Source organism: Acanthochromis polyacanthus, chromosome 7 (genome assembly GCF_021347895.1).
Source record: "Acanthochromis polyacanthus isolate Apoly-LR-REF ecotype Palm Island chromosome 7, KAUST_Apoly_ChrSc, whole genome shotgun sequence".
NCBI lineage: Eukaryota > Metazoa > Chordata > Actinopteri > Pomacentridae > Acanthochromis > Acanthochromis polyacanthus.
In genome coordinates this window covers 36672368-36733460 of record NC_067119.1, presented here as the reverse complement: position 1 = coordinate 36733460, position 61093 = coordinate 36672368, and the positions used below count along the sequence as shown (strand labels likewise).

General features: G+C 42.2%; 1 protein-coding gene across 1 annotated transcript; it reads right to left on the bottom strand.

Moving 5' to 3' along the window:
* Positions 1–28406: 28406 nt before the first annotated feature.
* Positions 28407–59474, bottom strand: ccdc125 (coiled-coil domain containing 125). Its single transcript, XM_051950716.1, has 8 exons — positions 59396–59474; positions 58037–58122; positions 57867–57949; positions 57508–57620; positions 38475–38579; positions 31021–31171; positions 30230–30348; positions 28407–29620 (listed from the first exon to the last, which is right to left on the bottom strand). The coding sequence occupies exons 2-8, from the start codon at positions 58075–58077 to the stop codon at positions 29300–29302; spliced, it is 933 nt and encodes a 310-aa protein (XP_051806676.1). The 5' UTR covers positions 58078–58122; positions 59396–59474; the 3' UTR covers positions 28407–29299.
* Positions 59475–61093: the final 1619 nt, after the last annotated feature.

The following is a 61093-nucleotide window of genomic DNA, read 5'->3' as shown; positions in this document are numbered from 1 at the left end:
CCAGCCAAACTGAGCAATCATGGGAGAAGAGCCTTGGTGAGAGAGGTAAAGAAGAACCCAAAGATCACTGTGGCTGAGCTCCAGAGATGCAGTTGGGAGATAGAAGAAAGTTCCACAAAGTCAACTATCACTGCAGCCCTCCACCAGTCGGGGCTTTATGGCAGAGTGGCCCGACGGAAGACTCTCCTCAGTGCAAGACACATGAAAGCCCGCATAGAGTTTGCCAAAAAACACATGAAGGACTCCCAGACTATGAGAACTAAGATTCTCTGGTCTAATGAGACCAAGATTGAACTTTTTGCTGTTAATTCTAAGCAGTATGTGTGGAGAAAACCAGGCACTGCTCATCACCTGCCCAATACAATCCCTACAGTGAAACATGGTGGTGGGAGCATCATGTTGTGGGGGTGTTTTTCAGTTGCAGGGACAGGACGACTGGTTGCAATTGAAGGAAGGATGAATGCGGCCAAGTACAGAGATATCCTGGAGGAAAAGCTCTTCCAGAGTGCTCAGGACCTCAGACTGGGCCGAAGGTTCACCTTTCAACAGGACAATGACCCTAAGCACACAGCTAAAATAACAAAGGAGTGGCTTCAGAACAACTCTGTGACCGTTCTTGACTGGCCCAGCCAGAGCCCTGACCTAAACCCAATTGAGCATCTCTGGAGAGACCTCAAAATGGCTGTCCACCAACGTTCACCATCCAACCTGACAGAATTGGAGAGGATCTGCAAGGAAGAATGGCCGAGGATCCCCAAATCCAGGTGTGAAAAACTTGTTACATCATTCCCAAGAAGACTCATGGCTGTACTAGCTGAAAAGGGTGCTTCTACTCAATACTGAGCACAGGGTCTGAATACTTATGACCATGTGATATTTCAGTTTTTCTTTTTTAATAAATTTGCAAAAATTTCTACATTTCAGTTTTTTATGTCAAGATGGGGTGCTGAGAAATAAAATGAACTTTTTTGATTTTGGCAAATGGCTGCAATGACACAGAGAGTGAAAAATTTCAAGGGGTCTGAATACTTTCTGTACCCACTATAGTATACAAAAGATGTGAATATACCCCACTTGCAATATCACCTAAATGTCAAATGATTCGAATGATTGCATCACCTTAGAGAAATTGCATCTCCTCTAAGTTAGTGTGTTAGTGTATGAGTTAGTAGGGTATTTCCTCCAATGCAAAATTGATAGCTAATAGTTTCGGTTTACTACATTGAACACATACACTCTACAGTAAGAATACTGTGCAAGAAAAGTCCATACACATTTATTACAGAGATTTTTCAAATCTTTTATTTTTTAATAATTTGTATATCTACCTTTATTTTTGGTGATAGACTCACTTGTCCTCAGCATGGACGATACCATTGTTGCAAAGTGTGTTTGCTGGAGGGACTGTGGTCCGCTGACCTTTATTTTAAAACACTTGAAAAATGTTCTACTAGATTAAAGTTAGGTAACATGTTTGTTTTCATTTTTTTCTTTTGTTTAGAATCTCTTCTGATCTCTTGTGATCAGGCTGGAATATTGCATCATGCTGTTTTGTTCCTTGGACACATCAATCAAAGCTGTTACAGAAACTCAGATTTTCATTGATAACACTCTACCAGTCTGAAGCACTTGCCTTGTCGAGTTTTCAGAACTCGACTGTGAAACACACTGTCCATTGCACCACTTTAGCAATGCAGCTTTAATTAGTGATAATATATCTTTTCTATAGCTCTTGATTACTGTTGTAACTATGTTTCACTGATCTTCAGTTCATCACCAATCTCCCTATTTCCTTTTCCAGAGTCTCACAATCAGATTTCTCAGTTTCATGCAGTCATAGCCCCATATGTCCAAGCCAGTGTTTTCAATATTGTCCTTGTTTTGATGGTTTAAATTATTTAGAGGTATTTCAATTTAAAATACTTTGACATTTAGTTACTGTGACATGTACATGGGTGTACTGACTTCTGTTGTATCATGGACTATCTGGAGTTTCTTTCAGCTAATTTACATTATTACTATTCATTTTCTTCATTCTGACAGCCCATCTGTTCATCCAGACAGCTACAGATTCTTGTCAGTCATATTATTCAGATCAGTCCTCTGATTTGATGATCAGCCACAAAATAAGAGGTCAGTAATGTGACCTGGGATTCAGTTGTTCTCTGAAATATTGCATAAGAAAGTCCAGACTTAAAAATATGTTCAGTCAGACTTCACACATCACTGTGTTCCTGTAGCCTTTACCACCAGTTGTGTTGTACTGTGTACTTTTATACTGAAGAAAACATAGGGCTGGCATTGAAATTATAACTCCAGAAGTGGGGAAATTTTGTGCCATGGTACTGGTATTATCACAGTAAAAGTCTTTTGTATACATGTAGAATCATTGTCCACACACATATTGCAACAAAATACTGGACACCCTCCAGTTTCAACCAATCTCACTCCTGATGTCCTTCATAGAGACATCAAACAAGCTCCTCAGATTATTAACAACCTGTCTGTGTGACCAGATGCTGAATTTATTGGATGAAGGTAGAGCAGAGATGTTGTCTATGGAAAACAGTGCAATGGGAGAACTGTCACTGCTTTGAAGTGCTGCTTATCTTCCACAGAGATTAGTCCTAGACAAAGACCATCAATGAACAGCAACGTGTCCCACTGCTGCCTTAGTTGTGACAGGCAGAGCTTTCCTGTGATTAATCAGTCCCAGTTAGCTGCTTGAATGGCCTGACAGACAGGCTCTGTGTGTCTCTGTGGAGGAAACTGTATATAGATTCCCTCTCTGTGATAATGAGAGTTACAATAGTCCTCAGAGACATTGGGTCATTACTCATATTTTTAGGCCTTAGTTGCTGATGAAATGGTACAATGTTACTGAAAGTAATTATTTTTAATGGCAAGTTTTTTTTATGTTTTTTTAATGCAGTCCAAACTGTATGTAGCACAGGAACAAACTCCTTTCATCAAAATAAAGACAGAGGGCATTTTTTATTTTCCATGAACTCTCTGAAGCTGAGTGACATCTAAAGCAGTGAGTAAAATTCTGTTGGCTGACAGAACATCAGATCGAAAATTTTGCAAAACTCCAAATTTCATTAACAACAGTTTTCACTCTCCAGTGTCAATGTATTTAAAATTTGTGCTGTTCTTGCTCTACTACTATATGCACTTGGCTGCTACAATGCGGTGAAGGTTAAATAAAGTCGCATGTGATCTTAAAAAACAAATATTAATTGGTAGAACATGGCACAACACAGGCTGTAGCTTCCTGTATGAAGCCGCTGAATAAATCACGAGGTGTAGAATAGACAGCTTGAATGTAATCCTAAGAAAATAGGCTGGGGAATTCTAGGGCATATTAGACCCTCAAATGAATTGTACTATAAAGAAAAAATATATTGAAGAGGCATAATTTAAGGTCTAACCTCCACCTGTGGTGGAGGCTGCAAGGCTGTAATTTTAACTCCATAAAGATCAACATATAGCTTTAGCCCTAACTGTTAAACAAAATGAAATAATAAATAGATTTCATCCCATTGCACAGTAACCATTAATGATTTCAGCTTCACTTTAATTAAAAAATAACCTTGTTACACAAAGAAGTACTTGGTGGTTGTCCACTGAAAATAATCTGTGAAGTCGGTCTTTGCCATCATTTTGACCATCTCTATACAGTCAACTACTACAGGATGATGTGTAAGGTGCCATCAGCGAACAACATGTCCCACTGCTGCAAGCAAAGTTATTGCAAGAAATATTAAGTCTATCATCACCAATGTGATGACTGCAATCGTGAATGAATTTAATAAGTGTCATCCCAGTCTACTGGTAAGTTTATGATGTTTGCTGCATACAAATTTTTTTTTTTTTTTTACCAGTTTTTCAGAGTTTTGATTAGGGTAAAGATTTGATTTGACAGTTGCTCTAGAAGAATTGACACGAGAATAAGTGAATAGTTGTATGTAATATCTTTGAAAATGTTGAATATATCACACAATGCACAAAAGAGTACCATACCAGAAAAACAGACTATCAATGGGCCAGAAGCACTCATTAAATATTACTTTTAAAATGATCAGTTATGAAGTGTATACATTATGCATGCAAAAACATCTAGTCTTCACCAATCAGTGTGGTCAGACAGGAGCATCCATCTCGTCAGACTGAATAACTTGACTGTCCAGCATGCAACATTTAACAAAGGACCAACTTCAGTGCAGCAATATAAGCACAGTGCTGGAAGTGTCTGCTGGTGAGATCAATAATCACATCCACTCAGCTGGAAAATTCACTCATGTCATATTGAGACAGGGCTTCAGACCGGCTTGACTAACTTGTCATTTCAATTTAATCTTAATCTGAAATTCCCAGACACTGGCTACTGCACAATTATCCTTGTGGTGAATGGTGAACATCAATCACATATGTATGTTTCGTTTTTCTATTTAAAAAGTAATGCTTCTGTATCTGCTCACCCTGAATGTGGTCACACTTCAGCAAATGGCTGGTTGTTTTTTAAAGACAGTCTTCTCCAGAAAACAAAAAAACAAAACAGTAATGATTGTAGTTGCAACACTGCAAAACAACAAGAGCAGAAAAGGATCACCATCATTTTAGATGAATCAAGAGTAAATGATCAGCATGCAACTAAAATGAAAATAATATGTATATGTTAAGCAAGCATTATATGTTATATGTTCTTAAAGAAAGCTATCAATATTTACACTCAAAAATACAAAATGCAAAGTGTCACAAAATAAATTAAGAGATGATGAAGAGTTGGAAACTAGCATTTGCCATAAACTCTCTGTGCAGCACATCCGATTCATGCAATGGAACTAAATTCAAGTAATGGAACTATGTTAAACTGCATCGTGCCTATCAAATAAATAAATTCAATTCAATTCAATGTCCTTTATCATAACAACACAACTGTTTTATTGCGGTCTGGGTCCCCTCAGCAGATTTTCAATGAATCCAGTTTTGAATTTTGGTTATACTAATCCGTTCTAGATTTAAATAGAGACCTAAGACTATGAAATGTATATTCTAATTACAAATATCAAAGACAAATCTTAGTATCCTGCAGTAGCAATGCTAGTCAGACAAAATTAGAAACCAGCTAGCAAATGTGGTAGACTGGAGCATGTAGCATCTTAAGATCCTGAAATTTTTCTCTGTCATTTTTTAAATATTTTGATTAAAATTTTCTTTTGCTGTGTACACCGTCTCAAATTTCCACAACAAACCGTAACTATGTGATCTGTGTATTTTATTCTGCATTGTTGTCAGTCTGTTCATCCATGCTCAAAATGTTCATCCATGTTAATTATTACTATTGTTTCAGCTGATTTACACGCAAATTTCTTTCTATCATGGCACCATTTACTGGTTATATTTGTGAGTGATGATGGTAGAACCTTGATGTGTGCTGTCAGAGTGGCACCTGGTAAATTATTGTTGACCTTTATGTTTACCTGTATTTTAGCTGCTTTTAGTAAAGTGGTATAGCACAAGCTTTCAGAGAGCTGTTCAGGACACAATGCTGGAAGCTTCTGGAAGACATCCAACCACCAAGCTTATTGATGTGGGAAAAAAGAAAGCTTAATTAGTTTTCAGTCTCCTTTTAAGAATCTTACCTATGTTTCTCCATATTTTATCACTTAATGCTTTAGGGATTAAAGTTTTTCCATCTTGCAGGCAGCCATCAGTTTATATTCATTTTAGTTCAGTTTATGGCAGAATTCAGTTCAATTCATTTTTATTTATATAGCATCATGAATTAGCATCTCATAGCACTTCACATAGTAAGGTGAAGACTCTATGAATTTTAAACAAAGAACAGAGAACCCAACAATCCAAATTTGCCTTTAGATTCCTTATAAGCAAGCAGTCCATGATGGTGGGAAGGAGCCAAAGAAACACCTTTAGCGAGGAGGGAAAAAAATGCAGACCAAACCAGGTTTAACAAAGGCCATCTGCCTCGACCTGTTTGGGTGAGAGTGGGGATGAGGGGGACAGTGATAGCAGGAGGGTTGGAAGAGTTCACTTTGTGTACACACACTGCAGTGGACAGCACGTTCCCTGCTTTTCTGAAGCAAAAGTGTATTTGAAAATTATGCACACACACACACACACACACACACACACACACACACACACACACACACACACACACACACACACACACACACAAGAACAGACACACACACACACATATATGTGTGTGTGTGTGTGTGTGTGTGTGTGTGTGTGTGTGTGTTAGCTGTGTGTGTGTGTGTGTGTGTGTGTGTGTTAGCAGTGTGTGTGTGTGTGTTCCAAGTTTATTTCTCTTTTTCTTGCCACAAAAAACAGCAGTTTAAAAACGGTATGCATATATGAATGTGATGAATGTGACCTCTGTGTGTGCGTGTGTGTGCATGTGTACGTGCGTGCATGCGTGTCTTTGTGTGTGTGTGTGTGTGTCTTAAGTTCCCCTTCATTACCCTAGAAGCTGATGTAGTGAGGGAATCATCTTATTCTTCCCCTGCATGGGTGAAAGCATTCAAAGCAAGATGTCTCCTAGGGAAATGTTTGAAATTCACTCAAACATACTCCAATACATTAGACAATAAACATGTGGCTACCATAGCTGTTCCCTCACCTAAGTACATAAGGACACTAGTCCCTCTGAGGCATGGGGTGCTATTGCCCCCTCTTGGCTAAATGGGGAAGTTGCAGCACTTCCTGCAAAGGTGAGCAATTTGCTGATGAACTTGCTGCTTCTCCTACACATGAGACACTTCTCTGATTACTTTTTATTAGTTTTCTCGCTTCAGCTAATCTGAAAGCTTCATCAACAGCGGGACATGTTGAAGAAGGCACAGCCCAATCACAAAATACACAGTCCATTAAATGAATAACCAACGGAGCATCTGGGCTCAGTAATGAGGGACATAGGTAAATGCAGGGGGCAGTGTGTGTGTGTGTGTGTGTGTGTGTGTGTGTGTGTGTGTGTGTGTGTGTGTGTGTGTGTGTGTGTGTGTGTGTGTGTGTGTGTGTGTGTGTGTGTGTGTGTGTGTGTGTGTGTGCATGCACACAGGTCCATGATATGAGTTTTATATCTATTTATCTTGTAGTAACATGTGTGGTTTGGTTGTTTTATTAAAATGGCTTTCCTGTGACTTTGTTTTTTTCATTTGTTTGCTTTCATTAACTCATAAACAGAAAACCAACATTACAATTTAACACATTTTCTGAACTCTTTGTTAAATAACAAACATTGTTTAATTTTATTTTTAGATTTTTTTTTCTATATGTAGCTTTCAATCCATATTACTAAGTGTATCTCGATAAAGAATTATTCTGTTTGCAGCCAAAGTACTGGTCTTAAAAATGAGTGAGTCACATTTGATAGACATAAATTTCTTTTTGATGTCAGTTACACATTGGAGAGAAAAGGCTAACCTAAATCAGGGACGAAATCCAGCCAGCCATTGTTTTTTAGCAATGAGGTGCAATGATACTGGGGATGTGCGTTCCACATACTACATATTGCTGCTGTAGAGTTTAGTGAAGAAAGCTTACACACGCCACATCAAACAGCAAAGTAATTGAAGAACTGACATTCAGAAGGTCATGTGATACAAGCTGACTAGGATCCAGTGCTATGCCATACTTTAAACCCTGTGGCCTGCTCATGACAACAAGGCTTGAGGGTGGGTCTCAAAACTGGGTGTTTTAAAGATTTCTTTGTAATATTTTCAAGAGACGAACATTACAGCAGTGTGTGAAAATCTACAAGATACCTTACCTGATTAATCATTTCCTATGAAATGCTAGTTCTCTTTTTCCCTCTGACTCTCCTCTTGACTTGTGGTTGCAATAAATGGTAAATGGTCTGTCTTTTTATAGCCATTTTCTATCTTAGCAGTACTCAAAGCACTTTACAATGTTTCCCATTCACGTGTTCACAGAAGATGGCAGAGCTGCCATGCAAGTTGCTCACCTGCCATTGAGCGTAATTTCAGGCTTCGTTGTAGAGGGATCTGGAATCAAACTGCCAATGCTGCCATCAGTGGCTAACTAGCTCTACCATCTGAATCTTTACAATGATAATGACAATCCATCTGGGACTGAGGGAAGACAGAGAGCAAAAAAAGCAGACAATGTGACACAGAGAGTGTTTTGGTGAAGTGTTGCTGACATGTGACTGCAGCTTCTGCTGCCACACACCTACCTCTCATTCAGCTCTGAACAGAAGTCAGGACTCTGGAGTTGTTTGACTGATCTTGCTGTTATAGATTTATTAATCTCTCAACCAATGAACTAACAGTTGCTGACCTTTTCATACTCCCTGAGCACCCCCACCCACCCTCCACCCTCTCTATAAACCCCTCACCCACCACCACCTCCACTCCACCCCCCCACAGCTCCCAAACCAGTTGAATCGATCATTTAATGGAACATCAAGGCCACACAGATTATATGTCAACATTTTGTCATGTTTGCCCCCATATCCAGATAGGTCAATGTATTGACCTTCCCGAAGAAGTGTGTAAAAAAACAACTGACGAGACTAGATGCCATTATCAACCTCCATCGCCACATTTAAGAGCTATTTACACTGTAGGATAATGAGGACAGACTAGAGGGTGTTTGTGCATGTGCGTGTGTGTGTGCGTGTGTGCGTGTGTGCGTGTGAGTGAGTGAGTGAGTGAGTGAGTGAGAGAGTGAGAGAGTGAGAGAGTGAGTGAGTGAGAGAGTGAGAGAGTGAGAGAGTGAGAGAGTGAGAGAGTGAGAGAGAGAGAGAGAGAGAGAGAGAGAGAGAGAGAGAGCCTTGATGGTTTTCAAAAAGTGTATTAAAGATAGCATTAATGTAATTTCTTCCATCTTTGTCACACAGACCAATATAACAATGGAATGAGAAGCAGATTTTTTGGCTGTTTTTTCATCTGTAGGTTAGCACTACATTCTCAGAGTATTGTTTCTGTTTTCCAGTAATTGGTTTTAAAGGTATAGTTCCTTACACAAAACACCATCAGAAATTATTACTCCCATTCAGTGAATTCTAAATAATTTGCATTCATTGAGTAATGTTTCAAACTTATGTAAAGAAAGTGGCACTTTTTACTCAGCTGGTTTAAGTCTTTGACTTACATTGTTTAATGTTTTTTAAAAAATATTTCAATGTTGTAGATGAGTGGTAAAAATGGTGAAGCCTCCAAAAAAGACAGTTAGTGACTGCTGTGTCCAGTATGTCAAATGGTACACTAATGTTGTTTAAAATTTTTAAATATATGTACTATATATGTGAATGCCTTTTTTTGTATCTATACATATGTATGTGAATGTTTTTTCATTTACTTGTTTTTGCTTCCTGAGAAGATTCCCCGAAACAACTTTATAATTTTGTGCTGGTTAAAGAAAAAATATCAAGAAAATAATGTTTAGCATAAGATATGGTAAATATCAACATATCTATATACTATTCTTTATATTTTTAGCTGGGGAGTTGCTACATATACAGACACACAATCACACTCACATTCATGCCTACGGGCAATTTAGAGTCACCAATTAACCTCAGCATATTTTTGGACTGTGGGAGGAAGCCAGAGTACCCGGAGAAAACCCACGCATGCACAGGGAGAACATGCAAACTCCATGCAGAAAGATCCCAGGCCCAGGCCGGGATTTGAACCGGGATCTTCTTGCTGCAAGGCGAAAGTGCTAACCACAATACCACTGTGCAGCCCTATACTAAAACTAATAATATTTAATTATTCAACATTTTTCAGTCCACAAGTTACAAAGTTCTTTAGAAGTCAGAAAAATAAAGACAAATTAAAACACAATTTAATGTAAGAAGCATTACAGATAAATCTTCTCCATCCATCTCCCCCGGCCAGCTGGATCTTACTGTAGAGCACAAAGACTGCTGTGAGATTTTGGCGGTTTCAGCATTGTCCCCAGATTACTGCAGGCATGACCTCAACTGGATGCACAAGAAAAAGAAAAGGAGGCCCAGAAACAAAACTACACTGTGGCTTCATCATAACCCAAGCATCGGCTTTCTCAATGGATGTCAGTCAGTGCACCACTAATGGCAGATGACATGGAACATAATGCACCAACTAGATCCTGGGCTGGCAGGAGTAATGGCTCATAAATTCAGTGTCCCTGGAGCAAGAATCTGTCAAAACTCAGCAGTGCATTGTGAGTTAATGTTTTTCATACACCTCCCCTCACCCTGCAGTCACTGCAATGTGCCAATCAGCTTGTGTGTGTCCATGTGTATGTGTATAAGCCCCCCCTCCCACCAACCCCTCCGTCTCTCTGCTGCTGCCACTCTCTATGCAGTCAGCCATACTAAAGACCATTTTCTTTTTAATTAATCACGCCAATACTATGGAGCAGCTTTGGTCAGGGTCCAGCCATGAAGCTTAAGCCCAGATCAATGGCACAGGGATGAGAGCTCAGAGTGTCAATATTTTCCAAAGTACAAAAAATAAAAGTCCTGGAGGCTCAGGTTGCCCCAAATAAAGTGCCCTGGGGTTGCAGGCGGCCCAAAAAGCCCCTGCATCTCTTCAATGCAACTCTGCTCTTTTGTTCTTGCGAGCTGGGTGTAGAGGAGGAGGACAGGGGCCGTCACCCACAGAGCTGGGTCACGTCTGTTTGTGGCATGCCTTTCTGTATGCATCCTTACCGCATTCATTTTATACAAAAAAAAAGACAAAAGTTACACTCTCATGAGATAATGTGGGATAATGCATCCCTTAAAAACTGTTAATGTTAAACTCTGAAGAAACTGCTGACATTTAAGCCCATTAAAAAACTTGAAAACAAGAACTGACAAAGGAATTCATTTTTTTTCCATTTCAGTCAAGATACAAATAGAGTGTACTGTAAAATAAAAACACGTGCAACATTATGCTATTCTCCTTACTTCATGTATGTTAAAGGGATGGAAAAAATAATTAGAACGGGCACTTTTAAATGAAATGCAGTCCTTTACGCCACCACCATCCACTATAACATTAATAATGAACATAAAGTAGAACTTTGTTAAAGTAGAATTTGTAGCTGAGCTACTGGGTTACGTTTTAATCAGTTCCACAGGTTTACATAATACAGTGGAAAGTGACTGCATATTTACTAATTATATAATGCATTAAAATGTAGGTCTTGATACAAAATACAAACACATTGTGGGGTTTACAATATTTTTTGTTTGCCATCATTTAGCAAAAATTTCATAGTAAAATTTCAGAACATAGTCATTTAGGGGTAGAAGTTCATCTTCAGTCAACCCTTAAACCCCTAAAAACTAATCTATGTGCATCATATTTACATATTTAGATTTTTAAAAGAAATTAGCCCCTTTCTGCCACAAAATGCCTTAGCTGTAACTACACACTGTTACCTTCTTTAGAATATGCAGGTCTACAAAATTGGTGTCTCTTACCCTCTTCCTCTGACTTCCACCGACTCACTCATGACTCAGGTGGAACACTGTAAATGTAGTCTACACTAAACACAGTGGAAAAATGTAATATTGGACTAATTCACTCATCCATGTTTGAATCAGAAACTGATTCTGAAGAAGTATAATAAAGAAATACCCATTCCTGCAAGCAGGCCAGATTGGCTCCGCACTTTTTGTTACATACACTCCCCAAAAATATTGGAACAGTGAGGTCAATTCCTTTATTTTTCTTTCGAGTGAAAACATTTGGATTTGACATCAAATGATGAATGTGAGACAAGAGATCAACATTTCAGCTTTTATTTCTTTGTATTATCATCTGGACCTGATACACAACTTAGAAGATAACATTATTTGTAACAGATTGACTTAAAATAGATTAAATTATATCTGCAAATCCTTTGCTTGCAGTAGTTGCATCACCAGTGACCCAGTGACACCACCAGACTTTTGCATTCTTCTTTTGTGATGCATTCCAGGCTTTTACTGCAGCCTCTTTCAGTTGGTGTTTGTTTTGGGGTGTTATTCCCTTCAGTCTCCTCTTTAGCAAGTAGAATGCAGCTCTATAGGGTTTATGTCTGGAGACTGACTTGGCCAGTCTAAAAGCCTCTGCTTCTTGCCCCTGATGAACTCTTTTGTTGTTTTGGCAGTGGATTTTGGGTCTTTATCTTGCTGCGTGATGAAGGAAGTGCAACTTCTAGTTTGTTTTATTTACTGTAAAACTTATTTAGGTAAAATCTAATGAAAGGGTATTAGAATGATAAATAGAATCTAGAGTATGAAAATCCACATTGTGATTTTCAATTAAAGATAGCAGCCTATTTATTTTTCTCATAAAGCGTAAGGCATTTACACACGTGGACAAAATTGTTGGTACCCCTCAGTTAAAGAAGGAAAAACCCACAATTCTCACTGAAATCACTTGAAACTCACAAAAGTAACAATAAATAAACATTTATTGAAAATTAAATAATCAAAAACAGCCATTACTTTTGAATTGTTGATTAACATAATTATTTAAAAAAACAAACTAATGAAACAGGCCTGGACAAAAATGATGGTACCTCTATAAAAGATTGAAAACTATTTGACCAGAGTGACATGATTAACTCAGGTGTGTCATTTAATTGACATCACAGGTGTTTCCAAACTCATAATCAGTCAGTCTGCCTATTTAAAGGGAGACAAGTAGTCACCCTGCTGTTTGGTGAAAAGGTGTGTACCACACTGAACATGGACAACAGAAAGCGAAGGAGAGAATTGTCCCAGGACATCCGAAAAAAAATTATAGACAAACATCTTAAAGGTAAAGGCTATAAGACCATGTCTAAACAGCTTGAAGTTCCTGTGACAACAGTGGCTCATATTATTCAGAAGTTCAAGACCCACGGGACAGTAGCCAACCTCCCTGGACGTGGCCGCAAGAGGAAAATTGATGACAAATTGAAGAGACGGATCGTTGGAATTGTATCCAAAGAGCCCAGAGCAACCTCCAAAGAAATTAAAGGTGAACTCCAAGGCCAAGGTACATCAGTGTCAGATCGCACCATTCGTCGTTGTTTGAGCCAAAGTGGACTTCATGGGAGACGACCAAGGAGGACACCACTGCTGAAAAAAACTCATAAAAAAGCGAGACTGGAATTTGCAAAAATGCATGTTGACAAGCCACAAAGCTTCTGGGAGACTGTCCTTTGGACAGATGAGACCAAACTGGAGCTTTTTGGTAAGGCACATCAACTCTATGTTCATAGACTCAAAAACCAAGCATACGAAGAAAAGAACACTGTCCCTACGGTGAAACATGGAGGAGGCTCAGTAATGTTTTGGGGCTGCTTTGCTGCATCTGGCACAGGGTGTCTTGAAAGTGTGCAAGGTACGATGAAATCTGAAGACTATCAAGGCATTCTGGAGAGAAATGTGCTGCCTAGTGTCAGAAAGCTTGGTCTCAGTCGCAGGTCATGGGTCTTCCAACAGGACAACGATCCAAAACACACAGCCAAAAACACCCAAGAATGGCTGAGAGAAAAGCGTTGGACTATTCTAAAGTGGCCTTCTATGAGCCCAGATCTGAATCCCATTGAACATATGTGGAAGGAGCTGAAACATGCCATTTGGAGAAGACACCCATCAAACCTGAGACAACTGGAGCTGTTTGCTCATGAGGAGTGGGCCAAAATACCTGTTGACAGCTGCAGAACGCCCATTGACAAATACAGAAATCGTTTAATTGCAGTGATTGCCTCAAAAGGTTGTGCAACAAAATATTAAGTTATGGGTACCATCATTTTTGTCCAGCCCTATTTCATTAGTTTGTTTTTTTAAATAATTATGTTAATCAACAATTCAAAAGTGATGGCTGATTTTGATTATTTAATTTTCAATAAATTTTTATTTATTGTTACTTTTGTGAGTTTCAAGTGATTTCAGTGAGAATTGTGGGTTTTTCCTTCTTTAACTGAGGGGTACCAACAATTTTTTCCACGTGTGTATAACTTTACACTAACAGTCACTGCATAATGCTCATTTAACAGTCTTTTTCCCATCAGTTTGACATCAGTCATTTCATTTTTTAAAAAGTCACTTAATCCTGCCATATACTGATATTATTTTCACTGAACATAAATTGCCGTTTTAGAATGTGTTTTCTCTTTGGCAGGAGCTGCTATAGCTATGCAATTCTCATTCCATTTATTTGCTGTCAGTCCAATTCCTAAAATGCCTGCAGTCAGTGATGCTTAGTGCTTCAAGACCAAAGATGCAAATCATTCAGATGGCTTGTGGGCCATTCCAAGTGTGAAAAGCTTTGCTATTATCTAAAGTTAATGGGGCAGACATGGGTGGTGAAAGTGATACAGTACAAGACTTCAGTTTCTGGATATTGGCTCAGAAACTATGTAGCCATAAGCTGATTAAAGGAATCTAGTTATTGCTGTTGTGACTTGTGACCTGTGATGTCTGGCATTTGCCTTTTTTGCTTCACTTGCTATAAGTCGAGTAACCTGTAACATATATAGACAAAGTCAAGTTGAAACCTTTGGCAGGACAGCATGGAAAGCAATATTTTTGGGACATATCAAGATATGTTTGTACAAGCAGACTGTCCTCAGAAAAACAACCTTATCACATTCCATTAGTGACAGAACGTCCATGCACAAACACCCAACACACATCTGTAAAAAGGCTTGCCTACAGAGATGGGGTTTTAGAAGTTATTTCAAAACAACAACAAAAAAGGGCAGGGAAAAGCCATTATGACCTTCTGTTTTGCAAAGGTCAAGATGTGATGTTTGGAGCAATACAGAAACAAAATGAGGAATAAGGAAATCAGAAAAATTACTGGGGACAAGCCAGAAAGAACCTGGTGGATGGATGCAAGAATTGGGTTAATGTGAGACCTACAGGTGGCAAGTGGATTTAACCGAAATACATTTTGGAGGAGAAAATGAATGAATGAATGAATGAATGAATAGATGAATGAATGAATGAATGAATGGATGGATGGATGGATGGATGGATGGATGGATGGATGGATGGATGGATGGATGGATGGATTCCCTTATTTTCCTGAATTTTTATTACTTTATTTTCAGCTAATTAGTTCAAGTTACATGAAGATACAAAACATACGGTATATTTACATTTCTTAGCTGAAGAAAACCAAATTGAGTGACTTTAGTAACTTAATGGTCAAATGACTTACATGGAGAAAATGAAGAGACATACACTATTTTGCCAAAAGTATTCGCTCACCTACCTTGACTCACATCAAAGTGTAAGTGACATTCCATTCCTTATCCATAGGGTTCGATATGACTTTACACTTGGCACAATGCAGTCTGACAAGTATGGTTCTCCTGGCAACCGCCAAACCCAGACTCATCCATCAGATTGCCAGAGGGAGAAGCACGATTGGTCACTCCAGAGAAGGCGTCTCCACTGCTCTAGAGTCCAGTGGCGGCGTGCTTTACACCACTGCATCCCACGCTTTGCATTGCACTTGGTGATGTGTGGCTTGGATGCAGCTGCTCGGCCATGGAAACCCATTCCATGAAGCTCTCTGCTGAAGCACTGTTCTTGAGCTAATCTGAAGGCCACATGAAGTTTGAAGGTTTGTAGCGATTGACTCTGCAGAAAGTTGGCCACCTCTTCGCACTATGCGCCTCAGCATCCTCTGACCCCGCTCCGTCAGTTTATGTGGCCTACCACTTGATGGCTGAGTTGCTGTCGTTCCCACACACTTCCACTTTCTTATAATACAGCTGACAGTTGACTGTGGAATATTTAGGAGCGAGGAAATGTCACGACTGGATTTGTTGCACAGGTGGCATCCTATCACAGTTCCATGCTGGAATTGATTGATCTCCTGAGAGCAACCCATTCTTTCACTAATGTTTATAAAAGCAGTCTTCATGCCTAGGTGCTTGATTTTATACACCTGTGGCCATGGAAGTGATTGGAACACCTGATTCTGATTATTTGGATGGGTGAGCCAATACTTTTGGTAATATAGTGTATGATTTGGAGTGACAGATAAGCAATTATGGATATAGAAAGTTTATGTAGGTTATAGGGCTTTGTGGAGAAATAGATTCAGATAATTTCAAATGGTTAAACCTGACAGCTTTGCTCATCAGTCTACAATCAATAATCTACAATATGAAAATCAAAACATGTCTGAGGACTTTATTGAGAATGTATTAAATGTCAAAAACTGAAATCTCTTATTTAAACATTTCTAAAGTATTTACACCCTTTGGCAGCAATTAAAGTGTTCAGTTCAATTGGTCTTTGTCTTTAGGAAACACAGCACCAAGAGAATGCCCATGCAGCCACAGAACATGCCAATTCCACACAAGGCCAGTGCTGAGATTCTAAGCCAGGATGTTCTGCTACACCACCTGATATAAAAACTGAAGTGAATCTGAATACTGTTGCAAGCATTTCATTTGAGAAAAAAGAGAATCAACTATAGTCAGTGATAAATTTTCAAACTGACCAGCACAAAGAATTGTATGATAGATTGTAATTTCCACATCTATATTTTTGGGGAGAGCCATTAGCAAGACATCAACAAAACCACACTGTCTCACGTTCTCGTTTATTGCTATGAACACACAGTGTATTTTGACATGGTTCCACATGTCACATCTCACTGTCTCAAATACTACAATAAAAATAAAATAAAAAATGGCATCCACTTTAAATAAATGTCGGTTCATTTCTGGAGGTAGTAGGCACTTCTCCACAATTTAGTAAATAAAAAAGTTAAAAACCCAAGTGTCATTAATTTACTCAGTGCATCCTTAAATACACTGAAAGATAAACATGAATAGCTTAACCAGTAGATTTTGAAGTTCTGAATATGGCTCATGTGTTGTCTTATTTAGAGGTAACTCTATTTTACTTTGAACTCACCAGAGCAAACATTGCACCAGTGAGTGTCCAAACAGGCCATTAAATCCAGTAGTGTTCATAATGATAACTTCAGATCTGATCATTTAAAAGCCATGCATTATGACTGCTACTATTGTAGGTTGCTTTCAAGCAAACCCTTGTTTTGTAAAATCTTGTGATGGAATGACAATTAAAGTGATACCTTGATCATTTCTGTAGCAACATCATCAGGTCAGCATTTCCATACAGAAGACATTTTAAAATATAGTGGACTGTAAATATTTACTGAAAACAGTTGTGCTCCCAAGCAGCCCACCTTAAGACAATTTCAGCATATTTGTCTTTCCGCTTTCATATTTTGAGTATTTGGAAAATTGAAACCGCCCACACAACAACTTGTACCAGAACACTAAAACAAAACAGAAAACACAACAAAAAGGATTTTTCAGAAAACACAAACAAAAACAAAAACACAAGCTGGTTGATGACTGGACAGAAGCTAAGCCAATTTAAAGTTTAATTAACTTTGGGTAACACCAACAAAGAGAAATAAGCTCATCTTCAGGCCATAAAATGAACATCATTTGGCTGATACGAATCATGCACTGCTGAGAAAGCATCCGTCCACCGCTTTATCCTCACTAGGGTTGCGGGGGGTGCTGGAGCCTATCCCAGCTGACTCGGGTGAAGGCAGGGGACACCCTGGACAGGTTGCCAGTCTGTCACAGGTCTACATATACAGACAAACAATCACACTCACATTCACACCTATGGGCAATTTAGAGTAACCAATTAACCACAGAATATTTTTGGACTGTGGGAGGAAGCCAGAGTGCTTAGAGAAAACCCACACATGCACAGGGAGAACATGCAAACTCCATGCAGAAAGATACCAGCCCAGACCGGGATTTGAACCGGGGATCTTCAAGCTGCAAGGCAAAAGTGTTAAGCACTACACCACTATGCAGCCCGCTGAGAAAGCAGTTCAAGTTTTTTTTGTGATCAACTATTTTATTCATGTGTTTCGTAATCGCATTTGCAGTTTTACATTTAGTTGCATAATCCACCCCCCCCCCCATTTATGATGGGTAAATCATACAAAAATACTCATAATGTGAGGAAGAATAAAAACAAAACAATCCCTTAGAAAATAAATAAACGATAACTAATAATTAAAAAAAAACCCTGTCCAGGTTACCATGAGTAGAGTTGTACAGCAATAAATACAATAATAATCCAGTACGAAGTGCTGATTTCCTCCGTCAAAGACATCCACAGAAATAGCAATACATACATAATGATTGTGTACAATATAGAATAGTTTGCAGGATACATATAGTTATACTATGAAAGCAGTTCAAGTTGTAGTTCTTGCGTCCCCTAAAACGGTAATGCTATTTGTTGTCAACCACTTCCATGGAACTGTGGGATAATGAATATGCTAGCTGTCCTATGTCAGGGCATAGAAAATGTGTCTTTTGTTTTTGTTTTTACCATGCACTGTACACAATACGTCTTCTGATTGAAAGTAGAACCAGGACATACGGATAACATACAAACAAGTGTCCTTTTCATAAGAATGTGTCACGTGACGATAAAATGATACACTGCGTCAAACTCACATATGACTTGAGACAAGAGCTTTTTAAACCAGCCTGTATAATGATACAGTGGATGAAATGAATCCACACCAAGCTTTAGCTCTAACAATGAAGTTATATATTCCAGTAAATGCTGACCTGCACCTCTGCAGATCCAAGTGCCTCTAGTGTTGGATGGAGAACACCACTTCCAGTAATAAGGGTTGTACATAGCATTTAGGATGCTGTTTCATGCCCTTTTGTATTTTGGCTGTGAATTAAGTGAGTTTTTTTTGTTTGTATCTTTGTTTTTTGACATCCTGTCCAATATTATAAGTCCATTTAAATTTAACCACTTTTAGGTCAACAAAAGATGGGCAGAATTATACTAACCTAAAGAAAGAATTTTGAATTCCCCCACTACAACTTTACTCCCAGTTTTGTTCATACATCGAGTTATAAAAAGTGAACAGTTCAGGTATATGAGTTCTGCAAAGCGCCTTGAAACAATTGTAATTGTAACTGGTGCTATACAAATAAAATATAATTGAATTGAATAGTTAATATGATGTCATCAGAGTGTGGAATTGACTCTCTGAGTTGGTATTCTGTTGATGCTGGAAGCTTAAGAACACAAAGGTAGATTAATATTTCACAGTCATAAATGCAATTTGACAACATAATGTATACTGTATGACAAAAGCCACTGATTCTGGTTCTAAGAGGGAAATACATAGACAAACACTGCCCTCTCCTGGGCCCTTAATGTGCAGCATGTCACCACTCAACCTTACTGTCATCAAAAGGAACATATAATGACAGGCCATGTTTAAAGGACATAAAAATGCATTTTCTCTGTGGCCTGAACAGGCTTACAAGGCATAGGCTCCATGATCTAGATAGTTGGGGGTCTCTGAGTCAAAGCTTGTACTTGATGTAACTGTTAATAAACCCTGTCAGGGTTTTTTTTCATGCGTTTTTTTAAAAATCAGACTCTTTTACGCAGTATCTGCCAATGGCGATCCAGTTTTTATTCCTGTTTTGTCTCTTTGGTTTGTTGTTTTTGCCTAATGTCCATGAGTCCACTGGAAATGTCAGTGTGGAGCTCCCATGACAACATCACTAGCATTAACAAATGCAACACAAAAATCCAGCGGTAAGACAGGCTTTAGAAAGGATCTCTCCATACAGGATGTGAAGACATCTTCTCTGTTACTGTTAGTTAATTACTGTAATTCAGTACATTTTCAAGATACATGTAGCATACTTTATTTGACTGTTTCTTATTAAATGTGACTTTCTGCTTCTACTTCACTTCATTTAAGAATAAAACTCTTTAACATCTGAAACAGAAAAACTAAGAATAGGGAAAAGGGTGATTAATGAGGTCAGGTATGTGAAAGATAAAATATTCTTCACTGCATTTCATCTGCTTGTAATGAGTCAGAGTCTTCCATGCATTACACAACATCTCATTCAGTGGTTTACCCTGTCTATTTTTTATAACGTCCTGCTGCTCATATGCACCTTAATTGCCCCTCGGGGATAAATAAAGTTTATCTGAATCTGAATCTGATCTCATTCAGTGGTTTGATGAATAAGACTGGGATGTGAATCACATGCTATAGTCTTCTCAAAGTGGCCAAAAACAAGTAAAATTGACATCTAAAGCCAATTGTAAATTACTCTTATAAAGGTCTGTTGATCAATTCATCACTTTTTGCAAGCTTTTGTTTTGCTAGTGTTAAAATGACAGCTCCCTTCATGCTTTTATTTTGAAGGCGTATTTTTAATGTTAAAGGCTTTTATTTTCTGGCACCGTTCCAGCGACACAGGAAGTGTTTATCTAAGAAGGGGTTTTTTTTGTTTTGTTTTGTTTTTACATGAGGGACACTCTTCGAAAAAGTCTGAAAATGTATTTAAATTTGAAAGGAAAACAGTTACATGCTGTTGCATTCCAACGCAAAGAATGTGTATTTTTAAGCACCTATGGGAAAAAGCTCTTATGGTGTTTCCTGAAAAAAGGAGTGAAGGACAGAAGAGTGAGCCAAAGGTCAGACCAGAGAAAGGTTAAGAATCAATGCATTCTTTGTCAGGATAATAGGCACCAGCTTCATGCATGTTGTAACGGGTTAGTCTGGGGTGCCAGCCAGAGTCGCGTCTGACAATTCAAGAAATAAAAACCTTTTTTATACCCGCACAAATCAAGAACGTCATGTAAAGCAAAAACAATATATTATTATGCACATATCAACCAGAGAGGGAGAAGAGGAAAAACAAAGCAAAGTAGATTTTCCAAATTAGATTCAATGCATATGCAAGTCAAAACCAAACATAAAATAACAAACTCAGCTGTGTGTGCACTCAGGTAAACTCAGTTCAGTTCGGGAGTTCAGTTCATTTTAACTGCAAGGTCCATTTCGGGTTTTCAACATAGATTTCACACACAGTTCAGTCCAGTTTAAGCCCAAAGAAAACCAACTTGAAATTGTGAATCCAGTCCGGGTTTTACCGCGGACCTACTCTTTTCGTTTCCAAATCCGGACAATAATACCCCAGCGTCTTTTTGCTATTTAGAAACACTCATTCATAAATCCACACACACTCAAGAATCACTCACGGAATTTATAGTCGGTTAAGGTCAGTCGGTCAGTCAACCAGTGGTCACTCCATCCAACTGTTGGACTCCGGACCCAACGGCGATGAGATGCTCTCCTGATATTCCTATAGACACAATGCCCCGGGTAAAATCCGTCTTCGGCTGATGCCCACTTTGAACGACGCACAGAACTTCCAGAACAGAGCATAAGACGCGGACTTACACGACGCTACAACGCACACGTACGCCGATCTCTTCCTCATTCACTCCACTCATCGCCTCTCCGGACTGGCCCTCTTATCCTATTTCCTGATTCAGCGTTTGAACGGCGCGGAGCGTTGGTGAGTGGGAGTGGTGCACAGGATTGTGGGTGTGGAAAGTCACTCGTGATCACGGTGCACAGGATGTGATCACGGTGCACAGGATGGTGGGGCTGTGTGATCAGTGTGAGTTGCACTACAATGTCATAAGTTCACTGAGATGTCGGTGGAGTGACAAAGGAGAAGAAACTCTGCGATGGATGTCTAACATCTGGCCATAGTACAAAGGAGTGTCATAATCATCACCTCTGTGACAACTGCAAAGGAAAACATCCTTCAGTCCTTCATGAATACAACCACAAAACCGACAAGTCTTTCTCAGAGATGTGGTCAAATCAAGGCGCTGCTGCAGCGTGACTTGTTGTAGCAGGGGAAGTCTCCTCTCAAAAAATTGATGTTGATGCCAGTGTGAGTGTCATCTGAAAACAATCCAACTGCTGAGAAACTTGTCTATGCTCTACTGGACACTCAAAGTGATACTACATTTATCGACCAAGAAGTGAGTGACAGTCTAACTGCTGAAAGGGATCCAGTGAAGTTGAAGTTGATAACTATGAGCAGAGAGTGGAACAAACACAGTTCTCCCAAGTGAGCGTGTTTTTGGCCTTCGTGTAAGAAGATACAGTTCTGCCGTTCAGGTTGATCTTCCATTTGCCTACACAAACGATTGCATACCTGCAAATCATGCTCACATTCCCACTTATGAGTCTTATCTCAAACCCATGATTTGCTGAGCACATGTCGCCTCTGTCACAGAATCACAGTTAAAGAGCTACCTCAGCCATGATATGCCTCAACCACTTCAAAAGAAGGCTGCAATGGGATGAAAGGTACAAGGAGTAGTATGTACAGTTGATGGAAGAGGTTACTGAAAGGGGAGATGCAGAGCAGATCAAGGACATTGGGAGTGAAGGTGAGATATGGTACATCCCCCATCACAGTGTTCATCATGCAAAGAAGCTGGATAAGCTTCACATTGTGTTCAATTGCTCTACCAGACACAACGAAACCAGTTTAAATGACCACCTCTGGGCCTGACATGCTGCACAACTTGAGCAAACTACTCATTCGCTTTCGTTAGCACCCTGTTGCATTGATGTGTGACATTGAAAATTCTTTCCAACAATTTCATGTGAATGAGGCTGCTACCTGCACTTTCTTTGGTGGAAGAAAGGAGATTTGAACTCATCACCTAGTGATTTCTATATGATGTTGCATCTGTTTGGTGTAGCTTCTTCCAGTTGGATGCGCAAACTTTGGCTGAAACATCTCGCTAAAGAGAACAGTGACCTATACCCTAAAACCTTACAGTTTATCATGAGAGATTTCTGTGTTGACGACGGGTTTGCAAGTGTTCAAAACTCTGAAGACGCCATTCTGTTTGCCAGAGAAGTTTATGAACTTTGTGCCACGAGTGGTTTATGACTGCACAAGTTTATGTTGAATGATAGAGATGTCCTTGGGAGAATACCATCCTCTGAACAGGTGACTAATGTGAAGACTATGGATCTCTCATTCAATGATCTATCGATTGAGAGAGTGCTTGGGATCCAGTTGAATGTGGATTTTGAAGATTTTCAGCTTTGTGTCAGCCTCAAGGATCAGTCGGCAACACACAGTGGCATTCTGTCTACAGTTGCCTCCTTTTTTGATCCCCTTGGGTTTGTGACACCAGTTCTGCTCAACGCAAAGCTCATTTTTCTAGAGATGTGTAGGCAAAGTACAGGCTGGGATGATCGTCTCTGTGATGAGCTGCAACCAAAATGGGATCAGTGGAGAAGTAATCTATCCTAAAATTGATAACATCACCCCTCATGCACTCACCTGTTGGATTTGGCAAGGTTTTGAAGACAGAGCTGCATCATTTCTCGAATGCTAATTTGAAGGGCTATGGGCAGTGTTCCTACTGGAGGCTTCAAAATGAAGATGGAGATGTTCACTGTGTCTTAGTTGTAGAAAAATCACGCCTCTCACCATCGAAGGTCACAACTGTCCCAAGGTTGGAATTGGCAGCTGCAGTTGTTTTTGTCAAGGTGAGCAACATGCTCAAGGAGGAACTTGGAGATGCTGTAACTGATGAATTTTTCTGGACCAACTCTAACGTGGTCTTGGGATACATTAAAAATGAAGCACGGCAATTCCACACCTTTGTGGCTAACCATGTTTAGAAGATTCACCTCAGCTCAGCCCCTCAACGATGGAACAAAAGTGAAACCACTGATAAGCATTGATGATCAAATAGAATAATTTGAGTGTGGTTGAATAATTACTGTATTTGGAGATCTTTCACATAGTTTTCCACTAACTTGCCAATACAAGACTGTAACAGGCAACATTCAGAAACAAGATAAAAAAAAAAAAGAATTTGTAAACTTGTAACATTCTGTGCATAGAGCTAAAATACAGAGGTTCTTCTTAAATGTTGTGCTTTTTAAAATTTTTATTATTTTGATTTTATTTTTGTCTAAATTAATATTTGAAGACCTTTGAGATTATACAAAGTTTTTGTTTTGTTTTGTTTTTTTACAAAAATGATTCTATATTGAGTTAAAAGTGTGAGGTGTGGTCAGGTTTGAGTGTTAGAATGCACAGTTCAGCTTAGATGATGGTCACATAAAATCTTCCCTCAGTGTTTAGTTGGGTTGAAATGGGGTCATGTTGTGGAAAACCAAAATTGCAAAAATGTGTGAAATTGACATCTGAAACTATAAGCTTGCATGGCGCTCACTGTTAATGTAATGTGTGGATGCCAAATATTAAAAGCATGCAAATAATGCTTTAAGTCCTCTGACGCACAAGATTGGTCAAAAGTTACCTGAGCAAATGATTTTATTCAATCTCTATGCATGGTATGTATTTTATTACTCAATATTTAATCTCTACCACTTCTTTTACTGTTATGTAAAATGCATTTTTGCATCTCTTGAAAAGCGCTAATAAATGTAACCATTATTATTATTATCTCTACCCCATGAATGCACAACATGGTCCCAAAATGACCCACCTATCGTTGCAATTACATTCGATAGAAACCTCTGATTCATTTACTTATTTTTAATTTGGCACACATTTTGTTTTGGGGTTTTTTTTTTTTAACAGCTTCTCCAAATGCATCGTCAAACGTTTGGATACACTCTTTTAAGGGCTTTTCTTTAATTTAACTATTCTTTCTAGTATAGAACAAAACTGTAGACATCAAAACTATGAAGACCGGATTTACGCAGGAGGGAAAAAGAGCATCTATCAAACATATCTGACAGACTTGATCTAACAAACAGCACTTCATATGGTAATGAAACATCGAAGGCCATTGATGAGGGTATCAGCAGACATGTCAAGCATCTCAATATGAACAACACAGGAGCAAAGGCAAGTGAAAAGAAGGCCATTCCTCTTGTTCTCCTTTCTTCCTTGCTTCCTGAGGAATGGGCCAACGCAGTCCATTCCACAAAGGTAGTGTCTACAGATACGGACCCGTACCCGTAGCCTGTGGCCTACGGATACGGCACTTTCCATTTGCCAGACAGATACGGACCTGTACGTGAGTCTCGCGAGTCAAGAAGCTTCTAACCACTGCAAACTGTTGAAAGGTAAGCAAAGGTTAAGGTTAGGGTTAGTGTTGGGTTAGGGTTCGTGCCTGTAGTACCGATGCTACGGGTCCGTACCTCCAGCGTCTACCGGGAGTCACGTGACCAGATCTCGCGTATCTGATTGGCAAATGGAAAGTGCCGTATCCGTAGGCCAAAGGCTACGGGTCCGTACCTCTAGCAACTACCTTCCACAAAAGGTGAAGGGTGATGGCTCTACACGTTCAGGGAGTAGATCAGCCACACTTTGCTCTTCCATTGGTTTTTGGTGCCGTCTGCAGGTGACACATTGACGAATGTATGATGCTACTGTCTGGTTAATTCCTGGAATCCAGTAGCCATGGGACCTGATTTCATTCATGGCGAGACATTTTCCTTGATGTTTTATCCCTTTGTGATGATGAGCTATAATAATCTGTGTAATGTGATCTTTGGTAATAATTGCAAGGTGCTTGATGGAGTTGGGAAGAGAGGAGTTGCACAGCCTTCCTCTCACCCTGAGGACACCAACTTTATCAAAAAAGGCATCAAGAGAGTGTATTGGATTATGAGATAGTAGGGTGTTCCCTTTGCTCAACAGATTCAACTTTTCTTCATGCACATTTTTGAAACTCTTTGATTATGCAACGTTCTGCATCATCCTGTTCTGTTACAATGGTGAGGTTGTTTGAGTTGTTGTTGCTGATATTCCTTAAAATATTACATAACATCTCTTTTCAGATGTACAGTTATATCAAAAGTTATTTATTTATAAATGTTCTCAAACCGAACTAAACTTATTTGATTTGTCATTTATTGCAGACCCTAATAAACCTATCACGTTATATCAACATATATCACACTAATTCGAGTTACGCATTAAGATTTTCTGGACCTTTGCTTTAATACATTTTTTCTGACTGCACCTCTTTGAAATTTAGTTAAAAAACCCATGCGTTAAACAGCATGTTGACCTTCTTTTCAATACAAAAAACCCCCAAAGACAGAACAGTCCACCAACTTACCTAGTAATACACACACTCTACAAGAAGTAGAGTTTTCTTTTCACCGAAGCACAGGTGTTAAAACACAAACATGTTAAGTGCATATATATTCCCTTCTTTCTTGAATCTGTTTGCTCACACAAAATGAAACGTGATTAATATAGATTAAACATCAATAGTATTGAATCGTGATTAATCACAATTAATCCACAGCAACGTTGTGATTAATCGGATTAAAAATTGTAATCGTTTCACAGCAATAATTCTCACATTAATCAGCATCAGATCAGTTTGTGGAAAAGTCAGCTGAGTAGACATGTCCCTCTCAAATTACAGAAACTGAAAGCAGTAATTACACAAAGGAAATAAATGCAAGACACTAGCTTTTATTAATAATCTGTCAGATATTTACAATGTCACAGCTTCACAGGTTTTTCAAAGATTTATCACATCCCTTACTAGAACATTCTGTCTTGTTAAATACACATTAAAACCAATGATGGGCAACATGCTCTGCTACACTGCAAACATTTATTTGAATTGACTCCAGGAATACAAGCAAAAGCCCAAAGTCATGGACATGGCCTCCAAACTCCCAAGATACCAATCCAATTTAACGTTTCTGTAGGATGTATCTAAATGAGTTCATTCCAGGCCCACTCCCAGCCCATAGGACCTAATGGATGCCAACATCCCAGTGCCAGACACCAAAGGACACCTCTGAGGGCCCCTGTCCATGTTCACACGAGTCAGAACTGTTTTGTTGGCATAAGCAGGACCATCACATAGGTGGTTTTAATGTTGTGATCAACCAGTGTGGTTCAACAATTAAGTAAGTCCAGTGTTAATAAGCAACACTAGATAACGGCTACGATATACAGTGGGTCCGGAAAGTATTCAGACCCCTTGAAATTTTTCACTCTCTGTGTCATTGCAGCCATTTGCCAAAATCAAAAAAGTTCATTTTATTTCTCATTAATGTACACTCAGTGCCCCATCTTGACAGAAAAAAACAGAAATGTAGAAATTTTTGCAAATTTATTAAAAAAGAAAAACTGAAATATCACATGGTCATAAGTATTCAGACCCTGTGCTCAGTATTGAGTAGAAGCACCCTTTTCAGCTAATACAGCCATGAGTCTTCTTGGGAATGACGCAACAAGTTTTTCACACCTGGATTTGGGGATCCTCGGCCATTCTTCCTTGCAGATCCTCTCCAGTTCTGTCAGGTTGGATGGTGAACGTTGGTGGACAGCCATTTTGAGGTCTCTCCAGAGATGCTCAATTGGGTTTAGGTCAGGGCTCTGGCTGGGCCAGTCAAGAACGGTCACAGAGTTGTTCCGAAGCCACTCCTTTGTTATTTTAGCTGTGTGCTTAGGGTCATTGTCCTGTTGAAAGTTGAAACTTCGGCCCAGTCTGAGGTCCTGAGCACTCTGGAAGAGGTTTTTCTCCAGGATATCTCTGTACTTGGCCGCATTCATCCTTCCTTCAATTGCAACCAGTCGTCCTGTCCCTGCAGCTGATAAACACCCCCACAACATGATGCTCCCACCACCATGTTTCACTGTAGGGATTGTATTGGGCAGGTGATGAAGCAGTGCCTGGTTTTCTCCACACATACTGCTTAGAATTAACACCAAAGAGTTCAATCTTGGTCTCATTAGACCAGAGAATCTTATTTCTCATAGTCTGGGAGTCCTTCATGTGTTTTTTGGCAAACTCTATGCGGGCTTTCATGTGTCTTGCACTGAGGAGAGGCTTCCGTCGGGCCACTCTGCCATAAAGCCCCGACTGGTGGAGGGCTGCAGTGATAGTTGACTTTGTGGAACTTTCTCCTATCTCCCGACTGCATCTCTGGAGCTCAGCCACAGTGATCTTTGGGTTCTTCTTTACCTCTCTCACCAAGGCTCTTCTCCCACAATTGCACAGTTTGGCTGGACGGCCAGGTCGAGGAAGAGTTGTGGTTGTCCCAAACTTCTTCCATTTGAGGATTATGGAGGCCACTGTGCTCTTAGGAACCTTGAGTGCTGCAGAAATTCTTTTGTAACCTTGGCCAGATCTGTGCCTTGCCACAATTCTGTCTCTGAGCTTCTTGGGCAGTTCCTTCGACCTCATGAGTCTCATTTGCTCTGACATGCACTGTGAGCTGTAAGGTCTTATACAGACAGGTGTGTGCCTTTCCTAATCAAGTCCAGTCAGTTTAATTAAACACAGCTGGACTCCAATAAAGAAGCAGAACCATCTTGAGGAGGATTGGAAGAAATGGACAGCATGTGAGTTAAATATGAATGCTGCTGCAAAGGGTCTGAATAATTATGACCATGTGATATTTCAGTTTTTCTTTTTTAATAAATTTGCAAAAAAAATCTACATTTCTGTTTTTTTTCTGTCAAGATGGGGGGCTGAGTGTACATTAATGAGAAATAAAATGAACTTTTTTGATTTTGGCAAATGGCTGCAATGACACAGAGTGAAAAATTTCAATGGGTCTGAATACTTTCCGGACCCACTGTATATACAGTTTATGATCTGTAATATGAATTTTATTAGCCTCTCAGACTGAAAACAGTAATCATCAACCAGACAACATTTATTCTGTTAATAGAATAAACCTTTGAAACCGGGCTAACAAAATTTTAATGATTCCAATCTATGAAGATTAAAAAGTTTTGAAAAAATATCCTCATTGAGCCAGCATCTGAGTCAGTTGACTGTGAGATCAGGTGAAAGTGAGGCATTTTCCATCATGTCCTGATTCACTGCAGTTAGAGTAGAGCAACTAAACAACTAAAACCTGCAGCCGCCTTGATCTTTTGAGGTTATTGCCTACATCTTTAGAGGAATCAGGGTTCAAATCAGACAGAAATCTAATCAGAATGCATTGCGTAGCAATCAACTCTGCACTGGCCTGGCTTATTTCAAAGAACAATGTTAAAACTTCACCCACTTTGTCCCTCCTCACATCAGTGAGGAGTGTCAAGGAGGGGAGCAGGAGGATATACTACACTTTGCTGACTCCGAGCCTTCTAAGTTATATGTATTTGTAGATCAACACCTACAACAGAAATCAAGTTGTGCATAAGGTTAAGAAACCTGTAATGACAGCAGCAGTGGCAGAAAATGGCTTATATATTGTAAGGGAAAGAATTCATGAAAGTTCAATCGCATCCTTTTTGTCCTGGTGAGTTTACAGTTTATGTAAGCAGCGAGTACTCAGGCGAAATCGTAGACTTCCATTACACTTTAGATTCATACATATTGTGTTTTTTTCTTTTAAATTAAACCTCCATTACCGTGTCTGCAGCTGAGACATGTCATCTGGTAGATCTTGCAAATGGATCAGGATAGTGATTGGTCTGACTGCTAAATTTCAGGCTTGTGGCTGTTTTGATGCGGTTGTTGGGCCAGCTGAAGCTGGGAATCTGATAGCTCATATTTGGGCTGTGTTTTAAATTTGGGTAAGACTTCTGATATTTTAGATTCTGAGGCATCAAGTGTTTGTTGAGATTGGCTATGGTTCATTGATGGATCTACTGTTTGCTTAGATTTGATCCTGGACTCTGATTGATCTGGCAGTTGGCAATGTGAATCTAGGTGCAACTGTCTCTGCAGCTCCTCTGCGCTGTGAGCTAACATGATGCTCACCTTCCTCTGGTGGGCCAGGGCCTCCTCCCTGTCATTCAGCTACAACAAGAAACACACCATCAGCACAAAGGAAAATGAATCATTCTCTTTAGAGAGAATAAGGCAAAAATAGTTTTGATAATAAACAGATGAATGAAGAACACGCTACTGAAACATGTTTAAGAGTGCAGGCTGTAATATGACTTAGTTATTGGTTCTCTAAAAGGGGAGCTTTTATTGTTGAAGAAGCAGGAAGTGGCAATTTGGACTCTACACTGTTATCTCCAGCAGTTTTTCACCACAAAGTGTTTTTAATTTCATAATTCGTTTGCATGCTAGTAAAAGCGTGGACTGTGTGCTTTCCATTCGATTCAGTTTTGTTTAGGTACTGTCATCTTCAACCTCTAAGAATTACAAGAGGTACAAATACCTCTGACTTTGAATGTGGTCAGTAGGTGGCATTAACTACTTATTTTGAAGCAGATTGAGGTCTTAGGACTAATTGTGAAGGAGGTGTTGCATGTATTTTCTCCTTCATGTGGCTGAAACAATAAAAATAAATCACATTGAAAAGTGTTTACTCCCAAATGGAACTTCTCTAGTGCATTTCATTAAGTGTCTATAGTGATCTCAGAAAACAAGCCCTAAGATGTTAGAGAAGATACTAACCAAGTCCATCAGTTTGTAGAGAGTCTCTGAAAGATCCTCAGGCATTTTCTTCTCCAAACCAGAAGGTAGCAATCCCCTAAGTCTCTGGCTTACGCTGACTAAAGGATTCCTGTTAAGACCTGTGGGAAGAGACAGGTATGTTTCTAATGGTCCAAAAAAACAGAAACTATGAGGCAACCCAGTCACGGGTTATTTATATCCTCATTACAAAATTAGTGTTAAACAAAATAACAATAAATCCCTGAATGATAGAGAAAGCCTGTACTCACATTTGAGTGGCACCAGTAAAGGCAGAAGACATTGAAACAGCCTAAATCCAGAAAACACAGCCATACTAGCAAAAACTGGCCCCTTTGAGTAAAAAAACAAAAACAAAAAACTGAAGGACTGGACTTAAGGCTATTTGGTTCTCTGTCTATTGTTACCCTTATTGCTCTTTGTATTAAGTTATGTGACAAATTCCATTTTTGAAAGCATCTTCACTTATTTTTACTGTCTAAACCCTTTGTGCAGTGCTGTACTTGTGTTCCATGCATGTCTGGATGCTGGAAAAAAATGTTTCTTTACATTATAAATAAATATTTTCCCCAAAATTTTAGCAAATTCAGTTCCAAGTACCATAATGTGGTAAGTCTGTGGATAAACTAAAAAATCAGGGCCCTTTTTAGTGAGAACTGTACATGTCTACACCTGAATCGAGAGGAGACTAATGGTACTATCCTCTGCCTGTTAGGTGACCTGACCATCCAGTTTGTATCGTATTTAGTATATTGTGCTAATAGCAGACTTACCTTCATCTTTACAGTGATGGGATTTAAGGATTTTGGCCTCGGCCAGTAGTAGGAATTGTTCACTTCGTTTCCTCAGTTGTTGTTCGAAGGCAATGCGAAAAGCATCTGCAACCATCAAGGCTTCCTGTCTCCTTGAATGCTCAGCATCAAGCTGGAAAACACACACAGACACAAACTCTCACTTTTACTGACATGCTTCAGGGCAAGTTAATATGTTCTGGAAAATTACATTACCAGTCCTGGAAGATCTAAGGTTGAAGGTGTCTTGCATGCCATGACAATACACCTGAGTAACATATTAACCTAATAGAATGAATAGTTGTATTTATAGTCAGATCTATTCGCGCTTTAATCATGGGACAGTAATACCGCTAAGCCTATTAACTTGCACATTCACAAATTCAGCATTTTGTTGCAAGCTTTCTCCCCTGTTTTCCTCTGTGCATCTATGTTGCTTTCAACCTGTATTACATGTTTAATTTCTTCTTTGTTTTAGGATTGTAGTTTGTTCTTCTTGTGAGAAATATGCAGCTCCAGACTTGTCTATGATAGAAGATGGTCGATGGTGTCATCGCCTCTTTATGTGAGCGTGCCTATAGCTAATTTCAGAAAAAGGGGAGTTGGCTTAATGAGATGATAATCAGCTTTGCATGACAGTGGATATCTAAGACAGACAACAAAAAGATATCCTGAGAACGCTGAACTTGCTTTATGGTACAGGCCTTTGTGAGGCTCTGCTGTTTCTTTTGTCCTTGGTCAACACTAGCAACATTATAAATGACAGGGACTTCATGACTTACTTAGCTCAAGAGCAGGACTATGGAAATGGATGAAGAAATTAGTAAAGATAATACTTGGCAGAAGTTTGATCTGACTTCATAATGGGGTTACTTTGGTGGGTACGAATATGTGACAACTGACAAATATTACAATGCTCATTTTTGCCATATGTGTCCATATTAATGTAATGACAAGTTCATGACTCATTCAAGCAAGACTGAAAGGTGTGAAGATGAGCACAGAGCTGGATGCAAGTTGTAACTATTATTACATTTGAAATTCTAAATGTTTTTTCTCAGCAACATGTTGACATGTACAAGCAGTTGGAATGTCAAGTGGAAGCGCAATTCTTGCAGTTTCACTTGATGTGCTCCCCGTCACTCCAATTAACACTCTGAGAAATTCAGCTGAGAAAATGGGATATAAATTTGTACGCAAAATGTCTGCTGAGTTGTAAGTGTTACAATATCACAAAATACACTGTGTAATTGTAATGAAGCAAATGTAACTGTGCTAAAACTACATATCAGATTCCTCTAATATATGCAGTACTCAGCTTGAACATAAAATGCCATGATGCTAAAATAGAACACAGCAGGCACTGGGAGTTCAGAGACCTCAGAGCAGCAGAAAGAAGCTGAGAAACCATGGCTAGTCACTTGTAACGCATGTAAATGGCAAAAAAAACAAAAAAAAAAACACTACATACATACACCTATAGACACACATCTACTAAAAGTTGAGTGCTCTGGTAAATGAAAATGCAAAAATATTTAATCGCACTTGAGTCATTTGCTGCAGTGCAGAGCTGGACAGTGTATTTGTCTTGTTAATTTATATCTATATATTTTTAAATGTGGATGAGACAAAACCATTTATATTAATTTAGCCTGAAGCTACGTCAGATAACTTATCTCTTCCATAACACTGTTCCATAACACTGTTCCAGTGTTGCATTCTTTCCTCTCTCACACACTCCCCACAACCCCTCTGCATCTATGCACAAACAACTCAAGTTCTCTTGCAGCATAGTGGGAGAGACAGCATGGGTTCAGTAATAAATATCCATTCATATGGACAGAATATGGCTGAAATTGATCAATATTTTAATCAGACATTGCTCAAAGTGAAAAATATCTATATATATTCTAAACTCAGTACACATAAATTGAAATATTGCAGACCTTTGTTTTAACTGTGATGATAACGGCTTACAGCTCCATTCTCCTCTTGACAACACACTACAGATTTTCCATGGGGTTCAGATCTGGTGAGGTAGCTAGCCAATCTAGCACTGTAATGCCATGGTCCAGGAACCATGGTTTTAGCAGTGTGAAGATATCCCAACTCCTGCATGAAGATAAAATCTGCATCTCCAAAAAGCTCTTCAGCAGACGGAAGCATGTAGTGCTTCAAGACCTGCTGGTAGATGGCTGTGTTGATTTTGGACCTGATTATACAAAGTAGGCCAACACCAGCAGATGTCATCAAAATTAAAACAAATAAAGGCTTATAATATTTCAGTTTATGTGCAATAAATTTAATTTAATAAATTTTCCACCATATTCTAATAATATGAGATTTACTTGTATAAATATACACACATCAATAAATATATAAAAGTTTGAGGATATATGTTAACCTAACAGCACAATTGCATATGTGGAAAGAGTTGACACAATTTATAAATTTGTGGGAACAGCATGCTAACAAAGTACTTCAGGTTGAGCACTGCAGTCGAGTGAGTTGTCCAAAGTAAAATCCCAGTCTCGCCAGCTGAATTAATCACTCTTCTCTTTGTGTATTTATGCTACATGTAGTGGAAGCAGCCAAAATGGATGTTTAATATACATCAGAAAGAATTTTAGCAAGTTTCTAAATAGAATGTTTACTCTATGTCTTACCTATGCGTTTTGTGTCTTTGAATGAATGAATGAATCTTTTAATCTTACAAAACAATGTGTAATGACATTTTGTCAGGCTTTCGTCTCTGTGTACAACTAAGAATATCTTTAAAGACACACATTAGAAGGCAGTGGTTCAAACAAGAAGTGGCTGGGTTGTGTGATGTCTTCATAAATATTAATTGCTGTTTTTTTGAGATTGTTCAAGAATAAAGTGTCCAATCCTGAGAGCTACAGCCAGATGATATGCTCGGCCAGTTTCACCACATTTTTAGGTGCATTGACTCTGGAAGCGTCCACAGAACCAGACTCATATTTGGAATTCTTCTCTGCTGTAAAACTCTAAGAGCTCATGTTAACAGTAAATTCTAAACCAGCAATATGTCTGGTAAACCCCATCCGTACTAGATCTTTCCTTTAATTACCTCTCCAGTGTGCATCATAAACCTCTCTTTGTTAACTGTCAGGGCCAGGCGGTGTGTGGTACGGCGCTCTGGAGGACGGCCCGGGGGCTGGACAGGCCAGGGCTGGACGGGCTGGAGGGACCGCTCCGGAGGACAGCTCGGGGGCTGGACAGGGAACCGGTGGCTGGCCCGACGTTGACCCTCAGGAGGACGGACTGGGAACCGGCAGCTGGCTCGACGGGGAGCCTCTGGAGGCCGGACTGGGAACTGGCAGCTGGCTCGACAGGGACCCTCTGGAGGCCGGACTGGGAACCGGCAGCTGGCTTGACAGGGACTCTCTGGAGGCCGGACTTGGAACCGGCAGCTGGTCTGACGGCGACCCTCTGGAGGCCGGACAGGGAACCGGCAGCTTATCTGACGGGGACCCTCCGAAGGCCGGACTGGGAACCGCCGGCGACGGGACCCCTCAGGAGGCCGGGTGCGAGGCCAAACTGGGAGCTGGCTGTGGCGGGACACCTCCGGGGGCCGGCCCGTTGGCCGGACTGGGAGCCGGCGACAGCAGGACCTCTCGGGGAGCTGGACTGGACACAGGGCTAAGGAGACCACAACTGCAGGAGGACCAATTGGGGTGGCCACTGCAGGGGCGCCACTTAGTGTTGGGGTGGCGTTAATCCTTTTCAGGGCTGGAGGGGAAGCGCTAAGCCTCTTCTGGGCTCGGGGGGAGGAGCTACGCCTCCTCAAGGCTGCCGAAGGGGAGCTATACACCCTCAAAGCTGCCGAGGAGGCGCTACGCCTGTTCAAGGTCTCAGGGGAGGTGTTATGCCTCTTCAGGGCTCGGGGGGAGGCTCTACGCCTCCTCAAGGCTGCCGAGGAGGTGCTACGCCTCTTCAAGGGCTCAGGGGAGGCCTAAAGCCTCCTCAAGGCTGCCAAGGAGGCATTACGTCCCCTCAAGGCCGCCGAGGAGGCTTTACACCTCATCAAGGACTCGGGGGAGGGGTTATGCCTCATCACGGACTCAGGGGAGGTGTTTTGCCTCATCACGGACTCGGGGGAGGTGTTTTGCCTCCTCAAGGCTGTCGAGGGGGCGTTATGCCCCTTCAAGGCTGCCGAGGAGGATCTACGCGTCATCAAGGACTCGGGAGAGGCGTTATGCCTCATCACGGACTCAGGGGAGGTGTTTTGCCCCTTCAAGGCTGCCGGGGAGGCTCTACACCTCATCAAGGACTCGGGGGAGGCGTTTTGCCTCATCAAGGACCCGGGGGAGGTGCTTTGCCTCATCAAGGACTCGGGGGAGGCGTTTCTCCTCATCAAGGACTCGGGGGAGGAATTAAGCCTTCTCAAGGCTGCCAAGGAGGCGTTACGCCCCTTCAAGGCTGCTGAGGAGGCTTTATGCCTCTTCAAGGATCCAGGGGAGGCTGGAAGCCTCTTCAAAGCTGCAGGAGAGGCGGAAAACCTCTTTAAAGCTGCAGGAGAGACAGGACGCCTCTTTAAAGCTGCAGGAGAGGCGGGACGCCTCTTTAAGGCAGCAGGAGACTTTAAAGGAGCTTTTAGCTCCTTCAAAGTTGCAGGGGGAGCTTTAAGCTCCTTCAAAGCTGCAGGGGAAGCCCTTAGCTCCTTCAAAGCTGCAGGGGGAGCCTTCAGTTCCTTCAAAGCTGCAAGGGGAGCCGTTAGCTCTTTCAAAGCTGCAGGGGGAGCTTTTAGCTCCTTCAAAGCTGCAGGGGAAGCTTTAAGCTTCTTAAAAGCTGCAGGGGCCATAGGGACCGGGGATGGGGCGGTGGCCCCCACAAGGACAGGAGACGGGGCGACGGTCTCCACAAGGACAGAAGACGGGGTGACAGGCCCCACAGGGACAGAAGACGGGGTGATTGTCCCCACAGGGACTGGAGACGGGGTGATGGCCCCCATACGGACAGGAGACAGGGTGATGGCCCCCATACGGACAGAAGATGGGGCGATGCTCCCCACAGGGACAGGAGAGAGTGAGGCGGCACGGGGCCTCTCCTCAGCCAGGAGTGAGGCAGCATGGGGCCTCTCCTCGGCAGGGAGTGAGGTGGCAGGGGGCCTCTCCTCGGCAGGGAATGAGGCGGCACTGGGCCTCTCCTTGGCAGGGAGTGAGATGGCGTCGACCCGCTTGGAAGCTGAGGCGGCGTCAACCCGCTCGGAAACTGAGGCAGCACAGGGCCCCTCCAGCACTGCAGGTGAGGTGGCACAGGGCTCCTCCGGGGCAGGAGTAGGGGAGTTAGGGCATCTTCGGCGACCAGGTCTTTTCACTGGAGGCTCCACGGTTTGCAGGGGAGCCACCGGGGAAGGGAGCGGCGAGCCTCTCTATGGCCAAAGAGGCGGCCTCAAGCCCCTCGAGGAACGCCCTGGTTGCCTTTCGTGCCCCAGGATCTCGAGAGAAATCCTGGGGCATCACAGCCAGACCAGGCAGCCCTGAGGAGCCTCAGGCCTGTGGAGGCGGCTTGGTAGGCCTCAATATCATGGAGGGCCATTTAAAAAAAATTCCAGTGCCTGCTGGGTTCTGGTTTGGCTGGGTCATTCTGTCAGGGACAGGCGTTGTGTGAACCCAAAAGAGCAGGCAAACAGACAGGCGGGTACGAATAAAGGCTTAATGTTCAAAATAAATACAAAAGCGTTCCATATGGGAGGCATGGGAAATAAACAGGATGGGGGAAAACCTAAACTGAAGGTGACGGCTCACAGTCGTGGTGGGGGCTAAACTAAACTAAAACGGGGAAAGGTGACTCACAGTTGTCCGGGGGATCGGGAGACGTGGCAGGGCCTGAGCTGATGAAATTGGTGGCGGGGATGTGGTGGGGACAGCGGGGCAGACAGAACCAGAGCAGACGGGAGAATTGCAAAGCGGAGGAGGGAAGACGAGCAGACACGGGGTTCCAGGTGGAGGAGGAAAAGACGGTGCAGGCGAGGAAGTCCGAGGGCCGGTAAGGAAGGCGAGGGGAGTCCAGGTAGGAGGTGAGAGACAGTGCTCAACAGAGGTGTGCATTGGACAGAGAATCGCAGGCAATGACCCAGCAAGGGAGCTGTGGCAGAGCCGGGCTTTTATCAGCCACTAATCACTGACTGTTGATGCGAGCCGGCTGTGCTCCTGCACAGCCGCTCTAATCAGCTGGAGTGCAGAGCAGGAGAGGGAGGGGCCATGACATTAACAGTACGTGTACCGCAGTCATTTCTGAATGCTATTATCAAACCACTAAAAAAAGCTTACTTCAGGTGTTTTAGCCAATAATAAACCCATATTTAACCTCCCTTTTATTCATAAAAGTCTTGAAAATGTTGTTGCAAGTCATTTATGTGATCATGTGCACAGAAATAGTTTATCTGAAGAGTTTCAGTCAGGATTAAGAATATATTATTGTACAGAGACAGCACTGGAAAGTCACTAAAGATCTTCTTATAGCTTAGACTGTGAACTAGTTTCTATACTTGTTCTACTGGATCTCAATGCTGCATTTGATACAGTTGATCACAACATCTTATTACATAGACTGGAATGTGTTGGGATTAAAGGAATTACACAAAACTGGGTTAAATCATATTTATCAGGTAGATTTCAGTTTTTTCTTATTACTGATGATTTAACTAGACAGTTACTCTGGATGACATTGTCGTAGCCTCCAGTTCCACTGTAAAGAATTTTGGAAGTATTTTTGATCAGAATATGTGCTTCAACATACATATAAAGCAAGTCTGTAGGACAGCCTTCTTTCGCCTATGTAATATCATCAAAATCAGGACTGTCTTTTCTCAGAGTGATGCTGAAATATAGTCCACACATTTGTAACTTCTAGGCTGGACTACTATAATTCCCTATTATCAGGATGTCCCAATAACTCTCTTAAAAACCTCCAGCTAATACAAAATGCTGCAGCCAGAGTTCTGACAGGAACCAGTAAGAGAGATCATATTTCTCCAGCATTTTTATGATTATTATTTATTATTATTATTTTCCCTAATTTGCAGGTTTTTTTTTTAATTATTATCCCTTATTAATCCCACAAGGGGAAATTTGCAGTTTTCGCATCTCCCCCCAATTAGGGAGGAGAGAGTGCAGGGTCAGCCATGAAACCCCTGGGGCAGGAAGGGTTAAAGGCCTTGCTCAAGGGCCACATCGGGATTTGAACCTCTGACCTTTGGATCAGTAAACGTAACCGTTGCACCACCACTGCCACAGTATTAGCTTCTCTCCACTGGCTCCCTGGAAAATCCAGGATAGAATTTAAAATCCTGCCTCTCACGTATAGAACCCTTAATGACATAGCTCCATCATATCTTCAGCTGCTTATTATACCTTATCATCCTGATAAAGCACTTCAGTCTCAGACTGCAAAGGTTAGATGTACTTTACCTCCTGTTGCAATTCAACAAGCTGCTTCCTGCTGGCAGCAGCAATCCGACTACATGGACAAGCTTCAGTAACACCATGACACCGGCAGGCCCCCAGCACTGCCATCTGAAAAACACAAAGAGAGGATTAATAACAAGGCTACTGTCATTGACTGGGTACAAGCCAATCAATCACTAATAAATTGTACTTAATGTGCGCTAATAATAAGTAACACATATTTATTTAACATGTATTTAATGTTTTGCTGTCTTAGCATAGTTACTGTCGGTTTAGACATACAACTTACAAGCAGTACAATAAGTCATCCAATTAAAAAAAAAGTGTCAGGGCTTTATTGTTTGAGTTCATATTTTGCTTTTATGATACATATTCCTAAATTTCCTCTTTTGAGATCAAAGCAGCAAAAAATAGAACATCTAATTTACACAAAACCTGCAGAGAGTGCAGGGAATGGGTGGCTCAACAGGATACAGTTTTGATTTTGCCAATAATTGATCATTGTATCAATTAGACAAAAAAACATCACATCCTTCCTACAAGTGTTGCAGATGTGTCATTAAGTGCAGTGGCTTTGGAAGCTTCCATGGGGACCTGATTTGTATGTGGACTGCATCTTTCTTATAGATCTCTCTCTGCTAACATTGTTAGTTGCTTCATGTAAACCATGTCTTCATCCATGTGTCTTTTAGAGTCTGTATCAACTAAAGTGTTCATCAACATTTTTCTGAGGTCACTATGAATAAACATCTTTTTAAAAGCCTATTCTTGATCCAAGTGTTTAGAACCACAACAAACCAATGCCCAAGCTCTCCCTCATGTCTAAAATCTTTGAAGTAGCTGTTGCAAAATCTGTTAAGTTGCACAGTGACTGACAATCTGCAACAGTCATACAGTTCTGAAAAAAAAAATTAAACCACCCTTATTTTCTTCAATTTCTTGTTCATTTCAATGCCTGGTACCACTAAAAGTATATTACCTGAAGAATACAAGGAAAACGCAGATGATTGCATAATGCTTTAAGTACTATTTGACATGCTTCAGCTTAATTGTAACCCCAGGATATATAAGAGGCCCTATTTCATTTCATCAGCAGCACTGCGCATGGAAAGGCCTAGAGTGGTTTTGCTCCGACACCGTGGAAATCCTGAAAAATGAGAAAATTAAGAATAACATTGCCGGTACACCTTGGCTGAGTGGCTCAAGTCAAACCATTAGGCAAACTTGTAGAGAGACCAAGCACAAATGCACAAAAGACAAACTCCAGGCCTTATACATAATTTTTAAAAAAAAAAACAATTTAAGACTGTCTCAAAGCTCCGTTAACACCGTCAAGTCTCCAACCCATGCTGAAGTAATCAAAAAAATATTTCATCAATTTGACTTTTCCTCTCAAAGAATCACCAGCTTTGGAACACACCATCACCTTGCAAAGAAACTGATGTGTCTCTGTGATCATGGAATTCATGCTGCTGAAGGCAATAGCTTCTAAGAGGGTCCTGCAAGGCCAAATGGTCAGAGGGGAGGAGTAAATTGAAAGGAGCAATTGAAACACCCAAGTGAATTGGTGAACAAGAGGGCACAGGCTCTCACACTGCGCTGAGAAACTGAGGCCTCCTTTTGGAGCCAGGCCCAGGAGGGGAGCTTGCCAGTGAGTGTCTGGTGACTGAACCTTGACCAATTGGGCATGGCCACAGCCCAAAAGATCTACACAGAGCTACTGCTCAATGGGTCTCCCACCTGCAGGATTTGGTTTCAGGGTCAGCTGCACTGCATGCAAGGGATGGGGCACATAGATGTGCTTTCTTGAAATCTCTGGCTGGAGGGGATTCCACATATGGATCCCATACTTCTGTTGGGAGACTTCAATGCTCATGTGAGAAATGATGGAGGAGTCTGAAGTGGAATTACTGGGAATAATGCCTTGCCTGACCTACCTCAGTGACCTACCATGGTCTGACTTTGTGGTTATACCATCAGATCTCTGGTCATTGGTCTTAGTTAGGTAAAGTAAGGAGCAGAGCTATCAACTAAACACCACCTGGTGGTGAGTTTGGAACGAGAAGAAAACCTGTTTTACTGAGCTGCTGTTTGGAGGAAACCTGACCTTTGCTGGTCGCCAGGGGCAACAACAACATCACATTTGTGGGGAAGGCATATGTCGTAAAGGTAAAATGCAAGAAGTCATGAAGGCCATTGACCATGGATTCTTAAACTCCCGCCTACAAAGAAATTTCTCATACATCTTGAGGGAGGGTGGGACATGGAATCCCAGTGGGCTATGTTGAAATTTCCATTGTAGAGGCAGCTGTTAGGAGCTGTAAGCAGGTGGTCACCAGTGTCTTTAGCAGTTGCAAACTAAGAACTTGCTGGGGGACACCAGCAGTAATGGAGGCCATCAAGCAGAAGAAGGTCTTTTGATTTGGCTGGCTCAGGGATGTCCTGAAGTAGCTGATAACGCAGAGTTAGAAGGGCTGCAGTTGCAGCAATCACAGAGGCTAAAACTTCTGTGTGGGAGGAGTTAAGGAGGGTTTCCAGAGGAACTTTCAGTTGGTATCAGGAGGGTTCTGGCAAAGTGACTGATGACTCAGAAAGGAAAAGCAGGGTTTAGCCCAGGTTGTGTTTAGTCGGGGATGAGAACTGATGACCTGGACTGGGAATGTTGCCGGATGGTGGAAAGAGCACTTTGAGGAGCTCCAAAATCCCACCAACATGTCCTCTGTGGAGAAGGCAAAATCTGAAGACTCAAGGGAAGCCTCACCTATATTGTTGGCAGAGTCACTAAGGTAGTCAAGAAGCTCCTTAGTAGCAAAGCATCAGGTGTGAACAAGATTCAACCTAAGAAACTAAAGGCTTTGTAAGCTGTTGGGCTGTCTCAGCTGACAAGTCTCTTCAGTGGCAAATAGAGGTCAATGCCTATGGAGTAGGTAAAGAAAGTGGTGGTTTACCTTTTCAAAATGATGGACAGGAGTGCTCCACGCACACCCAAAGAAAGAGCTATGTTTGAATTCTTGGCACAAAGTCAAACATATTTCTGTTAGGTGTTGGACTCCGACAAGGTTACCCTTTGTTGCCAATTTTGTTTACAGTATTCAGAAACAGGATCTCAGGGTGTAAAGGGTGTCCAGGTGAAGTAGGTCTGTTGGCTTCATCAGACAGTGACTTTTAGTGCACACAATTTAGTTTTGACCCATTAGCATGAAATTCTAAGATTTTAGAAAACCTATTCTAACTCAGTTCTTATATTTTAATTAGTTCAACATTCATGACAAATTCTAGTTTAGTTTTAGAACTCTCCCAAGTACAGAGGCTGCTTTATTGAAAGTCCATTACTTGCACATTTATTTCTCATCCCATTTCAGCCCAGCTTAATCCAAGTGCATCAGTTGATACTGTTGCCCATGACATTTTCATAAAACACCTGGAGTGTGAAGTTGGTTTACATAGTACAGTGTTAAAATGGCTTAACCCCAACTGAACAGCAGAAACATCTTAGTCAGAATAGGCAACTGTTCATCATAACTCACATCATTTTTTTATTATTAGTTCATGGCTTGACCACTGTATTAGGCCTGCCTCAGGCCTGAGGGCACCCTGGGCAGGGTAAGTCAAATTTTGGTGTCTCGCTCTTAACTTGTACAAAACAAATAAAATACATAGCACACCACTTTTGTTGTGGCTCTGTTACAGTGTGGGGGGGATTTGAATCCCAAGGTGAGAGCGGCACAGAGCAGACGGCAGGCAGACTGTAATAAACAGGGTTTTCATGTACAATACAACAAACACAAACAAAAAATGCCAACTAAGGCCAGAACTCTCTACGTGTGAGAGAGGGAGGAAGGCAGGCTTCCAGGGGGTGGAGGTCAAGGAGGAGGTGCGTGCCGGTGCTCACAGCAGCTGCCGAAACGCGGCAGCAGCCGCCAGGAACGACTCCGGGTCCTCCTCAGGGAGCGGGCTGGTCGATCGAGGCAGTCCGAGGGGAAAGTTCAGGTCCACTCTCCCAAGAGGATGGCACGGTCCCTCTGGAGGACTATCGGGGAGGTCCATGTCCTTGCTCTGGAGGACGGCTGGGGAGGAAGGCAGGCTGCTCTGACGACTGCAATGATGCGCTGCGTCTCGGAGTGGAGACCACAATGACAAGAATCATCCAGTGCTGCACTGCACGCGACCCACGGTCTTTATTGCAGAGCAGGATGAGAGTAGGGCTGTAACTAACGACGCATCGACTAATCGTCTGAGCACGATACGTCATCAAAAGTGGAAGTGAGCGCACAATGCAACAGAAATCACCGTCCAACCGGAGCACGGAACACGGACGGACATCGGCACTGCATCATGCATATATAATATATGCACGATGCAGCGTGCTATCGTGCTCAGACGATTAGTCGACATGTCGTTAGTTGCAGCCCTAGATGAGAGATGAGCTGCAGCTCCACAGGTCCTACAGCTACATCCTCTCTCATCAGGGCTGTGACAGGCTCATTTTCACTGGTTACCAGTGAATACAATGCAATACAATATAATGACTTTATTAATGTCCGAAGGTAAATTCAATGGAAATGTAATTTCCATTGAATTTTTCAATGGAAAATTCACAAAAAACAGAATTGAGTTTGATATAACTTGGTATAGTGTACAATACTGTAGGGTAATAATATAAAGTATGTAGGTTCTAAACCTTACGATTTCAACTTGCTTGATAAATTTTTGAAGTCAGTATTATTTGTCTGTTGGAAAACACTTTGGCTCAATGTGTGTGATTTTTTTCACATAATGAGTAATAGTGACTTGAATTAGGTGAAAATTTGCACAGTTCATATGGAGACTTTAGCTCAGGTTTAAGTGATTCCATAGCACAATAGCACTATTGAAAGTCACCAAGAATCCTCTCAAAGCCTCAGACAATGGACTCGGTCCTGCTAGATCTCAGTACTGCATTTGATGCAACTGATCATGATTTGATTTAAATCATCAGATAGATTGCAGTTTGTTCATGTCAGTAATGATTTTTTAGCACACACAAAAGAGCTACTTACATGCTTACATTGGACAATACTGTTATAATTTTACTATGCAGATGTCACCTAGCTATATTTATCTACAAAGCCAGATGAACCAAATCAATTCGGCAAACTTCAAACATGTCTTGAAGACATACAGGCCTGGATGATCTAAAGACCTCAGAAACACACTATTTAACCAGATAGTTACTCGATATGGTTTTTCCATAGCTTCCATTTTTACTGTAAAAGAACCTTACTATATTTGATCAGAAATGTCCTTTAACCCACACAAAAACAAGTCCCTAGGAATCCCTTCTTTCAACTGAACATCCATGTAAAATTTAGGGACATCCTGTCTCACAATGCTGAAAAAAAAAAACAGTCCATGCAGTTTTTAGGCTGGACTACTGTAACTCCTTTTTATCAAGATGTCCTTACAATTCTCTATAAAACCTCTGGCAATCCAAAATGCCGGAGTCAGATTTCTAACAAGAACCAGTAAGAGAGATCATGTTTCTCTCATATTGGCTCTTCTATAGTGGTTCCTTGTAAAATCAAGAATAGAATTTAAAGTCTTTCTTCTCACCTACAAACGTCTGAACAACCAAGCTCCATCTTATCTTAAAGACCTTATCGTCAGGGCCTCCCCCTCACTTCCCCTCTTCCCACCTGACATCCAAATCCCCTTTTCCCATCTCTCCCTCTCCTTCCTTCCTTCCTTCTCTCCCTTTCCTTCCTGTTATGCACCCTTGGCTCACAGGGCCACAACAAAGTGGAAGACACAGGAGTTATAAAAAATATAGCGCTTTATTTTTACATTAATATATTACTATGCACAAAATAAACTATATATATCTAGTGGTTCACCGCACAACGGAGAGAGATGGTCCAGCGTGGCATCGTGAGGAGAGGAGACAGATAAGAATATGAGTTGAGCAGATTTTAAAGGGCGAGGAGGAGCACCGGGCCCAGGTGCCCCTGATTGCCAGGCCCGACCCACCAATTAACTCCAAGATGGCTGGGGCCATCACACCTCCCCTATTAAAAAGGGAGTCCCACGGATGACCAAATTAGACCAGAAATAGTAATCCCTTTTTTTTTAATACAGTTTGTCATAACTTCTTTCCCCCGTAATTCAGAAAATATTACAACCTTATTCATGTCCCATAAAGTTAGCATGCAAACACCAGATTTTTTTTTCTTCAAAATTTTTCTCTTTTAACAAAAAATATTTAAAATTTAAGCAGCCCAAAGGAACAAGAATTCCTAATAACACCCCCAAAGTGTCACCGTGAAGTGTAGGCTACAGGATTGTTTTAGTCCTCTCCCCCAACAGTTCCGGACCTGGAGAGGGTAAAGGACATCATTAGCAGAGGACAATTTACATAGGAGCTCGAGAAAGAGCGTCAGCCAATAGATTATCACGGCCTGGATGTCCAGTCAGAATGCTTGCAGAAACAATGCCCAACGAATAAGGCACTGATTTGAACTTTTTAATGTGTTCAGAAAAGTCAAAGGATTATGATCTGTGTAGATTATTACTGGACCAATACCACAGGAGACATAAATTCCGAAATGTTGAAGGGCCATAATAAGGGCGAGTATTTCTTTTTCAATTGTGGAATAATTTAGTTGGTAAGAATTAAACTTTTTAGAAAAGTAACAAACTGGCTTGTCAATACCATCTTCCTCCTGGAGTAAGACAGCTCCTGCGCCAACATGACTGGCGTCAACCTGGATTTTAAAAGAGTTATTCATGTTTGGAGCCGCCAAAACAGGTGCAGCACACAACAGGGCTTTAACATTGTTAAAGGCGCTTTGACAGGCCATACACAACAGGGCTTTAACATTGTTAAAGGCGCTTTGACAGGCCATAGACCAATCAAAACGCACGTCACGTCTTAGCAAATTGGTGAGAGGAGCAACTACAGTAGAGAAGTTGGGACAGAAACTGCAGTCGTAGCCTACTAAACCCAAGAATCGTATTAGCTCTTTTTTAGTTGTCGGAGGTGGATATTGAAGAATTGCTTGGACTTTAGCATCAACTGGACGCACTTGCCCCTGGCCAACAATGCGACCGAGATAGGTGACAGTGGCACGGGCGAACTCACACTTTGCCAGATTCACGGTCAAACGCGCAGAGGACAAGCGGTCAAACAACGCACGAATCCACGCAACATGGGAGTCCCAGGTGTTACTGAATACTACTACGTCGTCCAGATAGACGGTGCAGCCATTGAGACCAGCTACCACCATATTCATTAACCTTTGAAAGGTCAAAGGAGCGTTACGAAGACCAAAACTCTTAACAGTGTATTCAAATAAGCCAAATGGAGTAACAAAGGCTGAAATCTCCCGCGCTCTAGCCGACAGAGGAACTTGCCAGTAACCTTTAAGGAGATCGAATTTACTGACAAATTTTGCGGACCCAACTTGGTCTATGCAGTTTTCCATTCGAGGCAAAGGGTATGAATCTGACTTTGTCACTTTATTTACTTTACTGTAATCAGTGCAAAAACGTGGGGATTTATCCGATTTCTCAACTTAACAGCAACAATCAATGCTGTCTATGGCCCAAAACAAAGAAACTTCCATTCCGTGAGAGCTAAAAACGGCGGTCTTCTCTCATCTCCCGAGGATATTAAGAAGAGATGGGTTGAGCATTTTGAAGAACTTTTAAACCAACCCACGGTTGTTGATTGGAGTATATTTGACAAACTTGAACAGCGCCCAATTATTGAAGAGCTTGATGAGTCAATCAAATCGGAAGAGGTCATGACTGCTATAAAAAACACCAGGCTTAAGAAGAGTCCCGGTCCGGATGGTATACTACCCGAAGTACTCGTTTATGGTGGACGCACTCTGATATCTTTTTTGCTCACCAGCTTTAATTTGTTTTGGAGATCAGATAAGCTGCCATCAGACCTCATCGATGCCATCATCTGCATCCTTTTTAAAAAAGGTGACCGCAGTGACTGCGGCAACTACCGCGGCATATCCCTCCTCAGTGTGGTAGGCAAGATATTTGCTGATATTGTACTGCAACGCCTTAAACGTCTAGCGGAACTGGTGTACCCCGAATCTCAGTCAGGCTACAGGGACGGCAGAGGTACAATTGATGGCATCTTCATTTTGCGTCAAGTGATGGAAAAATGCAGAGAGCAGCAGCAAAACCTGCACATCGTCTTCACTGACTTCACCAAAGCCTTTGATTGCGTAAATCGAGAGCTTCTATTCAAGATCCTGGGAAAGCTTGGATGCCCTCCAAATTTTGTCAAAGTTATCAGGATGCTTTACTCTGATGTGCATGCTAGACTGTGCATTGATGGAGAACTTTCTAATCCAATTGACTACAACAGCGGTGTCAAGCAAGGGTGTAAGTTAGCTCCTACCCTGTTTGGGATGTATGCCGCCGTCATGCTTTACCTTGCCTTGAAGGACGCAAATCCCTGTCACAGTATCAAGGTACGTTTCAGATACGACGGCAATTTATTTGATCTCAGGCGCTTGAAATCAAAGACCAAGATTTTCACCAAATACATACGAGAAGCCCAGTATGCAGACGATATTGCCATATTTACCAACGATGGCACCACGCTTCAATGTCTGTTATCCGCATACAGCAACTTGTCACTGAAAATGGGTCTCACAATCAATATCAAGAAAACAGAAACCATTAGTGTCGGTGAACAGCTGGATTTCTATATTGATGATCACAAATTGAAGAGAGTAGACCGCTTCAAATATCTCAGTAGTTATGTCACAAAGGACTGCAAGCTAGATGATGAGATAAAAGCACGGATTCAGGCTGCATCGTGTGCAATGGGGAGGCTCAGGGATAGGGTATTTGACTGCAGAGATCTGACAGTTGAGACAAAACTTAAAGTATACAATCAGTGCATCATTCCGCTAATGTTGTATGGAAGTGAAACCTGGACTTTATATCGGCATCACATCAAGCTTTTAAGGACCATCCAGCAGCGGCATCTGAGATCAATTCTTAAGATCAGGTGGGATCACTTTATTACAAACGACGAGGTACTGGATCATGCAAAGTCCACGGACATTGAGATCATTCTTGTTAGAAACAGATTGCGTTGGATGGGTCATGTTGCACGTATGCCAAATGTGCGGCCCGTGAAGGCACTTCTCTTTGGAGTATTAGAAGAGGGTTCAAAGAGAGTTGGGCGCCCTCTTCTTAGATATAAGGACACCTTGAAGGACATCCTAAAGCGTGGAGCTGCTCTCGGAACATGGAGAGAAATCATAACTGATCAGCTAACCTGGCGGAGACTCACATCTGACATCTGTGACAAAATAGAAATTGAGAGACGGAACAGGAATATAGAGAGGAGGACCAAGCGTTACGATAGGGAAAGAAGGTGCTGATAGTAATTTTGGAATCCCCCCTGGGACTGAACTTTATTGCCATTACAAGAATCTTTTTTACTCATCTGAAAAAATTTTTTGCGTAATACCCGTATCGGGTGATAGGCGTTATTATTACACACGTGGACAAAATTGTTGGTACCCCTCAGTTAAAGAAGGAAAAACCCACAATTCTCACTGAAATCACTTGAAACTCACAAAAGTAACAATAAATAAAATTTATTGAAAATTAAATAATCAAAATCAGCCATCACTTTTGAATTGTTGATTAACATAATTATTTAAAAAACAAACTAATGAAATAGGGCTGGACAAAAATGATGGTACCCATAACTTAATATTTTGTTGCACAACCTTTTGAGGCAATCACTGCAATTAAACGATTTCTGTATTTGTCAATGAGCGTTCTGCAGCTGTCAACAGGTATTTTGGCCCACTCCTCATGAGCAAACAGCTCCAGTTGTCTCAGGTTTGATGGGTGTCTTCTCCAAATGGCATGTTTCAGCTCCTTCCACATATGTTCAATGGGATTCAGATCTGGGCTCATAGAAGGCCACTTAGAATAGTCCAACGCTTTTTCTCTCAGCCATTCTTGGGTGTTTTTGGCTGTGTGTTTTGGATCGTTGTCCTGTTGGAAAGACCCATGACCTGCGACTGAGACCAAGCTTTCTGACACTAGGCAGCACATTTCTCTCCAGAATGCCTTGATAGTCTTCAGATTTCATCGTACCTTGCACACTTTCAAGACACCCTGTGCCAGATGCAGCAAAGCAGCCCCAAACATTACTGAGCCTCCTCCATGTTTCACCGTAGGGACAGTGTTCTTTTTCTTCGTATGCTTGGTTTTTGAGTCTATGAACATAGAGTTGATGTGCCTTACCAAAAAGCTCCAGTTTGGTCTCATCTGTCCAAAGGACATTCTCCCAGAAGCTTTGTGGCTTGTCAACATGCATTTTTGCAAATTCCAGTCTGGCTTTTTATGAGTTTTTTTCAGCAGTGGTGTCCTCCTTGGTCGTCTCCCATGAAGTCCACTTTGGCTCAAACAACGACGAATGGTGCGATCTGACACTGATGTACCTTGGCCTTGGAGCTCACCTTTAATTTCTTTGGAGGTTGCTCTGGGCTCTTTGGATACAATTCGAACGATCCGTCTCTTCGATTTGTCATCAATTTTCCTCTTGCGGCCACGTCCAGGGAGGTTGGCCACTGTCCCGTGGGTCTTGAACTTCTGAATAATATGAGCCACTGTGTCACAGGAACTTCAAGCTGTTTAGAGATGGTCTTATAGCCTTTACCTTAAGATGTTTGTCTATCATTTTTTTTCGGATGTCCTGGGACAATTCTCTCCTTCGCTTTCTGTTGTCCGTGTTCAGTGTGGTACACACCTTTTCACCAAAGAGCAGGGTGACTACTTGTCTCCCTTTAAATAGGCAGACTGACTGATTATGAGTTTGGAAACACCTGTGATGTCAATTTAAATGACACATCTGAGTTAATCATGTCACTCTGGTCAAATAGTTTTCAATCTTTTATAGAGGTACCATCATTTTTGTCCAGGCCTGTTTCATGAGTTTGTTTTTTTAAATAATTATTGTTAATCAACAATTCAAAAGTAATGGCTGTTTTTGATTATTTAATTTTCAATAAATTTTTATTTATTGTTACTTTTGTGAGTTTCAAGTGATTTCAGTGAGAATTGTGGGTTTTTCCTTCTATAACTGAGGGGTACCAACAATTTTGTCCACGTGTGTATATATTATATATATATATAGACTGGGAGAAGCCCAGCTTGAGGATGAAGGAACTGCAATTTGATTGTCCAACATATACTGAACTTGGATTTCATAATTTCGAGTTTTTGGGTGCACATCTGTAGAATCTTTGTTTAATTGGAGGATTATCACTGACATCAATGTCGTGCTCAATGAGATGAGTGCGCGACGGAGTGTCGTTAAACAATTCAGGATACGAACCAATTACACCAGATAACTCCGCGCCCTGGTCTGGAGACAGATGATTGAAAAGAGACTGCAGATTACCCAGTGTTTGGAGTTTTTGAGCCTGCCACTCAACATTGGTTCATCAGGCCACATGACATCAGCCTCCCTCCCCCACAAATAGAAGACTGCAGACCTGAGGACAAGAGTGGACAGTGAAAGCAACACCAGCGACACTATTCTCCTGGGCCGACCCACCACGAGAATAGTATGGCTTAAGCAGGTTGACATGACACATTCGAGAAGATTTAGGACGATTTGGTGTCGAAATTACATAATTTAGTTCAGAATTTTTCTTTTCCACGACATAAGGGCCAGAGAATTTTGCCTGAAAAGGTGAATTAACCAAAGGAGTTAGTGCCAGGACCAAATCCCCAGGACTAAACTCACGATGCTCTGCTTTGAGGTCATAACATTTTTTCATCTTTAACTGAGCACATTCCAGATTTTCCCGTGCTTTTTCTACAGCAGTATACAGACGGTGACGGAACCCGTTGACATCAATGATATTTTTCGGCGGGTCAGATTCTACCAACCATCTTTCAAAACTGCCAAAAGCGCACAGTGTGGCCAAACACTAGGTCATTAGGGCTAAAACCCGTGCTTTCCTGCACAACTTCTCGAGCTGACAGCAAAAGCCACGGTAATCCCTCTTCCCAGTCCCACGCATTTCAGTACAGTAAGCTCTGAACAATGATTTTAATGTCTGATGAAACCTTTCAAGCGCGCACCTTGGCTTTGCGCATGGTACGCAGATGAAAACTGTGTTTCACTTTAAGCTCTTTTAACACTTGTGCAAATACACGAGATGTAAAATTTGAGCCTTGGTCTGTCTGTAAAATGCGCGGGATGCCAAAGATGGAAATAAACTGAGTCAGTGCCTTAACCACTGACCGAGCCGTTATAGTGCGCAGTGGATAAGGCAGGATACCTGGTCGTTTGACACATCACAGTGAGCAGATAAGTACAACCCGATTTTGATGGCGGCAATGGACCAACACAGTCTATGATCAGATGTTCAAAGGGCTTGCTTATTGCAGGGATTGGACAAAGAGGTGCAGGCTTAATTAACTGATTAGGTTTTGCAGTTATTGGCACACATGGCAAGACTTTATGTACTGTGAAACATCACGTTTAAGCTTGGCCAAAAAAAATGTGCAGCACTCTGTCATAGGTCTTTTTCACTCCTAAATGACCACTGTCATCATGAGCAATCTTTAACACTTCGTTACGAAATTTTCTGGAACAACTACTTGGAACGTGGGCTCACCAATGACGTCACGTTACACGACACCCACTTTCTCACCAGCAGTTCATTTTGGATGAAGTACCCGTGCGCTGCGCTTTGGACATCCTCACCTGGAAAAACATTCTCAAACAGGTCAGAAAGGGAAGGGTCAGCTTTTTGAGCTTGGACCCACTCCTCCACTGAAATTGACGCGGGAAGCTTTGGTAACGGGACAGAATGTTCCTTCGCCTCGTCAGAGTGCACCGCAGCGTGCTGAAGCTGACGCGCTCATTACGCACACAGGGAAAACTTCATCTGACAGCTCCCATCAAACCGAGGAGGTGCACGCGGATCCATCGTGACCACAGGCAAAGGCGAGACTGGCCAAACCATACTCCCGACCAAATCATTGCCTAGGATCAACGAGACCCCGGAATTGGCAAAGCGGGCCGCACACCGATGATAACTGGACCGCGCACAAACTCACAATCCAGTATGATGGTGTGTCTGGGCACAGAAACTACCCCAAGCTCCATGCCATGCATCAACACGAAGTCTCCCGTTTCTGTAGCTGCAGAGAAAGGCAACACTGAGGAAACTATGAAGGAATGTTTTGCACCTGTGTCTCTGAGAAGTTTTATGGGCACGCTCTGCTCGCTACACCGTCATGGATGAACGGAGCAAAACCTTTATCAACAACCTCAATGGATTTATTACTTGAACATGACAGAGCAGGAGTACCAGGTAAAGGTCTACGTCTGTTCCTTTTTTAACACAGGGCATTGACTTTTCCAATGGCCAGAAGCTTGACAGTAATTGCACCTACTTGTTTCACTTTTAGATGTATTTAACCTATTTTGAGCAATGTATGGAGGGCGACTTTCATTACTTAAAGGTTTAAAGCGAGGAGGAAAAATATCCCCAAGCGCTCCTTTGTGCGTCAAAACAAAGTCATCAGCAAGTTCAGCTGCTTTTAGGACAGTATTTGGTTTTTGCTCAGTTACATAGGTTGCAACACGCTGAGGCAGACACTTTTTAAATTGCTCAAGAACAATTAGCTCAGACAAAGCGTCAAAGGTGTCTACGTCCAAAGCAGAACACCAACGACTAAAATGGGACAATAAATCCCGAGCAAACTCAACGTGTGTTTGACGTTCGTTTTTCACCCAATTTCTGAACTTTTGACGATACGCCTCTGGGACGAGTTCATAGCTTTCAACACTGCGGCCTTCACCTTTGAATAATCCTGGCAATCTACTGCACTGAGAGCAGAATAGGCCTCTTGAGCGCGACCTGTCAGGACGGACTGCAACAAGAGGGCCCTGTCAGCGCCAGGCCAACCTTTTGCGTCTGCAATGCGTTCAAATAGAACGAAAAAAGTATCCGGATCTTTTTCGTTAAAGTTTGGCATTAAATGCAAACACGAACTCATATCTAGAAGACTACTAGAACAAGTGGAAAATGACTGATCACCCAAAGATGCATCATTTTGAATTTTCCCATCACGAATCAAATTTAATTTATATTGTTGTAACTCCAATTTCATTTTTTCAGTTTCTTGTTTAACACGTTCTAATTGTATTTCTTTTTCTGCTTCAGCTTTTATTCTCATCTGTTCTTGCTCAAATTGTAAATTCATTAATTCTTTACGCTGCTCAAACGTCAACCCATCAAAGAGTGTAGGAGTCAGCTCGGGTTTTGAATTTACGGGAAAACCCGACTGAAGCTCTCCCTCTCCCAGGAAACCTTTTTCAGTCAGTGCGGCGATAATAGAATTTAAAATTTCCAATTTAGAACCTTTACCAGAAACTTGATGCCATAGTGTTTAGCTATTTGCAACAATAGTTTCTTTTGACAGGATTGCAAAAACTCTATTGACGGCGCCGAATAAAACTCTGAAAGTGAAGCCATTATAAGGAAAAAAAAAAAAAAATTTAAACCAAAAAATGAACCGAACAGAATTCAAGCACACACCCCACAGAAGGTAAAGTGGCGGAGAGCCAACGTGACTCTCAGGAGTCCCCCGCCCTCACTACCTAACCAAGACCTAGCTCACTCGCCTGGTCTTCTTGGCAGTCACATGCGGCGGGTTCTTATGCGCCAGATACTGATGGGCAGAAGGTGAATGAACACCCCCAATCCCACGGCGCGCTCCCAAGCATATAGCTTCAACCACGTTCACCACCGCCCTGATTGAACAAATAGGTGGATACCCTTGTGGGAAACACCACTACAGGCTAACGAAGGACCCCTAAAATGCCATAAAGTGGGGCAGTACTTACCTTCTCTTCGGATCACAAAGAAAAAAAACAAAGGCTTCCAACTCCTGCGTCTCCACAAACAAAAACGCAGCACACACAGCAGGTGCGCACTGGGTTCCAACTACGCAATCAGTGCAGCGGCACAGCCAAAGAAAAAATAAAAAGCCTGTAACAAAAATGTAACTAAACCGAACGAATTAAATGCAATTTAACAAACAAAAACACTGATCGCAAACAAAAAAATTTAAGGACAAGCCCCCACTTGTTATGCACCCTTGGCTCAGAGGGCCACAACAAAGTGGAAGACACAGGAGTTATAAAAAATATAGCGCTTTATTTTTACATTAATATATTACTATAGACAAATAAACTATATATATCTAGTGGTTTACCGCACAACGGAGAGAGATGGTCCAGCGTGGCATCCTGAGGAGAGGAGACAGATAAGAATATGAGTCAAGCAGATTTTAAAGGGCGAGGAGGAGCACCGGGCCCAGGTGCCCCTGATTGCCAGGCCCGACCCACCAATTAACTCCAAGATGGCTGGGACCATCACACTTCCTTCTCTCCCTCTTTTTCCTCTCTCTCCTGCTCCTGCTCCTCTCTCTCCTCAGCGCCGCACTGAGTGGAGTGCAGCCACACGGCTGCCTCCACTTAGTGATTAACTGCCTCCCTGGAGTCCGGACAGCTGTGGCTCGTCTCACTAATCATCCTCCAAACAATAAAGACCAGCTGATCCTTCCACACCCTGCCAGATTGTTAAGCTCGACTACACAGTCAGTTTCTCTCTAGCCCTCTTGATTCTCACTGTGTTTGAAACGCTTCTAACGTTGCCTCTCCCTTTGCCTTATCTAGAAACCCAGCTGTTCGGATTCCCTCCTGCCACATTCAGCCCGACTCCCTCCTGGACCCATCCTGAGCCGTGCCTCTCTCCGGATCCCTCTCGACTCCCTCCTTGGACCCTCCTGCACTGTGCCTCCCTCCGGATCCCCTCCTCGGCTCTCCCCACCTGCGTCCCGGATCCGCCTGCCATCTCCCAGCCCGTCCACCACTTCTGCACCCCCGGATCGTCAGCGCCTGGCTCCCTCCACCTCCGACGTCCTCTCCTCTCTGGTTCCTTGTCCTCCGCCCCCCTCCGGCCGCCAGGGATCCATCCATCCATCTGCTGCCGCACTCTGTTTGCCCCGGAACCAGCAGCGACCGCCGATCCCCGGCCCCGGAGCTCCAGACCCGGACCCACTCCACCACTCCCTCCCGTACACACCCCCCGGCTTCTCATACCACCACCACCACCTCTCTCCCTACAATAAAGCTCCTTTCTAGCCACCTCTGCCTCGGTAGCATGGTTTCTGCTCGGGTCCTGATTCTAAAAACGTGACAGAATAATCTGGCCAACAATGGACCCGGAGAATCCGCTACCGAGGTCGGACCGACCTGCCCCGCCCAAAGTTATGCAAGCAGTAGTCAGCCAATGACAACTCTTGGGCCAACACAGTAAAACCCTCCGTGAATTAACCGACTCAGCCAACAGATGAATGCTCAGCTCGATGCCTGTCTAGCCAGATGACCCAGGTAGCCTCTGCCCGACTCTGCTTAACGAACACAGCCAAGCCTCCAAGAGCTAGCCGACACTGCTAGGCAAATGAAGACCCAAATGGATAATATAACCGCTCAACTGAACCAGGTCACCTCCACCCTCACTCAGCTCTCAGCCACCCCCGGTTCCCCAGCAAGTTCCCTCATCGGTCCCAGAACCTACTGCTCCTCCTTCACCCCGATCCACAAACCCTACGCCCCAGCCCAGAATGCTACTCCGGCGACCAGGGCACCTGCCAGGATTCCTGATGCAGACGTTCCTGGTCTTTGGTATGCAGCCACTCACCTATAGTACGGACCAACAAAAGATCGCTAACACCCTCAGCCTGCTATCTGGAGCAGCGCTGTGCTGGGGATCGGCGGTCTGGATGCACAACAACCCCGCCTGCGATTCATATTCTGCCTTCACCGAGAAGATGAAGTGCGTCTTCGACCACCCAGTTCAGGGACAAAACACCACCAAACACCTGCGTAGTCTTACCCAGGGGGACAGAGTGTGGCTGACTACGCTGTAGAGTTTCTGACCCTGGCGGCAGAATGCAATTGGAATGACTCCGCCCTCCGCTACGCATTCCAGCGTGGATTGAATGATGAGCTAAAGAACGAGTTTGCCCCAAGGAGGAGGCACCAGACCTGAATGCCCTAATCGACCTGACGATCCGGCTGGACAACTGGCTCCGGGTGCGCCGCCGAGAGAAAAGGGCCCAGGCTCCCCAGTCCGTCCGGCCTCACCTCCCAGTCCAGCCCCGTCCGGCAACCGTGGACCCAACCCTGGAACCAGCCCCCTTATCGGCCAACCCTTCTAGCCCAGTCTCTGCCCTCAGCTCCGATCCAGTCAGCATCGGAGGAGGAACCCATGCAGCTTGGTCGGGCCCGCCTCACCGACGAGGAGAAGGCGGCTCGCTGCCAGCGGGATGCCTGTCTCTATTGCGGTGAGGTGGGACATTATGCGGCCACCTGCCCGGCCAAGCTGGGAAAAGCCCTGGCTTGCCAGTGACCGGGGGGTCCTGGTGAGCCTTACCATGATTTCCTCCCCATCGACTCACCTCCAGGTGACACCCTCACTCATTGATTCGGCGTTCACCCCACTACAGGGAGCAATCATATTCTCCAAATTAGACCTCCGTAACGCCTATTACCTGGTCCAGATTCGGGAGGGGGATGAGTGGAAGACAGCCTTCAACACCCCCTCGGCCATTACGAATATTTGGTAATGCACTTCGGCCTCACCAACGCCCCGGCTGTCTTCCAACATCTGGTCAACGATGTTCTCCGGGATTTCCTGAGCCGGTTTGTCTTTGTGTACCTAGATGGCATCCTGATCTTCTCCCACAGCCTGGAGGAGCACCGTCGGCACGTCTGACGGGCTCTGGAGCGCCTTCTCGAAAACCGCCTTTTTGTGAAGGCAAAGAAGCGTAACTTCATGTCGAGACGGTGCCCTTCCTGGGTTACATCATTGCTGTGGGGAAGATCAGGATGGACCTGGCCAAGATCACGGCGGTGGAGGTTTGGCACTGGCAAGGATGACAAGCTCCACCTATGCGCCTTTTCTCACGTAAACTCTCCCCAGCCGAGAAAAACTATGATGTGGGCAATCGGGAGCTCTTGGGAGTGAAGCTGGCGCTGGAGGAGTGGCGACACTGGCTGGAGGGGGCCGAACAGTCGTTCCTGGTGTGGACCGACCATAAAAACCTGCAGTACCTGCAGTCGGCCAAGCGGCTGAACCCCCGGCAAGCCAGGTGGGCATTATTCTTCGACCGTTTCCATTTTACTCTGTCCTATCGCCCAGAACTCGCAATGGAAAACCTGATGCCTTATCTCGCCTCCACTCCAAGGAAGACGCCCCTGAAAACCCGGCGCCAATCCTGTCCTCACGCCACCTGGCTTGCCTCACATGAGACATCGAGACCACTGTCCGCCGAGCCCAACAAAACCAGGTCTTCCCCGAAAGCGGTCCCCCAGGAACGCTGTTCGTCCCGGAGGCGGCTTGCCCTGACGTCCTCCGGTGGGCCCACTCCAGCCAGCTGGCATGCCACCCAGGGGTGTCCAGGATGCTAGCGGTACTCCGTCGGAGATGCTGGTGGCCCTCCATGGCCAGTGATTGCCACGAGTTCATATCAGCCTGCTCCGTCTATGCCCAGAATAAAACTTCGAACCAACCCGTCCCTGGACTCCTCCATCCTCTACCCATCCCCAGGCGACCTTGGTCCAGCAGCGACCGCCGATCCCCGACTCCAGAGCTCCAGAACCGGACCCACTCCACGACTCCCTCCTGTATGCAGCCCCCGGCTTCTCATACCATCACCATCATCTCTCTCCCCTACAATAAAGCTCCTTTCTATCCACCTCTACCTCGGTAGCGTGGTTCTTTGCTCGGGTCCTGATTCTAAAAACGTGACACTTACTGTACCATATTATTCAAATAGAGCACTTCACTCTCAGAATTTAGAATTATTTGTGATTCCTACAGTTTTGTGATGTTTTGTGACGTTTACTTTGACAGAAATGTGCTCAGTTTGTATAAGTCATTCCATGTCATGTGGATCAGTGCTCTCTCACCTCCAAAACACTGGTGTTTCTGTCTAGGCTGCACTGAGGTTGGGTTCCTTGGTAAACTCTCTGCTCCTTTAAATTCAGCATAGAGAAGACCTCCAAGTATTTCCGACTGAGAGCTGCAAACACACGTGAACACAATCTTTGTTATGATCCATTTGCTAACAAAGACCATGAAATCATTGAATGCTCTACAAAAAAATATTTTTACACAAGATGTTAATTACACACTGGTGGTTAAGAGCTGCATGAGATTAACTCTAGACATTGTCTTCTAGACAGATCCATTTCACTTCTCAGATGAGATCACTGGAGTCAATATGTCCAGGCAACCTCAAAATTCTTTTACATTATGCATCATTTACCAGAGTTTTCTGCTTGGAGGCCCTGGATCTTGGTGTCCATTTCCTCTATGTTGTCAGTCAGAGTCTGATTCTCACTCAATAGTCTAATCACAACAATAACAACAAAAACATAGTTATAATAGAATCAATGAAAATACATCCAAAAAGAGCATATGCAGAGCAAATCCAACCTGTTGTATTTCTGCTCCCAGGATTGCTTCAGCTTCTTCATCTGTACCTGATGAAAGCTGAGCTCCCACTGTAAACTGTTCACCTCCTATACAAGAAGTGAATCATTAGATTGTGATCAGCAGATTGTAATTAGAGAAGTAGTAGTGAGAAGATTTACAATAAAATTATTACATTACAACAAGGTGCATGCATCCAGTTTTACTAATAGGCAGGCTTGGGGAGTAATGAAATAAAAAAAAAAAAGTGTTTTGTAATTAGGCTACAAATTAACAGCATTTTGTTAACGTTACAGGACTTGGAAGTTCTGACATATGGTTCTGCAAACTAGCATCTCAAGACAGTTTTAATTAGCAAGGGTCAACTGAAACTTAGAAGTGCTAACAGGAGCAAACAAAATCAACCAAGAGGAAATAAAAGCTAAACAGAGTACTAGAACTAGTATCGGAACACATCTTTCAAGAAACCCTTCCAGTCCTGTACATCAGGTCATGTACAAGTCCTAATGCAAAGCCCTATGACCTTTTCACTCATGGCCATATAACTATGTTTTTCCTTCCATCTGCCTTGAGTTCTAAAATCAGTCCAGTAGTGTAATCACACAGTATTTCAAATCCCCATGATATGTCATCAAAGTCCATATCTTCTGGTTCAGTTCATCTAAAAACAATTAGACTGACATCATTTCATCCCAAAAGATGCATTGTTAAACAAACTGCTGGGTCATCGATATGCCTGTCCTACTTATAGTAGTTGTGCTAACAATTCCACAATGTAGAGTGCCACATTTTACAGATGCAAAAATTACTCAAAAGTGTCTGAGAGGGTCTCATTTTACTGCTCACTGTAGAGCCTTTAATGATTAAACAAGGACTAAATTTCCAAGACTTTAATAGGAACAGAAAAATTCAGGTTTCTGCCAAAATATTAGAAAACAAAAATTAAGCTGACTCATTGATCTGTTTACAAAAAACTGATGAGTTATGTTGACATGTCAAATTCAAGTATGCTTTTAAGTAAAACATGTTTAAATGTGGATTGTCCCAAATTCTTCATCATTCATCACACTTGACCCATTTTGTATCTTCAGATACAATGCATAGAGTTTCAGAAATCTCTGTCTGGAATGCTCTTCACAATAGCTGAAATTAGTCTGTATGCAACATTAAACAGAAAAGTGTCTCCATGCCACCATTGTTGTGCTATTATTGTTTTGTTTTTTTGTCACTGATGAACAAGAAATGAGAAGTAAGTCCCTGACTGTTAAACAGAAATCGGTTGAATGTTCAAGCAAATAGATCAAGGCCCTTATTTGAGCAGTCTGTGATTTCATAAGTAGCAGATCGGTGAGATAAGTTAACCTTCTCCAGAGCTTTGGCCTTGTCTTCACTTTTCTGGGCATACTTTTAGTATGACTCGTGGCTTTGTCAAGCATGGCCTGTGTAAAGAAGAGGAGGTTTTAGTCATCAGTATACATTCATAATCAGTTTAGTGTCTCAGTCGAACACCACAGACACTGGGTCTTCTATCTGAATGAGAGCCACTGTCACAGAATTCAGAGAGAAAAGTGCTATTAGTAGCTTTACTTTGCACACATACACTTTTTCTACAGGATGCCAGACTAGCAGCTGCATAGAACTATCAAATTGTGCCTGTTTTTGGACTGATAAGATTAAAAGGCAAGTAATATTGCAGCAGCTTTGCACCGAGGACAATGTTATGCTCTCACTATTCCATTCCAACTGGTGGAATTTGCACCCTAGAAGTTTGGTTCTAAGAATGTGACATAGACTACACAGATGTTAATAAACTATAGTGACAATAACAGCATCTGTCACTACAACCCCAGATGTATATAAAACCATTCCAGTTCTCATTTAAAAAAGGATCATATAGCCTCCCTCAAAACATACACTGATCATTTATAACATTATCCTGTTATGTCCTGTAAGTTGCGAGGTTTGGCCTCCATGGATCGCACATGGATCAGTTTGTCCAGCACATCCCACAGATGCTTGATGGATTGAATCTGGGGAATTTGGAGCCAAATCTAAGAGCCAAACTCAACCGGGCTATCAGAACAGCAAAGCGTGCACATGCTGGGAAGATTCAGAGCTTGTCCATGAATCCAGCAACACCAGGAGCATGTGGCAGGGGATCCAGGCAATAACAGAGTACAAGGCTGCTCCTTCACTGTTTGACAACAGTCCACGCCTCCTCAATGAACTGAATTATTTTTTCTTTCATTGGAATATACCAAACAACCTGCATCAAAAACCAGCACCCTCCTCTGATGAAGCAGCACTGAATGTCAGCATGGCTGCGGTCTATCAGACCCTGGGGAAAGTGAAGGTGCACAAGGCAGCAGCCCTGACAAGATAGCCTGTTCTTTTTTTTGTTTTTTTTCCCCCTTCTTTCTCCTGATTATAGGGATCTTTTTTTTGTTTTTTTTTTTTTTTTTGGGGGGGGGGGGGGGGCGGTCTTACTTTCCACTGTCACCAAACTACTTGCTCCACAGGGAATCCAAAGGCAGCTTCACATAGTTGGGCTTCTTCTTGTTCTGTGTAAATTTGTGAGGTCTTTACCTTACTATGTGAAGGCTATGACATGATGTTGTGAATTGGTACAATATAAATTGAACTGAACTGAATTACACTGAATTTGAGAGTATCAGACTAACAGATAAAACAGAATTTAGCACAGTTTCTCACAGTCAAAGTCCTTGTCTCACAATAGAAGCAAAAGCTATGAGACCAGGATTGGTTCATTTCATACAATACAATCTAGCAAATGACTGCTTCATGAATGCCTATTTTTTCTTCAGGGTTTTATGGAGTACTTGAGTAGTGTGTGCTGCGCTACCTTCCCCTGTAGGATCTTCAGAGCTTCAAATTTCCTTCAAGGTTAGCGATTTGTTACATCCAGGTCACAGCATAATACATCTATCACCTGTCAACACAGCAAAACAATTAGATCATCTTTGTCAGGTTGGAATCAAGCCCACATCGATATATCAACTAAATACACAATTTTTTTCTACCTCAGTGCTTCCTGTAGTC

What these genes read in the sequence shown, in the direction of transcription:
- ccdc125 (XM_051950716.1), bottom strand. Translation starts at nt 58,077, where the DNA reads ATGAAGAAGCTGAAGCAATCCTGGGAGCAGAAATACAACAG. An exon ending in TGGGAGCAGAAATACAACAG is followed by an intron (nt 57,950 to 58,036) that starts GTTGGATTTGCT and finishes TGTTGTGATTAG; the next exon opens with ACTATTGAGTGAGAATCAGA. An exon ending in TTGTTGAATTGCAACAGGAG is followed by an intron (nt 31,172 to 38,474) that starts GTAAAGTACATC and finishes TGTGTTTTCCAG; the next exon opens with CTTGATGCTGAGCATTCAAG.